The following is a 62,649-nucleotide window of genomic DNA, read 5'->3' as shown; positions in this document are numbered from 1 at the left end:
AATTAAAAAACATTTTTAACACTGGGTAGGCCAAATGAGACATATCTGAAAAGCTCATTTCTATTGACCCTGCTAGTGGCTATCCCTCTCATCCATGTGAATTTTTGGGAGTCCAGAGGAAATTGCTGCTAGCACATAATAGCTTCAATCACAACTTTAAATTGGTTACAGCTTTACACAGAAACTGATGTGTCTCTAAGGCCACAATAATTTATACTTATTCTTGGTAGCATGATTAGAGGTAAAAGGGCATGCTTGAGAATTCCTTACCTTACATGGACACTTGTTTAGGTTCAGTCAACTAAGGATTTCTGTGTGTGTGTGTGTGTGTGTGTGTGTGTGTGTGCATGCATGTTTTATTTTCTACAGCTGCACAGCTGTCTCCACAAAGAAGATATTTACATCAATGGCAATGTTGTTTAAGGATTTGAAATCTTATTTCTTTTTAAAAAAAAGTTTGTAATGAATTTTAAATGACAAATGTTTTCCTTTTCTTCTTAGTGATAGTTCACAAGTGTTACGATCTGATTCAATAACAACTCGAAGAAACAGTGCAACATGTATGACACAACACAGTCTGGTAAGAAAATGCTTGTGCTGCTGCTGCTAAGTCGCTTCAGTCATGTCTGACTCTGTGCGACCCCATAGACGGCAGCCCACCAGGCTCCCCCGTCCCTGGGAGTCTCTAGGCAAGAACACTGGAGGGGGTTGCCATTTCCTTCTCCAGTGCATGAAAGTGAAAAGTGAAAGTGAAGTCACACAGTCATGTCTGACTCTTCACGACCCCATGGACTATAGCCTACCAGGCTCCTCCATCCATGGGATTTTCCAGGCAAGAGTTCTGGAGTGGGTTGCCATTATCTATTGTTGTTGACCAGTGGTTCTCAAACTTGAGTGTGAATCTGGAAGGCTTGTTAGAACAGATGACTGGCCCTCAACCCCAGAGTTTTTGATTCAGGAGTTTTAGGGTGGGGCCTGAGAACTTGCATTTCTAAACAAGTTTCCACTTTGAGAAACATTGTTCTAAACATTAGTGAAGGAAAAATAATCACACTGACTGCAGTTATGATTGGTGCAGCTGCTGCAGCTGCAGGAGAATGAACTTTTAAATCCCACGTGGGTTTAACATTGAGGTTTGTTTTTACATATAAAACCATCTGGCTTCCAGTTTTTAAAAGAACAATCTGATTTTGAGGGGGAAATTTGCAAGTTCTCCTAAGGGTAATTTTCAGGCTTATAGCTTGACTTTATCTCATATTTATCTTGAATTGAAAATATAGTTTGTTTTTCATGGTGTTATAATGCCGTCTCTAAATGATAACTCATCTACTAATTATCCTGTAAACATAGGAAATATGCTTGTACGTCAGTAAGCCAAAGTGAATAAATGTTTCACTCTAGGAATCATTTTGTTGAGGTGAAATTCATATAGCACATAGTTATTTTAAAGTTACAATTCAGGGGCATTTGGTGAATTCACAATGTTACTCAACCACCACCTCTCTCTTGTCTCAAAAAACACACATCCTTGCCTTATTCCTGATCATAAATGGAAAGCTTTCAGTCTTTCATCACTGAGTATGATATTAGCTAAAGGTTTGGGTAAATGCCCTTTTCCATGTTAGGGAAATCCCTTTCTACTCCTGCTTGCTGAGTCTTTTTTTTTTAATCATCAAAGGATGTTGAATTGTTTCAGAGGCTTTTTCTGCATCTATTCAGATGATTATGTTGTTTTTTCCTCTCCATTCTGTTAATATGATTTACTACTTTGGTTTTCTTTTATTGAACACCTTTGAATTCCTAGGATAGATTCCACTTAGTCTTGGTGTATAATCCTTTTAATGTACTATGGGATTTGTTTTGCTATTATTTTGTTGAGAATTTTTCCACTTACAGTCATAAGGGATATTGGTCCATAGTTTTCTAATAGTATCTTTGCTGACTTTGGTGTTGGGGTAATGCTGATATTATAGAATGTGTTAGGGAATGCTCCTTCTCTTATATTTTTGGCAGAGTTTTATTAAGCTTGGTGTTGATTCTTTAAATGTTTGATAGAAATCACCAGTGAAGCCATCTGGCTATAGACTTTTTTGTTGGGAGGTTTTGGAAACAGAGTCTCTCTCTTTACTTGTTAACAGGTCTGTTGAAATTTTATATTTCCTCTTGAGTTAGTTTGGTAATTTGTGTGTTTTTAGAAATTTGTCCATTTCATTTAGATTATCTGCTTTGTTGATATACAATTATTCATGTATTTCTCTTACAGGATTTAATATGATGAAAGCTATAGAACATTTTAATGAAATGCTATAGCTTGGATTCTATTTTAAAATATTGCTTTCTAATCTTAAAACTAAGCACTTTCCTCTTTATAAAATGATATTCAACATTATTACCACAAATGCAATAATAGTATATTGGGGAAAAATTAGAACTGTTCATTAAACAAATCTTTCTTCCTCAATCCATTCTAGCTAGAGTGAAAGTAAAGATGAAATGGAGAGAAATGACGTTGGAGATGTAAACTTGTGAAAAATCTTGTAGGGCCTTAAAAGTCATTTTAAAGATTTTGCACTTTGGGAATTGCCTAGCAGTCCAGTGGTTAGGATTTCACTGCCAGGGCCTGAAATCAAACCCTGGTTAGGGAAACTAAGGTCCCATAAGCCATGCAGTACAGCCAAAAAAAGGAAAGACTTTTCACTTTATCCTATTTTCAATGGAAACTCATTGAAGAATTCTAAGTCTGCGATTGACCAAATCACAGACCAGTCTAAGTCTGTGATCAAATTTGCACTTCTAAAAAGATTAGCCTGGCTTCAGAGTAGCAAGTAGATTGGAAGAGGACAAAAGTAGATGTAAGAAGATCAGATGGACAACTGTAATAACTCTGGCAAACAGCTGATAGTAACTTGGACAAATGCAGTGGCAGTGGGAAGATCCATGAGATATTTGAAAAGTAGGATCAGTTGGTGATAGATTCGATGGAGAGTGGGACACAATGGAGGCAAAGATGATTACTAGCTCTCTGACTTGGGCAATTGATGGGATAGTGGAATTGATGGAAGGGAACATTGGCAGAAGAGTAGATTTAGAAGGGAAGATGAGTTTAGTTTTGGACTTGTTAAGTTTGAGGTTCTCTGATATCTTCAAGTGGAGATGTTATATATACAAGTTTGAAGCTTGGGATAGAGATCTGGGCTGGAGATACATTTAGGATCATTAACAGATCATTATTTGAAGCTATGGGAATGAATGAAATGACCTACGGAGAGAGTGTAAGAGAAGAAGAGAAATAGGAAAAAGCTTTAAAAATCAATCTCAGAAAGTTCAGTTCAGTTCAGTTGCTCAGTCTGACTCTTTGCCACCCCATGGACTGCAGCACGCCAGGCTTTCCTGTCCATCACCAACTCCCGGAGTTCTCTCAAACTAATGTTGGTTGAGTCGGTGATACCATCCAACTACTTCATCTTCTGTCGTCCCCTTCTCCTCCCACCTTCAATCTTTCCCAGCATCAGGGTCTTTTCAAATGAGTCAGTTCTTTGCATCAGAGGGCCAAAGTATTGGAGTTTCAGCTTTAGCTTCAGTCCTTCCAATGAATATTCAGGACCGATTTCCTTTAGGATGGACTGGTTAGATCTCTTTGCAGTCCAAGGGACTCTCAAGAGTCTTCTCCACCACCACAGTTCAAAAGCATCAATTCTTCGGCGCTCAGCTTTCTTCACAGTCCAACTCTCACATCCATACATGACTACTGGAAAAACCATAGACTTGACTAGATGGACCTTTGTTGGTAAATGAATGTCTCTACTTTTTAATATGGTCATAATTTTCCTTCCAAGGAGTAACTGTCTTTTAATTTCATGGCTGCAATCACCATCTGCAGTGATTTTGGAACCCCCCAAAATAAAGTCTGTCTCTGTTTCCATTGTTTCCCCATCTATTTGCCATGCAGTGATAGGACCAGATGCCATGATCTTCGTTTTCTGAATGTTGAGCTTTAAGCCAGCTTTTTCACTCTCCTCTTTCACTTTCATCAAGAGGCTCTTTAGTTCTTCTTTGCTTTCTGCCATAAGGGTGGTGTCATCTGCATATCTGAGGTTATTGAGATTTCTCCTGGCAATCTTGATTCCAGCTTGTGTTTCTTCCAGTCCTGCATTTCTCATGATGTACTCTGCATATAAGTTAAATAAGCAGGGTGACAATATACAGCCTTGACGTACTCCTTTTCCTATTTGAAACCAGTCTGTTGTTCCATGTCCAGTTCTAACTGTTGCTTCCTGACCTGCATATAGGTTTCTCAAGAGGCAGGTCAGGTGGTCTGGTATTCCCATCTCTTTCAGAATTTTCCACAGTTTGTTGTCATCCACAGTCAAAGGTTTTGGCATAGTCAATAAAGCAGAAATAAATGTTTCTTTTTTCTGGAACTCTTTTGCTTTTTTGACAATCTCAGAAAAGGCTCCACCAAGTAAGACTATGATGGAATGGTCAGAGAGATGGGAGGAGACTCCGAGGAGAGTAGTACCATGAAAAACCACAGAAAACAAAGTGGCTAGACATGATAAAGACTGAAATGTGTCCTTTGAGTTACCAAAATGGAGCTTATTATGAACTTTAATTTGAAAGAAAGTTCAGTGGAGAAAAGGGTAGAAGAAGCCAGAATGGATTGGGTTAAAATACGACTGAGAGGCAAGGACCCATAAATGGCACTATACATATGAACTTGATTATCTGGGGACAGATTATCCTTTCTGCACCTTAATTTCCTCATCTGTAAAATGGGAATGTAATAGCTTCTGCCTCATAAGTTTGTTGTGATTATATCAATCAGTGTAAAACACTTGGCACAGCAATGATACCTACTAAAAGTGAAAGTTGGCCAACTCTTTGCCACCCCATGGACTGTAGCCCACCAGGCTCCTCTATCCATGGAATTCTAAAGGCAAGAATACTGCTAAATGCTCATTAAATATGTAAATTTTACTAGTAATAGAATCTATGTAGAGAAACTAGGTACCTGGCATTTTTTAAATGCATAATTTTCCTTAGGATTTCTAGGCTTTTAGTTCCCATAAGGTTCAGCTTAATATCATGTATATTTAAAATAAACCATCTTGTACAATGGATTGGGTGTGGCAGAACTGAAGTCATTTTACCTTATTTGATGATGAGAATTTCAAGACTTATTGGTTTAGCTTGCTGTAACAGCATTATGCATATGCTTTATTTTGTTCCAAGTATTACCTCATTATAAAGTTTATGGAGATACATATGTGCCTTGTGCCTTCATTATAGATAGGCTGAATTATCTAGGAGAATGAAATGATAATTAGAATGTTCTGGGCAAAAGCAACAAAATTCAACTAGAAGTGACTTAAACAATAAGGGACCTTTATTATACCAAATAACAAGAAGTTTGTGAAAGGAGGTTCTGGGGTTGGTTACTTCAGTGGCTCAGTGATGTCATCAGAGGCCCAGGTTTCTTCCATCTATCCACTCTACCATCCTGAGCAGCCTCACTCACCTTTGTATCTAGTAATTAAACCCAGGGTTCAGAATCACATGTATCAGTTCAGTTCAGTTTAGTTGCTCAGTCGTGTCCGACTCTTTGCGACCCCATGAATCGCAGCACGCCAGGCCTCCCTGTCCATCACCAACTCCCAGAGTTCACTCAGACTCACGTCCATCGAGTCGGTGATGCCATCCAGCCATCTCATCCTCTGTCGTCCCCTTCTCCTCCTGCCCCCAATCCCTCCCAGCATCAGAGTCTTTTCCAATGACTCAACTCTTCGCATGAGGTAGCCAAAGTATTGGAGTTTCAGCTTCAGCATCAGTCCTTCCAATGAACACCCAGGACTGATCTCCTTTAAAATGGACTGGCTGGATCTCCTTGCAGTCCAAGGGACTCTCAAGAGTCTCCTCCAACACCACAGTTCAAAAGCATCAATTCTTCGGTGCTCAGCCTTCTTCACAGTCCAACTCTCACATCCATACATGACCACAGGTAAAACCATAGCCGTGACTAGACGGATTTTAGTCGGCAAAGTAATATCTCTGCTTTTGAATATGCTATCTAGGTTGGTCATAACTTTTCTTCCAAGGAGTAAGTGTCTTTTAATTTCATGGCTGCAGTCACCATCTGCAGCGATTTTGGAGCCCCCAAAATAGTCTGACACTGTTTCCACTGTTTCCCCATCTATTTCCCATGAAGTGATGGGACCAGATCTTAGTTTTCTGAATGTTGAGTTTTAAGCCAACTTTTTCACTCTCCACTTTCACTTTCATCAAGAGGCTTTTTAGTTCCTCTTCACTTTCTGCCATAAGGGTGGTGTCATCTGCATATCTGAGGTTATTGAGATTTCTCCTGGCAATCTTGATTCCAGCTTGTGTTTCTTCCAGTCCAGCGTTTCTCATGAGGTACTCTGCATGTAAGTTAAATAAGCAGGGTGTATAACATAATCTATATATTTACAGAAGTCAAGAAGGATATATATCAATCTATTATTAGTAGTTATCTCTGGAGCATGGAATTACAGGAAAATTTTTACTTCTGCCTTATGTGTTTCTATACTATTTGAATCTTTTCACAGAGCATCAACAATAGAGATGTTTTCATTTCTAGCTAATATATCACATTGCAAAATAGAAAAATCATTCTTGATACAAATATTGCTTTGAAAATATAATTGTCCCTTGGTACCTTGGTATATCCATGGGGGATTGATTCTATGATGCAGATGATACCAAAATCTGAGTATGTTCCAGTCCCATAGCCTGCCCTCCATATCCAAGGGTTTGAATCCTCAGATTCAACCAGCCACAGGTTGTGTATTGTTTGAAATCTGTGGTTGTTTGGACCCATGAGTGGGAACCCTCAGGGCCAGCTGTATATTTATTGAAAAAAAAATACATGTATAAATCGATGCGTGCAGTTCAAACCCATGTTGTTCAAGGGTCAAATGAACTTAAAAAGTGTTACTGAATGCATGAATCTTAAGTTTAAGGATCATGTCTCATAGTAGACTGTCCCTAAATTTGATGCTGCAGGAATCTAGAGTATTCAAATTCCCAGAGAAGAGATTGGAATAGTGTTTGCCAGGGGCTTGAGGGCGGTGTTCTTTCATGAGTCTATAGAGTTTCATGTTTGCAAGATGAAAAGGATTCTAGAGATTTGTTACATAACAACACAAATGTACTTATTTAACAGTATTAATTGTACTAAGCTGTAAAATTAAAAAATGGTAAATGTAAGATGGTAAATTTTATGTATCAGTTCAGTTCAGTTCAGTCACTCAGTCATGTCTGACTCTTTGCGACACCATGAATCACAGCACGCCAGGCCTCCCTGTCCATCACCAACTCCTGGAGTTCACTCAAACTCATGTCCATCAAGTCGGTGATGTCATCCAGCCATCTCATCCTCTGTCGTCCCCTTCTCCTCCTGCCCCCAATCCCTCCCAGCATCAGGGTCTTTTCCAATGAGTCAACTCTTTGCATGAGGTGGCCAAAGTATTGGGGTTTCAGCTTCAGCATCAGTCCTTCCAATGAACACCCAGGACTGATCTCCTTTAGGATAGACTGGTTGGATCTCCTTGCAGTCCAAGGGACTCTCAAGGGTCTTCTCCAATACCACAGTTCAAAAGCATCAGTTCTTTGGCACTCAGCTTTCTTCACAGTCCAGCTCTCACATCCATACATGACCACAGGAAAAACCGTTGCCTTGACTAGATGGACCTTTGTTGGCAAATGAATATACTATCTGCTTTTGAATATGCTATCTAGGTTGGTCATAACTTTCCTTCCAAGGAGTAAGTGTCTTTTAACTTCATGGCTGCAGTCACCATCTGCAGTGATTTGGAGCCCCCCAAAATAAAGTCTGACACTGTTTCCCCATCTATCTGTCATGAAGTGATGGGACCATATCCCATGATCTTAGTTTTCTAAATGTTGAGCTTTAAGCCAACTTTTTCACTCTCCTCTTTCACTTTTATCAAGAGGCTTTTTAGTTCCTCTTCACTTTCTGCCATAAGGGTGGTGTCATCTGCATATCTGAGGTTATTGAGATTTCTCCTGGCAATCTTGATTCCAGTTTGTGCTTCTTCCAGTCCAGTATTTCTCACGATGTACTCTGCATAGAAGTTAAGTAAGCAGGGTGACAATACAGCCTTGACGTACTCCTTTTCCTATTTGGAACCAGTCTGTTGTTCCATGTCCAGTTCTAACTATTGCTTCCTGACCTGCATATAGGTTTCTCAGGAGGCAGGTCAGGTGGTCTGGTATTCCCATCTCTTTCAGAATTTTCCACAGTTTATTGTGGTCCACCCAGTCAAAGGCTTTGGCATAGTCAACAAAGCAGAAATAGATGTTTTTCTGGAAACTCTCTTGCTTTTTTGATGATCCAGTGGATGTTGGCAATTAGATCTCTGGTTCCTCTGCCTTTTCTAAAACCAGCTTGAACATCTGGAAGTTCATGGTTCATGCACTGTTGAAGCCTGGCTTGGAGAATTTTGAGCATTACTTTACTAGCATGTGAGATGAGTGCAATTGTGCAGTAGTTTGAGCATTCTTTGGCATTGCCATTCTTTGGGATTGGAATGAAAACTGACCTTTTCCAGTCCTGTGGCCACTGCTGAGTTTTCCAAATTTGCTGGCTTATTGAGTACAGCACTTTCACAGAATCATCTTTCAGGATTTGAAATAGCTCAACTGGAATTCCATCAACTCCACTAGCTTTATTCATAGTGATGCTTTCTAAGGCCCACTTGACTTTGCATTCCAGGATGTCTGGCTCTAGGTGAGTGATCACACCATTGTGATTATCTTGGTCGTGAAGATCTTTTTTGTACAGTTCTGTGTATTCTTGCCACCTCTTCTTAATATCTTCTGCCTCTGTTAGGTCCATACCATTTCTGTCCTTTATTGACCACATCTTTGCATGAAATGTTCCCTTGGTATCTCTAATTTTCTGGAGGTGATCTCTAGTCTTTCCCATTCTGTTGTTTTCCTCTATTTCTTTGCGTTGATCACTGAGGAAGGCTTTCTTATCTCTCCTTGCTATTCTTTGGAACTCTGCATTCAGATGCTTATATCTTTCCTTTACTCCTTTGCTTTTTGCTCCTCTTCTTTTCACAGCTATTTGTAAGGCCTCCTCAGACAGCCATTTTGCTTTTTTTTGCATTTCTTTTCCATGGGGATGGTCTTGATCCCTGTCTCCTGTACAATGTCATGAACCTCCATCCATAGTTCATCAGGCACTCTGTCTATCAGATCTAGTCCCTTAAATCTATACACTTCCACTGTATAATCATAAGGGATTTGATTTAGGTCATACCTGAATAATCTAGTGGTTTTCCTCACTTTCTTCAATTTAAGTCTGAATTTGGCAATAAGGAGTTCATGATCTGAGCCACAGTCAGCTCCCAGTCTTGTTTTTGCTGACTGTATAGAGCTTCTCCATCTTTGACTGCAAAGAATATAATCAATCTGATTTCGGTGTTGACCATCTGGTGATGTCCATGTGTAGAGTCTTCTCTTGTGTTGTTGGAAGAGGGTGTTTGCTATGACCAGTGTGTTCTCTTGGCAAAACTCTATTAGCCTTTGCCCTGTTTCATTCCATATACCAAGGCCAAATTTTCCTGTTACTCCAGGCGTTTCTTGACTTCCTATTTTTGCATTCCAGTCCCCTATAATGAAAAGGACTGGATGTGACTGGTGATAGAAGCAAGGTCCAATGCTGTAAAGAGCACTATTGCATAGGAACCTGGAATGTCAGGTCCATGAATCAAAGCAAATTGGAAGTGGTCAAACAGGAGATGGCAAGAGTGAATGTCGGCATTCTAGGAATCAGTGAAGTAAAATGGACTGGAATGGGTGAATTTAACTCAGATGACCATTATATCTACTACTGTGGGCAGGAATCACTTAGAAGAAATGGAGTAGCCATCATGGTCAACAAAAGAGTCCGAAATGCAGTATTTGGATGCAATTTCAAAAATGACAGAATGATCTCTGTTGGTTTCCAAGGCAAACCATTCAATATCATGGTAATCCAAGCCTATGCCCCAACCAGTAATGCTGAAGAGGCTGAAGTTGAATGGTTCTATGAAGACCTACAAGACCTTTTAGAACTAACACCCAATTTTATGTATATTTTACCACAATTAAAAATTTAACTGGCACTGATTTTAATGTATTAAAATGTAGGCAGAACAGTGTTTTAGAAAAAAATGTGGTGATTGAGGGCATTTATAATCATCTCTCTCTCTCTCTAGTCGTTAAGTCGTGTCCAACTCTTGTGACCCCATGTACTGTAGCCTGCCAGGCTCCTCTGTCCATGGGATTCTCCAGGCAAGAATATTGGACTGAGTTGCCATTTCCTTCTCCAGGGGATCTTCCCAACCCAGGAATCAAACCCAGGTCTCCTGCATTGCAGGCAGATTCTTTTCTGACTGAGCTATAAGGGAAGCCCTGAGCTATAAAGAATTATGGGTGCCATTTAACACACAAATAGAGATGTGTATGTACAAAGCTTGTAAAAATCTGCTATCTCACAATTATTTTCTTAATTAAGCTCAAATTTTTCTTCACCACTGTCAGGAAATCACTCCACCCCACCCCACTTTTTCTTTTCTTGGCCACACTACACAGCATGCAGGATCCTAGTTCCCTGATCAGGGATCAGACCTGTGCCCCCTGCGTTGGGAGCATGGAGTCTTAATCACTGGACCACAGGGAAGCCCCACTCCACCCCACTTCTGATGAGCAGTAATGGAGGTCCTCTTCTGCTTATGGAGACTATGTCTTACCCCAAATTACCCCTTTGCTGTATCCCGTGAAACCTCTGAGGTTGGCATGCCTGTTTCCAACTCTTCCACTAGGAATTCTCTTCCTGGAAACTCTGTTAAACTTGATGCAGCTCTGTCTTCTCCATCTCCACCTCCCCCTACTCCAGCAGAAGCAGGAAAAGTTTTTCATCTTCCTATCGGGAACAGTTGGACTTTACTTGAGCAATTTGTCTGTTTTAATTTTATGGCTACCAATGCTTATTTACCTGATTTGGTTTTGCTTTACACATTGGCAACTATGAACTCTAAATCTAATTTATGGCCCATGTGATAGTGAGTGTGTAATACATTCCTTATCATGCTTTATGCTCTGTCCTTCTAGCCTACATTCAGTTCATGTTCAATATCTTCATAACCCATTTTAAATTGTTTGGAGAACCAGGCAGAGGCATTCATAAACATAGCATATAACCCTTGTTCAGAATTTTCTAAGTGCTTTATCTCTAGTAACTACAGTAAGAAATAGGTTAAAATTAGCAAACCTAGGAATGTTAAGCATTTTTAAAATTTAGTCTCTTTACAATATTAGTTTTCTGTGGTTTCTCTTAAATGGAACTAAGCATGATATTTCCTCCTATCTTAATTCCTTCACTAGAGATAACACTTGGGAATCAGCTTCACCCTGCACCCTCCCAGGCCCCTGCTCCCACTCCTACCCTCCCTGCCCTGGGACACCATTCCTGGTGCTGGTACTCTTGCTTCCTCCCAAGGACTTTTTCCCCCTAAAGTGTGAGAGAATGACACAATGGGAAATGTATTAGTACACGAAAGATATCAGTGACATTTATTGACATCTCAGGAAACTATTTTAAAACTTAGTTTCATATAGAAAAATTACCTGAAGCAACTCCCTTGCATATACCACCTATAGTACTTAACCTTTGGGAGAACTCTCTTGTAAATGCCTTTTCTACAATTAATTTTCCAAGTTATTACTAAAAGACCAGCCGAGTCCAATATTTGATCCATATTTTGTTCAATTTAAAAGTTTTATTGTGGCTTATAATTATCTAGCTCAGCTCAGTTTCAAACGCTACCTTCCACAGACATTTCACACTGTATCCTTATCGATGGCATCAATTTCAGTCAGGCAGTCTCAGGATTTCCTGGATAAAGTTTTTCCCATTAGGAAATTCTGAGCCTTTGTCTGAAGCTAAACCAATTCCTTCCTGTCTTTTCTGTTCAGTTCAGTCACTCAGTCATGTCCATCTCTTTGCAACCCCATGGACTGCAGCATGCCAGGCTTCCTTGTCCATCACCAACCCCCAGAGCTTGCTCAAACTTATGTCCATCGAGTCGGTGATGCCATCCAGCCATCTCATCCTCTGTCGTCCCCTTCTCCTCCTGCCTTCAATCTTTCCCAGCATCAGGGTCTTTTCCAACGAGTCAGTTCTTCACACCAGGGGGCCAAAGTGTTGGAGCTTCAGCTTCAGCATCAGTCCTTCCAATGCATATTCAGGACTGATTTCCTTTAGGACTGACTGGTTTGATCTCCTTGCAGTCCAAGGAACTCTCAAGAATCTTCTCCAACACCACAGTTCAAAAGCATCAATTCTTCAGCACTCAGCTTTCTTTATGGTCCAACTCTCACATCCATACATGACTACTGGAAAAACCATAGCTTTAACTAGATGGACCTTTGTTAGCAAAGTAATGTCTCTGCTTTTTAATATTCTGTCTAGGTTTGTCATGGGCTTCTCTGATAGCTCAGTTGGTAAAGAATTCACCTGCAATGTGGGAAACCTGGGTTCAGTCCCTGGGTTGGGAAGATCCCCTGGAGAAGGGAAAGGCTACCCACTTCAGTATTTTGCCTAGAGAATTCCATGGACTGTATAGCTCATGGGGTCGCAAAGAGTTGGACACAACTGACCGACTTTCACTTCACAGGTTTGTCATAACTTTTCTTCCAAGGAGCAAGCATCTTTTAATTTTATGGCTGCAGTCACCATCTGCAGTGATTTTGGAGCCCAAGAAAGTAGTCTGTTACAGTTTCCTTTGCTTCCTCATCTATTTGTCATGAAGTGATGGGACCAGATGCCATGATCTTAGTTTTCTGAATGTTGAGTTTTAAGCCAGCTTTTTTACTCTCCTCTTTCACTTTTATCAGGAGGCTCTTTAGTTCCTCTTTGCTTTTTGCCATAAGGATGGTGTCATCTGCATATCTGAGGTTATTGATATTTCTCCCGGCAATCTTGATTCTAGCTTGTGTTTCATCCAGCCTGTCATTTCACACGATGTACCCTGCATGTAAGTTAAATAAGCAGGGTGACAATATATAGCTTTGATGTGTATTCCTTTAGATATCAGTTAAATATAATCACTTCCAGGAAGTCTTTCATAGTTAGAAGAGTTTGCCACACCATGCAATTCTCTTCTTTTGTTTTGTTTTCAATAGCAATCATTTATCATTTAGATAAAGCCCCCTCTTGTACATAGAATGTGTTATATATTTAAGTTCAAGTAATCATGTCTTTTCAATTAGATAGTAAATCTTATAAACCTAGTGTTGCACCTTCTATATTGTGAACTTTCTGGGCATTTGAATGATGATGATATGAGCATCAGTAGCATGAATTAAACTTGTTAAAATTCTGCTTGTTTAAAGATATGTATGTGTGTGGAAATAAATATGAGAACTTTTTAAAGGTAAAACTAATTTTTTTAAGATTTGGTGCATGTTACTGCACAACTTCTCAATGATTAATGCAATATTGGGGCACATTGGGAGAGAATATCCAAAACTCTTTATTGGATAAATCACAGTGTTTTCTACTTGCTTTGGAAAATAGATTACTTTTATAATATCCCTTAAGAGTTGGCATACAGTAAAAAAAAAAACATTTATTTGGTTGCATCAGGTTGTGACACATGATCTCTCATCACGGTCCATGGAAATATGCACAGACTCTCTAATTGTGGCATGCAGGCTCCAAAGTGACATGTGGGATCTTAGTTCTCCAACCAGGGAATGAACCCATGTCCCCCTGCATTGCAAGGAAGATTCTCAACCACTGGACCACCAAGGAAATCCCAGGCATACAATTTTTAAAAAACTATCAGTAACATCTAATGTTGGAGAAGTACAAAGAAATCAAGATTTTCATAACACTGCTGGAAAATGAATTTGTATGAGCTTTCTGGAGGGTAGTTCAGCAATGGGTATCAACAGCCTTGTGATCTAGAAATTCCAACTCTATGAATTTATCCTAAAGAATTCATTAAGGATACATGTAAAGATTGTTATCATAGCATTATTTATATGTGGCAACAGTATGAATGTCCTGCAACAGGGAACAGATTAAATAAATGACCTTCCTTATCTGTGTTTGAGTCCCAGTTCGAGCAATTATTAGCTGTATTACTAGGCAAGTTGCTTAATTTCTCTGGCCTTCAGTTTTCTAAATTTAAAATGGTGACAATAGGGAATTTCCTGACAGTCCAATGGATAGAACTCTGTACTTCCTCTGCAGGGGGCATAGGTTTAATCCCTGGTCAGGGAACTAAGATCCCATAAGCCACAGAGTATGGCCAATAAAAAAAATGGGGACAGTGGAACAATAATAATATCTATATCATGGAGTTGTGAGAATTGAGTGGTCTACAATATGTCTGGCACATAAATAGGTGCTTCTTATTATGGTACTTCTGTAATAATGGTGTTGCAGGTGAATTTTAACATGGAAAGGTACTTGGAATATATTTGGGTTTTGTTTTGCTTCTGTTTACCATGCAGTACAAAAGAGGCAAACAAAGTGTTTTATATCATAGATTTTACTTCTGACTCCTTTGAATGTTCATTTCTTTGACTAAAAGGAGAGACTTGCTTGGAAAACCAGGAGTGCTTCGGCAGGGTGGGGGAAAAGGCAGTGCTAACGTCATCCTCACAGGGGGATTGTTAATAGCGAACTGATTTTGTAGAACTGTCAGCTGGAAGCACAGACAGCCCACTTCTGGACACTTGTTCCATGTCAGGCGTCACCCCTACAACTCAGGCAAAGCAACACTTCCTGGTAGTTACTCTTGCTATCCTCCTGAATGTTGTAGTACAGGGCCCCACCGCACTTTCCCTTAAATTCAGACCCAATTTTTATTGTGTCCCCTTCCTTCACTGCAGGATACCATGATTCTAATTAGGACCTTATCGTGAGTTCCCTTGCCCTTCATGGAGTTGTACAGTCAGTCAGCAAAACACAAAGGCTTCTTGTTTAAATATACTGGACCAGAATCAGGAAAGCGTTTTCCTTTGACCTCCTTCTTGATCATAAGGGCTATAGCTCTTGTACCTTTCAAATACTTTCTGGAGGTGACACTTGATGCTGATCTACTTGGGGACATCAGTTCCTTTCCTGCTCATTCCTGCATTATAGAGATCTCAGTTATCTTGAGCCAGTCAGTTCATAGTCAATGACAGAGCCATCCTCTGCTCTTCTACCCTTTTCAAGGGCAACAGTCAGCTTGCAGAAGTTGCCAGATATATCAGAAATAATGTCATTCTCCAGAGCAGTCTTATACATTTCCTTGTAGACTGTTTATTTGCTGCAGCTCTTGTACATTTCCTTGTAGACTTTTTTTTTTTGCTCCAGCTCCTGTTTGGTCCTTGAGGAGGAGATTTCAATGAGAGTTTTCATCAGTCACCAGCCCCTTCACAGAGGAGCCATTGAGCTTGGAATCCTTGTACTGAGCAGGTGTTTTCAGAAGGCCCCAAATCACCTTCTCCAGGTGGCTGGACAAGTCTGACTTCACTGCTGATGCAAGTCCCTTTTCAGTCCTTCTCTGACAGGCAAAAGTAATATGCCTCTGTTCCTTGCTGTAGATGGTCAAATTGTTGATGATGTTGACTTCAACCACATCTTTAGTCCTAATGGCCATTTCAGTGTTCAGAACATCCCACTCAGCATCAAAGTTGGTATATGCTTTGACTAACATGTATGCATTTGAGGGTGTATAGTGGTCACCTTCTAAACTGCACTTGCACAGAATTTAATGAACAGTAGACATTTTGATAGAACCCGGACCAGGAGCTAAGAGCTCAGGTGCTCCAGAAGCAGAGCTGGCATGTGTTATTAGAAAAAATAAAAAACTCAAACTGGAAAATAGTATCTGGAAAAAATAATCACTGAAATATTTACTATGGCCATTTCTGGATAGTGGGTGATGCTTTTTTCCCTCATTAATTATGTTTTATACTGAGCATGTATTGATTGTTTCATAATGAGAAAAAAGTGAGTTAATTTCTATTGAAAAAAATTAAAGATCAGGATTAATAGGTTGCGAATCTGCTTAGTATGATGTTGTAATTATGGATTTGTGTCACTATACACTTACCTGAACTCACGATGTATAACACCAAGAGTGAACTCTAATATAAGTTATGACTTTCGGTTGATGATGTATCAATGTCATTGAACCTTGGCTGTTTCCTCCACCTTCTAGAAAATTAAAAAAAAACTGATTTCAGAACTATCTTAAGCAAAATATAATTGGTGGGGTAGGGCAGGAGGAGAAGGGGGTGACAGAAGATGACATGGGTGGATGGCATCCTTGAGTCAATGGATATGAGTTTTAGCAAGCTCTGGAAGTTGGCGATGGACAGGGAAGCCTGTCATGCTGTCCCATGAGGTCCCAAAGAGTCAGACACAACTGAGCGACTGAACAATATCTCCTTTAAAGTCATAAGATAAATTTTAAAACCTGATAAAAATTCAGACTATCTGCTTCATAAGAACACTTGTTTATCGAACACACATTTTCTGAGTATTCATTCTTTTCCCCCATCCCACCAGCAACCTGCTCCTCTTATTGCCTTTCTTGGCCACTATCTATCTATAGTTTCAGCTGGAACTCTCAGGCCAGTCTTTAGTTCCTTTTGCTTTCTTATCATTTCTCCAATCTGCCTCCTTATCTTTATCCCTCTGTTTCGGTCAAACCCTTGTTATCTTTTGCCTGGTCCATGACCCTGCTTCTAGTCCCTTTTCCCTCCACCGTCAATTTGTTCTGCATTCACTGCTAGGGTTGACTTTCTAAAACAGATATGATCTCCTTGTCTAAAATACCCTTGAGGTTTAAGAACTCAGAGAGACCTATTCTTTAGATTTCCTATCGGGCTCAAAGGCTAAAGTCCAAAAACAACAACCTGGATTCAACCAAATTTCTCCCTCAAGTTTACCTCCTGTCATGCTCTACCATATGCCAAGTTTCAGCCACCCTGAGCCTCTCTGTTTCCCAAACATGCCTCTCTGCCTGAGCATCTCTTTCCACTCCCAGAAATAGCCTCCTTTCTCTTCTCTATCTAATGAATTCCTGTGCTCTTCTGTGAAGCCAGCCCCAACACCCTAGGCAGAATTATTTTCTTTGTCCTTTGAACTCCTACGAATCCTAACTTGTCCTGGAACTTACCTGTCACCTAGTTCTCCCAACCTAGACTTTGAATTTTTCAAAGACAGGAAAATGTCTTATTAATCTTTGGATCCTCAGGGCCTAGTACAGGGCTTTCGCATATGGTAGATGCTCATTAAACATGTTTAAATGCACAATTCAATGTGATCTTAAGATATAATGTGAGTGAATGATATGTTATATTCATTATCTAGCATCATCTAGCATTTCAAGAGCCAATCAGGCTACAGATAGAATGGATAAATGAATTCTAAACATAATTCTCAAGCCTTATTTTCACACAGTTTACATCTCTCTATTCTTTCATCTCCCTCTTGTATGGTTCTTCATAAGCTTTGAGAAAAGACCAAAAAGGAGAAAATAGTCCTGCAAAAGACAAAGGGCCAAGACCAGCAGTCTCCAAACTTTTTGGCACCAAGGACAGATTTCGTGGAAGACAATTTTTCCATAGACATGGGTGGAGGTGATGGAGTGGGGTGTGAATGGTTCAGGCTGTAATGCAAGAGATGGGGAGTAGAAGATGAAGCTTCACTCACACACCTCCTGCTGTGCAGCCCACTTCCTAAAAGGCTACGGATCGCTATAGGTTGGGGACCCCTGGCCCAGACAAGTATCCGAACAAGCAAGAGTAAAATGTGCTGAATTCCTTGAACGTGATTACCCTTCAGTTCAGTTCAGTTCAGTTGCTCAGTCATGTCCGACTCTTTGCGACCCCATGAATTACAGCACTCCAGGCCTCCCTGTCCATCACCAACTCCCGGAGTTCACTCAGACTCACATCCATCGAGTCGGTGATGCCATCCAGCCATCTCATCCTCTGTCGTCCCCTTCTCCTCCCGCCCTCAATCCCTCCCAGCATCAGGGTCTTTTCCAATGAGTCAACTCTTCCCATGAGGTGGCCAAAGTATTGGAGTTTCAGCTTCAGCATCAGTCCTTCCAATGAACACCCAGGACTGATCTCCTTTAGGATGGACTGGTTGGATTTCCTTGCAGTCCAAGGGACTCTCAAGAGTCTTCTCCAACACCACAGTTCAAAAGCATCGATTCTTTGGTGCTCAGCTTTCTTCACAGTCCAACTCTCACATCCATACATGACCACAGGAAAAACCGTTGCCTTGACTAGATAGACCTTTGTTGGCAAAGTAATATCTCTGCTTTTGAATATGCTATCTAGGTTGGTTATAACTTTCCTTCCAAGGAGTAAGCGTCTTTTAATTTCATGGCTGCAACCACCATCTGCAGTGATTTTGGAGCCCCAAAAAATAAAGTCTGGCACTGTTTCCACTGTTTCCCCATCTATTTCCCATGAAGTGATGGGACCAGATGCCATGATCTTCGTTTTCTGAATGTTGAGCTTTAAGCCAACTTTTTCACTCTCCTCTTTCACTTTCATCAAGAGGCTTTTTAGTTCCTCTTCACTTTCTGCCATAAGGGTGGTGTCATCTGCATATCTGAGGTTATTGAGATTTCTCCTGGCAATCTTGATTCCAGCTTGTGCTTCTTCCAGTCCAGCGTTTCTCATGATGTACTCTGCATAGAAGTTAAATAAGCAGGGTGACAATATACAGCCTTGACGTACTCCTTTTCCTATTTGGAACCAGTCTGTTGTTCCATGTCCAGTTCTAACTGTTGCTTCCTGACCTGCATACAGATTTCTCAAGAGGCAGGTCAGGTGGTCTGGTATTCCCATCTTTTCAGAATTTTCCACAGTTTATTGTGGTCCACACAGTCAAAGGCTTTGGCATAGTCAACAAAGCAGAAATAGATGTTTTTCTGGAACTCTCTTGCTTTTGCGATGATCCAGCAGATGTTGGCAATTTGATCTCTGGTTCCTCTGCCTTTTCTAAAACCAGCTTGAACATCTGGAAGTTCACGGTTCACATATTGCTGAGGCCTGGCTTGGAGAATTTTGAGCATTACTTTACTAGCATGTGAGATGAGTGCAATTGTGTGGTAGTTTGAGCATTCTTTGGCATTGCCTTTCTTTGGGATTGGAATGAAAACTGACCTTTTCCAGTCCTGTGCCAGTGCTGAGTTTTCCAAATTTGCTGGCATATTGAGTACAGCACTGTCACAGAATCATCTTTTAGGATTTGAAATAGCTCAACTGGAATTCCATCAGCTCTACTAGCTTTGTTCATAGTGATGCTTTCTAAGGCCCCCTTGACTTCACATTCCAGCATGTCTGGCTCTAGGTGAGTGATTGCCCTTAATCATTCTTTATTATGAAAGTTCAGTTTCCCCAGCTAGATTCCAAGATGTTTGGAGTTATTTTGTTTCTTTCTTTATTGTGCTTATTAAGTCATTGTTGTTGTTGTTTAGTTGCTAAGTCATGTCTGACTCTTGGGCTTCCCTGGTGGCTCAGCAGGTAAAGAATGGCCTGCAAAGCAGGAGACACAGCAGATGTGGGTTCAATCCCTGGGTTGGGAAGATCCCCTGGAGGAGGGCATGGAAACTCATTCCAGTATTCTTGCCTGGAAAATCCCATGGACAGAGGAGCCTGGCAGGCTTTAAGAATACTGGAGTGGGTTGCCATTTCCTTCTCCAGGGGATCTTCCTGACTCAGGGATCAAACCTGTGTCTCCTGCATTGCAGGCGGATTCTTCACCACTGAGCCACCAGGGAAGCTCATGCTTATTAAATTAGCTACTGATTTAATGACCATTTCAATTTTTTCTGGGTAATACCTATCACTAAGTTTTGATAATGAGCTAAAACTGGCAAGGAAAAATGAAGTGATTTTAAGATCTTCGAGCCTTGAGAAGGGAAAGCTAGAGATAAATGTTCTATCGATGTTCTCCTGCCCTGTATTTATGTTAATTGTTATTTTGTTCTGTTATGATATATAGAGATTTTCAATTAGTATAATTTCAGATGATTCAATTGGACTTTTTATTTTTTAAATCTTTAAATCTAATTAGTGCTATTGATAGCATGCATCAGGCACTCAAGAAATACTTTAGGCCATTCAACATTGACTTAATGTTTAGAAATAATCAGAAACATTAAAGAAAACTTGACTTTTATCTTTAAAATTTCAGTTTGTGCCATCTTCTCTCGGTCATGCTTCCATCAGTCACCTCCATTAAATTAAACAGGTAGGAAGTTTTGAAAAGCTGACAGCTGTTCATTAAAAAAAGTAAATTTTGTTTTTCTTTTAAAAATACCTATGGTCAAATAATTCTAAGTGAGGTCACAAGTGATTAAATTTTTAATTCCACGAATGGTTTTTTTTAAAAAAGCAAAAACATCAGAATCCAAAACAACTAAGGAGACCTCTATTTGTTTGGGTTATTAACTATTTTAACAAATTGATAGTTTCCTGAAATACTGCATGCTCTTTTACCTTGAATCTAGCTTCTTCAAGGGATCTCAAAGATGGTGAATGCTATATATGGAAATTAATTTTCAAGTTCATAATAGTCATAGTTTATCATAGTTTTCTTAATCCCAGATGCGGAAATTTTTTGACACATTTAATGATCTTTATGCTATCATTTTGTGTTCACTTCTCAGTGATCTGAGTTCAGGGACACATTCTATCTGTCTTATGTTGTATGTGTGTGTGTCTAATAGTAAAAGCATAATACAGAATTAAATCTTTGATTTTTCCAAGGCTTAGCCACAGAATTAAAAAGATTAAATCACCATTCCTCCAGGAGTGGTGGGATTTTTTTTTTCACCCAACTACAAGCAAACTTTTGTTCAAGTAGGGGAGCTTAACTGTTATTAAGCACTTATTATTCACTTAGCACTATAATAGGTCCCATCTGTGGGCTCATTTCATCCTACAAGAAACTTACAAGGTCAGAAACCAAAGATGTTCAGCATTAACAAATATCAAGCCAAGACTTAGCCCCAAATTACTGAATTCTTTTACAGCTACTCTCACCAAGTTCCAGTGGCACAAAACCCAGACTGTCCTGTAACCCTAGGTTTTATTTCTCCAGCTCCTGCTTCCTCTCCCTCTCTCTCCCGCACCATGGCTTCCCTAGGCCCCACTTATCATCCACTAGCAAGAAAGTATGGTTTAAAGGTTTCTTTTACCTTTTAATGAGTAAGATATTCGTTTGCTATTTGTCTTTATGAGTATGTAGCCATTTAAGACATTCTTAATGAAAGAACCTAAAGCTAGTAGCTAAAGTGACCTCTGGTTTATTTGTGCAGTTTTCTTTTCTTCCCCTAAATTAGACCAGATATTTTAAAATTGATTATATATTTCTATCTGATTATGAAGTTTGAAAATCAGGACTAATTTAACTGGTTATTAATATAAACTGTAAAGCAACTTACTTCTATAGTGGCAGAATATATATGATAAACATTTAAAATGAAACACCAGTGGTGATCATTTTTGTAATATACAGAAATATTGAATTGCTGTGTTGTACACCTGGAACTAACATAGCATTGTAGGTCAATTATACTTCAGTAAAAAATAAATTAAAATTTCTAAAATTTAAATCAAATTATAAAACTAAAACTAAAATAAAATGGAGCACAAGTAGAAAATGAATGAAATGGGAAAATAGAAACAACATTAACTTTCAATCTGGGTGCTGACTGAGTGGAAAATTAAGGCTTATTTTCAGCAGTTTAATGGTCTGATAAATATCTTAAGCTGCATATTTCTTTACATGTATTCTTTAACCATGACTTCTTTTTAGCTATTAAACTTAACCTTTTAGGTACAAAACAGAAATGTGTGTTTCTTGCCTCATTACATTTTGAACTTTCACTCTGACATTAACAAAGGCAATTATTTAATTTAATTTCACTTTTTAGTAAAATGGGGGAACTAATAGTAGCTACGTTATAGGATTATTGTGAGGATGAAAAGATTTAATATATGTGTGGTGCTTGGCACACTACATTAAAAGTTGTTTAATGGAAATTTAAAAACACACAAAAAAGAACCTCCATGTATTCAGTATCCAGCTTTAACTATTGATTATATTTTGTACATCATTTTTCAACTATCCCCTTTTATTTTGGGGGTAGGAGGGTGCTTTATATTGTAAAGTAATTAACCTCCAATTAAAATAAATAAATTTATATTTTAAAAAATAAATAAAAAATAAAGTATATCTCTGATATCTTTTTAACCCTACTCTCTATGAATCTGAGGATGTTTTATTTCACATAAACACAATGCCATCATCACATCTAACAGAGTTATTCTTTAATTTTATCGAATAACAAGTCCATGTTAAATTTTCCTGATTCTCAAAAAAATGCCGTTTTCAGTGATTCAAACATGTTCCAGCATGATCTTTTAGGTCACTTTTATTTCACAGCCTTCCTCTCCTGATTTTGTTCCATGCCACTTACTTACTGAAGAAACAGGCCATTTGTCTTGTGAAAAGCCCCACATTTTGATTCTGTTTCCAGGTGACAGTGTTTCATATACTCTTTTATTCCTTGTATTTCCTACAAACTGATTTGATTATACTTGCATTTATTTTAAAATAAGCACACAGCCCCAAGTTAATATTAGGTTCTGGGTCAACATTTAAGTAAGGGTATGGTTTAAGTTACCATTTTCCTACTGGGCAGTTAATGGACAATTTCTCCTTGACTCTAGTTGTTAGTTGTTTTCTATGCATTAGAGAGCTTGAGAACATCAAGTGAGAAATTAATTTTCTTTTTTTTTCAGCTCTGAGATATAATTGACATATAACATTGTATAAGCATAAGGTCTATAATAATTTGATATATATTATATATATATTGCAAGCCTGTCAGTCCTAAAGGAAATCAACCCTGAATATTCATTGGAAGGATAATGCTGAAGATGAAGCTCTGGTACTTTGGCCACCTGATGTGAAGAGCTGACTCATTGGAAAGACCCTGCTGCTGGGAAAGATGGAAGGCAAAAGGAGAAGGGGGTGGCAGAGGGATGAGATGGTTAGATAGCATCACTGACTCAATGGACATGACTTTAAGCAAATTCCAGGAGATAGCAGAGGACAGACAAGCCTGGTATGCTGTAGCCCATGGTGTCACAAAGAGTTGGACGTGACTTAGAGACTGAGTAACAACAAAGCAATGGCATTAGATTTCTGTGATTTGGTTTTGAGTTTTCCTTGGAACCTGCAAAGTACCTACTGTCTCTTACTTCTCTAAAGGAATAGCTTAACTTGTTTTAAAGAAACTTAATTTGATCTTAGTTTGCAAATTGTTTTATTCTTTCAACAAGAATTCATTGAGGAATGTGCCACTGGGCAACTAAAATCTCTCAGGCATACTCTCCTTCAGAGAGCAAAAATGGGTGACTATTTTCTTTTTAGATACTAAGGGACTGAAAACCAACTGCAGTGCTCAAGTGCAGCAAATCTCCTTAACCTAGGTTTCTACCATACAGTACTCTTTGCCCTTGACATTTACATAGCTTTTGACCTTTTATCCTTATTTTAACACTCTTATTTTATTATAAACTATCTCATATCCATTTTAGAAATTGGCAAGATATAAATATTAGAAGTGTCAACCCACTTTTACTAACGATCCTAAAATAGTTGATGTTGGGGAATGCTCCAACTTTCAATAGGAAAAACAATAAGCAAAATTCTGTCCTACTTCTGGGAAAACTTGCTCTTTACTTGTGAATTGAGTGAATTACAAAATACTTCGAGCTTCTCACTATACAAAAACATCTAAATAAATGTTAAATGGAAGAACTATACTAACAATTACATTTTGTTGAAAATGTGATTCCATTGTTTAAAAGACTGATTAACTTCTTAAACTTCCTTTCCCAGTTTCCCTCATTTTCCATAATGGCATCAAAATAGTCTCCCAGTTTTAAGACTCAGAGCTATAGGTTCATCTTCAGTTCTTCCTTATTTTTCTACTATATCCTATTAAGCATCTAATCCTATTAATTCTTCCTTGACAATACCGTCTCTGTTCCCATTACTACTTTCTTCTGTCCCTTGGGTCTAGATTACAGTAATAATATTCTAATTATATTCTAATAGATTTCCTACCTCTGCTAGTTTAATCTGACTTCCACAATCAACACAAAGGAGCTTTTTAAAAAATCAACATTATTTCACCTTTTTCTCTCCTCTGTAAAAAGTTAGAATGGCTTCCCATTACCTTTTGAGTGCTAATAAGAAGAGATAGGCTGTATTGAGCACTTACTATGTGCCAGACCTTTTAACAGGAACTGTACAACCACCTCATTATCCTTATTATTATTATTATCATCTTCATAGGATCAGGAAACTGGGGCTCAGGTTAAGCGTTTGCCTAAGGTCACACAGGTAGTAAGTTATAGAGCTGGGATTTGACTCAGTTCTGTTTGTCTCCAGAATCTGTGGTCCTAACAACTATGCTATTCTGCCCAAACTCATTAAATTCAAAATCTTTGATTATTTAAGATTCTATAAATCTGATGCTCTCTTATCACTCCAGGTTTCTTTCTTGTTTATAGTGCAAATTCTTTTCCAGCCAAGCTAGTCTCACTATTCTCCAACCTGCATATTCTTTCTTTCCTCTAAACTTTTGTTCATATAATTCCTTCTGCTTTTTGGTATCACATCCAAAAAATCATTGCCAAATGGCACAAAGATTTTGCCCTATTTTTTCTCATTTGTTACTTATGCCTTTGGTGTCATATCCAAAAAATCATTGCCAAGTCCAACGACACGAAGCTTCTGCCCTGTTTTCTTCAAAGAGTTTTATAGTTTTACGTTTAGGTCTTTGGTCCATTTTGAGTTAATTTTTGTATATAGTGTAAGAAAGAGTTCAACTTCATTCTTTTGTATGTGGATGTTCAGTTTTCCAAGCATTATTTACTGAAAAGATCATTCTTTCCCTTTTTGAATGGTGTTGGCATCCTTCTTGAAAATCAATTGACCATATATACAAGGGATTATTTTCAGGCTCTTTCTCTTCTATTCCATTGGTCTGTATGCCTCTCCTTAGGCCAGAACCACACTGTTTTAATTACTGTAGCTTTGTGTAGTGAGTTTTGAAATCAGGTAATGTGAGTCCTCCAAAGTTTAGTCTTTTTTCTCAAGATCATTTTTATATTTCTGCAGAAAATGCCATTGAGGTTTTGATAGGCATTACCTTGCATCTGTAGATCACTTTGGGTAGTATTGTCTTTTTAACAGTATTATCTTTTAATCCACAAACACAGGATGTCTTTCCATATGTGGGTTATTTTTAAAGTAAATATTTATGTGAAAAACACACACTATAAAAAGGTCAAACAATATGGTAAAGTACAGAGAAAGACATTAAAAGACTCTTGCTCCTTGGAAGAAAAGCTATGACCAGCCTAGACAGCGTATTAAAAAGTAGAGACATTACTTTACCAACAAAGGTCCATTTAGTCAAAGCTGTGGTTCTTCTGGTAGTCATGTATGGATGTGAGAGTTGAACCATAAAAAAGACTGAATGCCAAAGAATTGATGCTTTTGAGCTGTGGTGTTGGAGAAGACTCTTCAAAGTCCCTTGGACTGCAAGGAGATCAAACCAGTCAATCCTAAAGGAAATCAGTCCTGAATATTCATTAGAAGGACTGATGCTGAAGCTGAAGCTCCAATACTTTGGCCACCTGATGCAAAGAGCTGACTCACTAGAAAAGACCCTGATGCTGGGGAAGATTGAAGGCAGGAGGAGAAGGGGACGACAGAGGATGAGATGGTTGGATGGCATCACTGATTCAATGGATATGGGTTTGAGCAAGCTCTGGGATATGGTGAAGGACAGGGAAGCCTGGCGTGCTGCAGGCCATGGGGTTGCAAAGAGTCAGACGTGACTTAGTGACTGAACAACAACAACAGAGAAAGAAAGAACAAATTGCTATGAACGTCACTACACATTGATAAGGACTGCTAACTTTTGGGAGAAGGCAATGGCACCCCACTCCAGTACTCTTGCCTGGAGAATCCCAGGGACGGGGGAGCCTGGTGGGCTGCCGTCTATGGGGTCGCACAGAGTCGGACACGACTGAAGCGACTTAGCAGCAGCAGTAGCAGCAGCTAACTTTTGAGGGAACATCCTTCTGAACACCTCTCATTTAAAATTTTACATAAAAATAATTTGTGGCTTTTTCCTACTTAATATGTAATACATATTTTTCAATGTCAATGACTAGATTTAAATCATGCTTGTACCATCATTTGCTTAAGCAAACCCATGCTGAAAGACATTTAGTTTGTTGGGCTCTGAGTAATATTTATTAATATCATAGTATTAATGGTTGGAAAAATTGTTTGATGTTTGATGTTTTCTCTTTTGAATGAAGAGAGATTAGAAGAGAGAGAGATTAGAAGAGAGATTAGAATTAGAATCAATTCTAATGAATTGATTAGATGAAAAGATGAATTCCAGTGATGGGGGAGCCTGGTGGGCTGCCGTCTCTGGGGTCACACAGAGTCAGACACAACTGAAGTGACTTAGCAGCAGCAGCATAAAGTAACTAATTGAGAGTGGGGTTCAAAATCAGTGGTTGTCTTATACAAAACCATTGTTTCTGTGGACCAATTTCCTCTCTGTCCAAGTGAGTCTAAAAAAAGTTCAGTTGTGCTGATTGAATGCTTAGATGAAAAAGTTATAAATGATTTTGCCCTTCTATGTAATTTATTAACAATATGTTTGTGTTTTAAACCACAGTCAATGGATTTACTGGGAAAATACTGCATTTTTATGCCTGTAACACATATACTCCTACTAACATTTTAATGTACAGCCTTTCATTTAAACATGTTGCATGTTTTAAATGTAGTTACAATCCTTGCTAACATTTTTAAATGTCCCTGTACATATTATAATTACTCAGTTGTGGTAGTTGAGTGAGTTCTTTTCCATGAACATCTTTAGTGTTCTTTTTCATGGGTATCTCAGATAATGACAGAGTAAGAATTTAGCTGAAATTTGAGTAGAAGAGATTCTGCTTAGATGTCAGTTTCTAGATTTGGAGATTATTAGGTAGGGAAATGAATTATCAGCAGAAGCAGTGACATCTTATTTTGAGCCCAGACTGCCTTAGATGGGCATCTGTCTCTGATTTAGGAATAAGTCCTGAAGAAAGAGGGCTTCCCAGGTGGCGCTAGTGGTAAAGAACCCACCTGCCAATGCAGGAGATGTAAGAGACGCGGGGTTGATCCCTGGGTCAGGAATATCCCCTGCAGGAGGCCATGGCAACCCACTCCAGTATTCTTGCCTGGAGAATCCTATGGACAAAAGAGCCTGGTGGGCTCCATAGGGTCACAGAGACACGACTGAAGCAACTTATCACAGCATAGCACCTGAAGAATGAATAGATAACCTCTGGAGGCTGTCATTTTTCATGTTTTGGTACTAAGACAATTTTTAGAGGCTGTTAGAGTCCTTTAACTAACTCAATTCTAATTACTTTAGGTGTTGGTATGAGTGAGTGTAAATCTCCAAGTGTGTTAGAAGGAAGAAAGAAACATGTAATATAACTTTACTTGTGTCTTGGAGAAGAAAAGGGCATATTTTAAAGTCCTGAATTGTGTAGTCCTGATTTTGTCCATGTAAAAAAAAATCTATAAACATTTTTATAGCTGTTTATTTTTGCTGTCCCATTTGTATCTTAGTTTTAACCAAATCTTCTTTGATCCTTTCCTGGACAAGTACTATAGTTTTTGATAATAAAGCACAGGTCAAATCCAAAGAGAAAGATTGAAATTTAGGATTTGTGTATATATTAAGTATTGCTCAATGATGAGTACCCACATTCTAGGTCTTTTTGGAGGTGTGAGGGAAACCCCTCATCAGGTATGTAGCTCTCTTTCCCAAAAGGCAAAAGTTTCCTTTGCTTATTGACGTGAATCTTGGGTTCCCCGCTTGCTTTAAGATGATGAGAGCTCCATGGTACAACCACTAATGCAGTAAAGATTCCCTTCCCCATGCCATATCTGTCACCTCAGTATTTGATAAGTAAGCAATAGGTGCTACAGTTGTTCACTGCTTTCTGCTTATACAGAAGAACAACGAGGTACAGAAACCATCTTCTGCAAACTGCACTGATTTAATTCCAGCATCTGCAGCAGCTTCTCTCACCGAGGTGACTGGCAAGGTAAGAAAGGAGTGTCTAAAAGTCTGTGTCCCTTGAAATATTTGTAAGACTTAAATGTTTCACTTTTGAGGGATATATTTTGCTATAGTATGTCTGATTCTAAATGACAGATTTCCCTTCCTTTTCATTTCTTAAACTATTATCTATGTATTACCAAAGTCACCAACTTTTAGGTACATGATTTGATTAATTTTGGGAATTGTGTACAATCCTGTAACTGTAACCATAATCAAGATATAGAACAATTTTCACACTCTAAACAGTTTCCTCATGATCTTTTGCACTTGATCTCCTTCCCCACCACCTCCACCTCTGGGAAACCACTGATGTGCTTTCTGAGAAAAGTGGTGGTTTTAAAACCTCTGCTCCAATTTGGTGTTAGCAATGTTTTTCTCCATCACTACAAACTTGTGTGAGATGCACCGGCTTGCCTCCAAGTCCTATTCCTAGTCCTATGCAATGATTTACAATGTAAGTTTCTATTGCATGAAAATACCAAATTGCTTATAAAACAAGAATCTGAGAAAACTTAAAAGATATTACACTGAGTTCAATCCCTGGCTGGGAAAGTAAGATCCTGCAAGCCACAAGGTACAGACAAAAAAAAATATATATATAGAGAGAGAGAGATCCAGGTTCCATGGCAACCGAAAAAGTAATGTCTTCTTAGCTAAATTAAAATGCCATTGTTTCGGTTTATAATTTTGTGTTATTGAAAAGAATCAAGTGACTAAGAACATGTGAGAGCATATGAACATCTGAAGAATCAGTAATTCATTAACACTGTCTGACATAGTTTTCCTCTGACTCAGCTTGTTCATAAGGATCAGAGTTAACTCTTAAATGAACTTTTAGCAACCATACCCTCTCATTCATCCATGATTTTCACCTGGACTCAAGGCAGGTCAGAGCCAGGACTATGGGTCCTTCTAGCTTTTCCCCCCACAACTCGGGAAAATCCTGAATCCTTATAAATTACAAGTCAGTTTGCTTTCCCTGAGGCTTTCCTATTATTACCTACATTTACAGACAAACAATGAAATCATGTATTGTGGGATACTACATAGAGTTCTCTTTTAATGTATATCTTTAGATGTTATAATGAAATAGTCACAGCTGATCTTATTCAAATGTTTTCTTATAATGATTATGATCATTTTATTTTAGAAGAAGTCAAAGTGCCGCCAGTACTATTAGATCAAGTGTCCTTGGCCCATTAAAAGGAAAAGGTACTTTTATCTACCAACAGAAATAAGTATAACTTATTATTTTTGTAAGATATCATATAAAATCAAGTATTATACATAAATTCATTTAAAAGGATTTATTTATTTAAAATATATTTGATAAATTACTAGAGGCCATTTGTCTTACTTAAATGAAACTATATATAAAGACATTTTGAGAGCTATCAAGTGCCATATAAATGTGAATTGAAAAATTCAATTCCAGTTTAGTCAACTAGTTGCCTTAAATACCTTCTGAAACAAGATGGGGAATGAATAAACAGAGTGAGTCAGTCATCAAGTATTCTGCTGAATCTCAACCCCTGCTCTGCCTTGCCACCACATGTACACATTAATATCATATGAATAAGTTGACACAAACTAGATCCACTTACAACACTAAAAAATATATACTAATGTGTATGTCCTTTGATGGTTAACTTGTTTATGTGGGCTATTTTTGGTTAAATATATGGAAAATTACACACCTACTCAGTAATGAAAGGATAGGGAAAGAACAGCAGTTTTGTGTTTTTTTTAAACTCCTACAGTCCTGGATCCCATTTCTCATCCCTGCCTCACTAAGCTATTTATTTCCTTTTTTTTTCTTGATATAACTACTGAATTATAGGCTTAGTACAAAGTTTAACTATAATAGGGAGGTGGAAATGGATAAATGGGAAAGGACAGTAAACTTAAAAATGTATATTTGTGAAAAATCCATTAAGATGGGAAAGAAGGAGAAAGAAGAAGAAATGGAAGGAGAAAGGTAAAGGAAGGAGAAGGAGGAACGTAAAACTAGAGAGAAGAAAACTGAAATAGACTTCAGTGTTCCATGCATTTGGCATAAATTAGTGGCAGTCTTCCTAACAACATAACAAACTCAGCATGTTCTCATTATGTTCTAAGACTTAGAAGAGAACGGCTTCCCTGGTGGCTCAGCGGTAAAGAATCCACTGGCCAATACAAGAGACATGTGTTCAATCTCTGGGTCAGGAATTTCCCCTGGAGAAGGACGTGGCGACCCACTCCAATATTCTTGCCTGGGAAATCCCATGGACAGAGGAGCCTGGCGGCCTACAGTCCATGGGGTCACGAAAAGGTCAAATACAACTTAGTGACTAAACACACACAATAAGTTATAAACTTGATCATCAGTTTTACTCACATTCAGACCTGGTTATCATGTTAATGTGTAACATTTCCTTCAAAGTCAAGGTTTTAACAATGCAGTTTTCTGTGATTAAATGTTTTCCATAGTATTGAAAAAATATATTTGTTCATTGTATTCTATAAAAAAAAATCCATCTACTTAGTTCATTGTGTATGTTTAGCAAAATAAGGATAGCAATAACTTGAAGTTTTAAAATAAGGAATGAGGTTAAATTATGGTATATCCTTAATACATAGCTTTATAAACACATGTAGAATTTAGTTAATAATATGAGAAAAATTATAATCATAAGTAGATTACATATCACATTATTTACAGTGCAAATCCAATTTTGTTTAAAAAAACAATCACATATACACACATACTCAGGAACTACTGAAAAGAGTGATCTCTGGATAATTGCAATGTAAACATTTTTCCTTTTGTTTTTCTTTTATAAATTAATTGCAATGAACAAGTTTTACTTTTGCAGTTGAAAGCATAATAAACACATTAGATAAAATATATCTACCTTGATATTCATTCTTTGTCATAGGTGAAATGACATCTGAACACCATCCAAAGAGAATTTTCCAAGACACAACCACCATGCTTTCTTCTGATACTAATCCTAGTGTTTGATAGGAATATGTGGTAAGTATTAACATGAGACTTTGAGCATTCATTGGCTACTTTGGGTTTTTCAGTCTACTTTGGCTATTGTACATATTCAAAAGTGTGATATATTATGAAATATTTTTAGTAAGGTTTATAAAATGACTATCCCAAATGGATATCATTAACTAGTTCTTCTACCCAACACTTAGTATATGGTAGACACATTTTTAGAAGTGGGCTTTTGGTATTAGATTAAGAGGTATTAGAGAAATATTAATACATAAAAATGCAAGCTTAGGAAAGAGTCATCTGCCCATCTTTTCCACCTTGGATTTTTGGACTTTTTTAGGCTGAGCATATGATTTAAAAGTGTGCCAAGAAAGCAAATAATCAAAATGGGAAACACAGTGAATGGATTTTTATTATCATTACTGTTGGTTTTTTTTACTCCTCTTATGAAACTGCTCCTGTAACCAGTGCCAATTCCTTGTTCATTTTGCATTCATTTGTACACAAAGCGCAGAGATCTCTTGAATTCTGTTATCAATGAGTGGCATTTTCTTTTCCTAATCTATACTCAGATGTTCTTGATAGAAACAACAGTAGTGCAGGATCATCTCACAATTCACCAGCGAAAATCAGCACTGTCACAAACTCCCTTGTGTTGCCTTCTGATTCTAGTTCTCCATTTATTGTAATTGATGAACTTTCAACTAAATGATTCACTCATCCTAAGACTTTCTCCCCAATGGAGAAACACACATGCACTCACTTGCTTGATCTCTCTCTCTCACACACACACACATATGTTGGATCAGTAACAGAATTGTCTGTGATATAATTGACTATTTCTTATTTATCTTTTTTTCTCAATTTCCTAAAATTCTGTTTATCTACAGAACTTGCATGTCTAATTTCTGTGTATGCTCTTAAAAGCAACGTAGTAATACTTTCAAAGATATTTTCCAAACAAGATGTATCTTGAAGATACAATCATACATCTTCAGGTTGCTAATATATAGAAACATGCTGCGCCTTGACTTTAAAAAAAAAAAAATTGAGAGCTCTATTTAGGTGAATAAAAAATAAATAAAATTTACATTCTAATGAAATATAATCATTCCATTAATCAACAGGTAAAATGATTTTGAAGATTATGTGCTGAATATTTACGCTAGTTTTTTTAATATTTTCAGTAATTGCTAGTTTCCATTCTGTAAAGAAAAATCATCTATCAAAAGCAGTTTTAAAAACTAAGCTAGTTATACCGTACTGATCCAAGAATTGCCAATTTTTCACATGAATCCTTGGATGTTTAATTTGTTGGGAAGAAATATGTAGGGGAGGCAAGATGAATGGAAGCTAATTGAATAGCAAGAAAATAGTATGTAATTGGGGCTTCACTCAATTTGTACTTAACCTGATTATCCCTGATCAATTTTGTATTCTAATTAAGTGTGAAAAAAGACAATGTGGATAAATTGTGGTCTTTTACATTCTATGAATTACCTTGTATTCATCATCATGACTACTGATTTGATTAAATACAGGCTTAATATGTTAGGGCTTTTCTGCAAGAATCATGTGCTTCCAGTTGTTTCCAAAGGGTTATAATGATTTGTTTAAAACCCAATTTTCTCTTCAAAAGTCTTAAGGATCTTTTAAATAAGAAAAATCATCTGTTAAAAAATTTTTAATCTAAAGTAAGTGCTCTAAGTAATTGGGGCTAGTATTAGCATTTTGAAAAATAGAAATGTGTTATATCTTCATGAAATGAAGTTTAGAATTGGTTTAAATTTCCTCAGCTAATGAAGGTAGAAATGGCTATCTAAAATATTTATTAAATGTTTTTCTTTGTCATTAGAAATAATCAGAATGATTGAAATCTGATGTATGTGTATCCCACGTGGGAAAAAGATAGGCATCAAGAATCTTTTGTCAATGGTCGTGATGGAATTGATTAGAATGGATATATATTGTGTGTGGGGGTGGGGGAGGGCAGATTCTATTCACCTATGGATAAGTGAAACTGAATATTTCTGAGATGACTGGGATCATCCTGAAACTGGGATAGAATTCTACAAATCAACTTAGGACACGTGAACTATGAATATTGCCTTTGTTATTTAGCTTCTTGCCAGACATTAGTTGATGAGTTGTGAACATATAAGGGGGCTCTCACAGAATGAGGTATGATTGCAATGATGTTACTTGCTGAAATTATATATTATTGACAAAAAAAAGGTCCCCATGCATTATTTGACACTTCAGCAAAAAAAAAAAAAAAGTTTTTCAGAATGATCAAAGACTAAGGATGGAGAAAGTAAGCAATGAGGGTGAGACTGTAACTCAGCGTGTGAGGAACTTTCATCCAGAAATCTTGGTAATCTTGACTATCTCATCCTAATACACTTTTTTTCAACTCAGACAATTTCTTTCACTCTATTTTCTTAGTTTTTATTGTTTTAGTTGAATCCTAGGGTGCCATAACTGACTATAATATGCTCAGAATTGAGGACCTTGTGGTTGGTTTTCTATCCTATTACGTTTTGAACTTGTATATCGGGAGGCTTTATTTCTTAAATGATTTTCCATTTATTAATATTCAGATCAAAGCAATTCTAAGTTTTACAGGAGATATTTTGTAGTTAAGTTTTAAAAATTATAATAAGACCATGTTTTGTAATTCTAAACATGCTGAGGAACTGCCATACCAATTTTTCACAGTGAGGGACATGTACGAGTTCCTTAGGGCTACAATAACACAGTACCACAAACTGGGTAGCCCAAAACAATAGAAATGGATTATATCTGTAGAGACCCTCTTTTCAAATAAGGTCACATTAAGAGGTGCAGGGAGTTAGAATTTCACCATTATCTTTCTGTGGACATAATTCAACCCACAACAGGATGGTTAGGGAATTTTTGATTGTTCCAATTTTTTAAATTAGTTTTTTAAATCACCTATCTTATAACTCATCTTTAAAAGTGTGAGAACAAGAGGTGATCATATTTACATGTGTTTGTATGTCTTCTTATACATTTATATATATTTATATTTATATTTAGAAATATATTTATAAAATTTAATATAAATTATAAATATATTTATTTTAATATTTAAATAATTTATTATTTATAAATATATAATATAAATATTATATGTATAAATATATTATATATGATTGTAAATATGCTAGTTTTCACATTTTCAGTAAGAGGATAAATGAAAGTGGAAATATGTTTTTCAAATATTTTAAAAGCATCCTTAAATATGTATTCATGTTCAATCACGTATTCCTATTTTACTTATAATCTTCTAAAAGAGCAACATTCAAATTTATCCTAACATGAAAACTCACTGCAGTAATAAGTTAGATTCTCAGATCAGGAAAAAGATATGGTTCTTCAAATTTATAATGACTAAATCAATTAATCGAGTTTGCAATATCAAGTATATTCAATAAGTACTGAATATTTTCTGTGTACACAAACTATAATTAAAACTATATATGAAAATGAGTGAGATACCTTTCCTATTGTCAAGCAGGATAAGTGTGAAAATAATGATACAAGATAGTCTAAGATAGTATGACCATAAATACACATACGAAAAGATCTCTGTACTATAAAAGTAGGAGAGAAAGACAATAGTGAAATCACAGAATCTTAGAACTTAAAGCAGTTTCCGTTTAGCCACTCAGTCATGTCCAACTCTTTGTGACCCCATGAACTGTAGCACGCAAGGCTTTCCTGTCCATCACCAACTCCCAGAGCTCACTCAAATTCATGTCCATAGAGTCAGTAATGCCATTCAACCATCTCATCCTCTGTCATCCCCTTCTCCTCCTGCCTTCTATCCTTCCCAGCATCAGGGTCTTTTCCAGTGAGTCAGCACTTTGCATCAGGTGGCCAAAGTATTGGAGTCACAGCTTCAGCATCTGCTGCTGCTGCTAAATCGCCTCAGTCATGTCCAACTCTGTGCGACCCCATAGCAGTCCTTCCAATGAACATTCAGGACTGATTTCCCTTCAGGATGGACTGGTTGGATCTCCTTGCAGTCCAAGGGACTCTCAAGAATCTTCTCCAACACCACAGTTTAAAAGCATCAGTTCTTTGACACTCAGCTTTCTTTATTGTCCAAATCTCACATCCATGCATGTCTACAGGAAAAATCATAGCTTTGACTAGATGGACCTTTGTCGGCAAAGTAATATCTCTGCTTTTTAATATGCTACCTAGGTTGGTCATAGCTTTTCTTCCAAGGAGCAAGCATCTTTTAATTTCATGGTTGCAGTCACCATCTGCAGTGATTTTGGAGCCTAAGAAAATAACATCTGTCACTGTTTCCATTGTTTCCCCATCTATTTGCCATGAAATGATGGGACCAGATGCCAGGATCTTCATTTTTTGAATGTTGAGTTTTAAGCCAACTTTTTCACTCTCCTCTTTCACCTTCATCAAGAGGCTCTTTCTTTAGTTCATCTTTGATTTCTACCATAAGGGTGGTGTCATCTGCATATCTGAGATTATTGATATTTCTCCCGGCAATCTTGATTCCAGCTTGTGCTTCATCCAGCCCAGCATTTCTCATGATGTACTCTGCATATAAGTTAAATAAGCAGGGTGACAATATACATCCTTGCTGTACTCCTTTCCCAATTTGGAACCAGTCTGTTGTTCCATGTCTGGTTCTAACTATTGCTTCTTGACCTGCATACAGGTTTCTCAGGAGGCAGGTAAGGTAGTCTGGTATTCCTATCTCTTGAAGTATTTTCCATAGTTTGTTGTGATCCACATAGTCAAAAGCTTTAGCATAGTCAATAAAGCAGAAGTAGATGTTTTTCTGGAATTCTTTTGTTTTTCTCTATTATCCAACAGATGTTAGCAATTCGATCTCTGGTTCCTCTGCGTTTTCTAAATCCAGCTTGAACATCTGGAATTTCTTGGTTCACATACTGTTGAAGCTTAGCTTGGAGAATTTTGAGCATTACTTTGCTAGCGTGTTAGATGAGTGCAACTGTGTGGTAGTTTGAATATTCTTTGAGAATTGGAATGAAAACTGACCTTTTCCAGTCCTGTGGCCACTGCTGAGTTCCAGTTTTCCAAATTTGCTGGCATATTGAGTGCAGCACTTTCACAAAATCATCTTTTACGATTTGAAATAGCTCAACTGGAATTACATCACCTCCACTAACTTTGTCCATAGTGACGCTTCCTAAGGCCCACTTGACCTTGCACTACAGGATGTCTGGCTCTAGGTGAGTGATCACACCCTCGTGGTTGTCTGGGTCACTAAGATCTTTTTTGTATAGTTCTTCTGTGTATTCTTGCCACCTCTTCTTAACATCTGCTTCTGTTAGGTCCATATTGTTTCTGTCCTTTATTGAGCCCATCTTTGCATGAAATGTTCCCTTGGTATCTCTAATTTTCTTGAAGAGATCTCTAGTCTTTCCCATGCTGTTCTTTTCCTCTATTTCTTTGCATTGATCACTGAGGAAGGCTTTCTTTTCTCTCCTTGCTATTCTTTGGAAATCTGCATTCAAATGGGTATATCTTTCCTTTTCTCCTCTGCCGTTTGCTTCTCTTCTTTTCACAGCTATTTGTAAGGCCTCCTCAAACAACCATTTTGCCTTTTTGCATTTCTTTTTCTTGGGGATGGTTTTGATCACAGCCTCCTGTACAATGTTATGAACCTCCGTCCATAGTTCTTCAGGCACTCTGCCTATCAGAACTAATCCCTTGAATCTATTTGTCACTTCCACTGTATAATCGTAAGGGATTTGATTTAGGGTCATACCTGAATGGTCTAGTGGTTTAAAGGAGTTTAGAAGTCTTTTAATCTCCCTCTCAATGCAGGAATCCTTTTAAGAATTCCAGACAGGTTGTCTTTTAGATTTGGTTTAAAATCTTGTGATTTCAAAGTGACTGACTGAATCCCTCACAGGCCAGCCAGTTCATTCTATTGATGGACAGTTCTCAGTATTAGAAAGTTCTTACATTAAAAAGGTGTATGGGGTTAGAATTTGTATCTCGGTGGCCTGTTTCACTGGCTCTTTAGAATTGAGGCAAATCAAATGAGCTATTAAAAGCACATGAGTTAAGATTCTAATTCTGCATTAATCTTTGTCCCTGCTCCCTGAATTATTAGTACTCCCACTACAGCATATTTAATCTCATCTTCTAAATGAATTTTTAAAATTCACCTGGAAGCAACTATATATAAATATCCATAATGAAAATGCATGTATGGTACTTTGGATATCTATGGAGAAAACTAATTACAGTTTGCCTGAAGTGTTTTTAAATATTTTAAATCTTAGAAAGTTGAGCTTGAAAAATCTATCATATACATAGACTTCACTCTCAGATAGTTGAAATTCTACATTTAAAAAAGGCAAGAGAATAATAAGTTATTCTGGTGAAAAGGTAGCTTTCTTTCCCTTAAGTTCCATGATATCTCACAGATTTCTTAAAATGTGCTTCTTAACCTGAGAGTAAATAAGATTAATTTTTACAAATGTCCATAAGGTATAGGTGAAAAGAGTCACACATCATATAGAATGTTGGAAATTTGCTCAACTTTCTTAATAGTGGGAGACATAGTCTCTCAGAAGAAATGTGTTAAATTGGTACAGTTATTAACTGAATCCTATAAATTGACCAATAAGCTATCGTATGAAATTGGAGATCTCTGTGGCATTACTGACAAAACAGTAAATTGCTAACACTGGTTCACATCAACCTTTCAGTTGACTGGCCAGTCTACATTATTAGTGAGCACAGGAGTTGGAAAGCCTGACTTGTAGCTCCGGCTCTATCACTGGCACTGTGTGACTTTGGGCAGGTCACGTCACCTGTCTGCGTTTCATATTTCCAATCTGTAAAACAGAGTTGGATTAGATATTTCTAAGATACCTTCTGCCTCTTAAAATTTTGCTGATTCTGTAAAAACATCTACCTTCATCTTTGCTAGCATGACAGCAAAAGTCATGATGACATTAAACTTCAAAAGGCTTTAAGAAAATATTTAGGAAATTAGACAGCTTTCTACCTAATATTTTGATTCTTTCTGGCAATAAGAAATTCATTCTGTTTAGCCTCATCAATAGTTTCTTCTCTTCTATGAATTATGCATGCTTTATGATGAAATGTAGAAAGCTAATTCCCCCCTGATTTCTTGTTTTGTGTGGAAAAATGATCCTCTCAGGAGTTCCATATTAATAACAAGTTCCACTTACCGTTATTAATTACGGTGAGTGAAAAACACTCACCGTAAAGTTTTCTTCCTGCCATAACTACAGCTTGAGACAAAAAAAGAGATATAGTTTGTAGATTTGTTTCAGAGTAGCAAAGGAGACAGGGACAAAAACAATATCAACTATAAAAATTCTATCCCAATACACATTTGGAAGTGCTCAACAAGTACTAAAAAGCAGATAAACAGCAAAATAGCCTTTTCTTTTTCCTTGATAATTATTGTATGGCTATAAGAAAAATTTCTTCCTTTATTGCAGTTTAGTTGATTTCTTAGCATGGTTCGTGTTTGGTAACTCTCCACTGAACACAAATGAAAAAGGACATATTTGAATGTCACAAAAACCTGGTCTGTGACTTTGTGCTGAGGAAAGAAATAGTTTGAAATCACATTATCCAGCAGAGGAACCTCACTGTACTTTTCGTTTCTAGTCCCACTTTTCTGAGAGGAAAGGTTTAGTTTGCTTTCTTTATTTTTTTAAATTTAGTGGAGGAAAATTGATTTACCCTAGGTGTCCATCAATAGTTTGCTTTCTTAACTAGACATATTAAACTCTGCAGTGGTTTACATTGTCATATTCTTCTATAGTATTTTTATAAGTGTGAGGTCTTTGGAGAGAAAACTGCTAAGGCTAGCATGTTAGGGTTGTCAAGGGACATTCAGCTAAAATTCTCTTAAACTTGATTTAGAGTACATCCTCATGCCACATTGATTATCCAAGGTTTTAAAAACTTGTGTAATAAAGCTGTTGAGAGCATGGGGAAAGTGGTATATGAATTCACTGTGGTAGATTCCTAATGTCCTTTCTAGAGGAAGTTTAGTATGTATCAAAAACCTTCAAAATGTGTACATCTTTGAATTTTTTTTTAATTTATTTGGCTGTGCTGGGTCTTTGTTGCTGCACAGGCTTTTCTCTAGTTGTGGCGAGTGGTGGCTGTTCTCTAGTTGGAGTGCACAGGCTTCTCATTGTGGTGACTTCTCTTGTTGCGGAGCACAGGCTCTAGGGCATTCAGGTTTCAGTAGCTGCAGCTCCTGGGCTCTATAGTACAGGCTCAGTAGTTGTGGTGCACAGACTCAGTTGTCCTGCGGCATGTGGGATATTCCCGGACCAGGGATCAAACCTGTATTTCTTGCATTGGCAAGCAGATTCTTTACCACTGAGCCACCAGGGAAGCCCCCAAATGTGCACATCTTTTGATATAGCAACTCTTCTAGGAATTTTTCTTAGGAGAATATATAGGACAAGTTGAAATAGATGTTGACTGTAACATTATTTGTCACTTTGGAAAACCTAACATTTTGAACAAATTGGGCTGGGACAACTGAATATCCATGTGCAAAACAATGAAATTCAACTCCTACCTTATACCATATACAAAAATTAACTCAAAATGGATCAATGACCTAAATATTAAGACCTAAAGATCTTTTCAAGAAAATTGGAGATACCAAGGGAACGTTTCATGCAAAGATGGGCACAATAAAGGACAGAAATGGTATGGACCTAACAGAAGCAGAAGATATTAAGAAGAGGTGGCAAGAATACACAGAAGAACTATACAAAAAAGATCTTCATGATCCGGATAACCACGATGATGTGGTCACTAACCTAGAGCCAGACATCCTGGAGTGTGAAATCAGGTGGTCCTTAGGAAGCAATACTATGAACAAAGCTAGTAGAGGTGATGTAATTCCAGTTGAGAAATTTCAAATCCTAAAAGATGATACTGTTAAAGTGTTGCACTCAATATGCCAGCAAATTTGGAAAACTCACCAGCAGCCACAGGACTGGAAAATGTCAGTTTTCATTCCAATTCCAAATAAGGGCAATGTCAAAGAATGTTTAAACTACTGTTCAATTTCACATGCTAGCAAGGTAATGTTCAGAATCCTTCAAGTTAGGCTTCAACAGTACATAAACTGAGAACTTCCAAATGTAGAAGCTGGATTTACAAAAAGCAGAGGAACCAGAGATCAAATTGCCAACATCTGTTGTATCATGGAGAAATCAAGGAAATTCCAGAAAAACATCTGTTTCTGCTTTATTGACTATGCTAAAGCCTTTGACTGTGGATGACAACAAACTGCAAAAGTATTAAAGAGATGGGAATACCAGACCACCTTACCTGCCTCCTGAGAAACCTGTATGCAGATCTAGAAGCAACAGTGAGAAATGGACACAGAACAATAAACTGGTTCCAAAATTGGGAAGGGCGTACAGCAAGGCTGTATATTGTCACCCTGCTTATTTAACTTACATGCAGAGTACACCATTTGAAATGCCAGGCTGGATGAAACATAAGCTGGAATCAAGATTGCTGGGAGAAATATCAACAACTTCAGATACGTAGATGATACCACTCTAATGGCAGAAAGTGAAGAGAAACTTAGAGCCTCTTAATGAGGGTGAAAGAGGAGAGTGAAAAAGCTGGCTTAAAACTCAACATTCAAAAAATGAAGACCATAGCATCCAGTCTCATCACTCACTTCATGGCAAATAGAAGGGAAAAAAATTGTAACAGTGGCAAATTTTATTTTCTTGGGCTCCAAAGTCACTGTGGATGGCAACTGCAAGCCATGAGATTAAAAGATGCTTGTTCCTTGGAAGAAAAGCTATGACAAACCTAGACAACATATTAGAAAGCAGAGACATCACTTTAGTGACAAAGGTCCATATAGTCAAAGCTATGGTTTTTCTAGTAGTCAGGTACATATATGAGAGTTGGACCATAAAGAAGGCTGAGCACTGAAGAATTGCTGCTTTTGAATTGTGGTGTTGGAGAAGACTCTTGAAAGTCCCTTGGACAGCAAGGAGATCAAACCAGTCAATCCTAAATGAAATCAGCCCTGAGTATTCATTGGAAGGACTGATGCTGAAGCTGAAGCTCCAACACTTTGGCCACCTGATGCGAAGAGCTAACTCATTGGAAAAGACCCTGGTGCTAGGAAGGATTGAGGGCAGGAGGAGAAGAGGGCAACAGAGAATGAAATGGTTGGATGGCATCACTGACTCAATGGACACGAGTTAGAGCTAACTCCTGGAGATGATGAAGGACAGGGAAGCCTGGCGTGCTGCAGTCCATGGGGTCATAAAGAGTCAAACACAACCTAGTGACTGAACAACAACAAAACCATTTAATACTTAGAAAAAGAAGAGGGTAAATATTTATGACCCTGGATTTAGCAATGGATTCTTAGATATAGCACCAAAAGGAAAAATAAATTGAACTTTATAAAAATTAAGAACTTTTGTGAATCAAAGAACATTATCAAGGCAGTGAAAAGGCAACCTGTAGTGTAACAAAATTTTGTATATCATATCTGATATGGGTTTAATCCTGAATATGTAAGCAATTCTGATAGCTCAACAACAAAAAGCCCAATTAAAATATGGGCAAAGGACTTTATGAATACACATTTCTCCAAAGAAGATATACAGATGGTCAATAAGCACATGAACAGATGTTCAACATTATTAGTTATTAGGGAAGTGCAAATCAAAAGCACAAAGAGATGCCATTTCATACATGCTATTGCTACTGCTGCTAAGTCACGTCAGTCGTGTCTGACTCTGTGCGACCCCATAGACGGCAGCTCACCAGGCTCCCCTGTCCCTGGGATTCTCCAAGAACACTGGAGTGGGTTGCCATTTCCTTCTCCAATGCATGAAAGTGAAGTCGCTCAGTCATGTCCGACTCTTAGCGACCCCATGGACTGCAGCCCACCAGGCTCCTCTGTCCATGGGAGTTTCCAGGCAAGAGTACTGGAGTGGGTCACCAGTGCCTTCTCCATTTCATACATGAGGATGGCTCTAATAAAAAGACAGGAAGTAGCAAGTATTGGTGGAGATGCGGAGAAATGGGACCCTTGCACATTTCTCACTGGAATGTAAAATGACACAGCAACTGTGGAAAAGTTTATCAGTTCCTCAAAATATTAAACACATAGTTATCATATGATCCAATAATTCCACTCCTTGAAAACAAAGCCTTGAACAGGTACTTGTATGCCAGTGTTCCTTGCAGGATGATTCATTCATAATAGCCAAAAGGTTGAAACAACGTGCGTCCATCACCAGATGAACGGATAAAATGTGGTATATCCATACCATGAACTATTATTCAGCCACAAAAAAAGAATGAAGTTCTGACACATGCTACAACGTGGGTGAACCTTGGAAACATTATAAGTGAAATAAGCCAGACACAAAAGGATAAATATTGCATGTCACCACTTACTGAGATGATGAAAAACCTTTGGAAATATAGAGTGGGAATGTAATTATGAATATAAGCTTCCCAGGTAGCACTGTTGGTAAAGAATCTGCCTGCTAGTGCAGGAAACACAAGAGATGTAGGTTCGATCCCTGGGCGGGGAACATCCCCTGGAGTAGGAAATGGTCACCCACTTCAGTATTCTTGCTGAAAAATTCCATGGACAGAGGAGCCTGGTAGGCTACAGTCCATGGGGTCACAAAGAGCTGGACATGACTGAGCACACATGCACGCATGTGCTGAATTGTATACTTCAATATGGTTAAAATGGCAAGTTTTATGTACAAACTAGAAACCTAATGTCTAACACTAAAGTATCAGTTAAGCCAGCACTTATCAGAGTGTTTTATAAAATATAAGTAAGTGTCCTGAAGAATTAAAGAAGGGGGAGGCCATGGACAATCTCTGGTCAAGTAAGTTTGGGGAACTCAGTTAATTCATTTCTTTAACATGTGAAAGCCCAAGAAAGGCAATATGGTATGGGGCATTTTAAACTATTTAACCTAAGTCCTATTTTTTTGAGGGTCATCTTGTAGAGCTAATGTTATATAGAATGTCCTCTGGGAAACTTTGGGTAAACAAATTACAGTATAGTCATTCCATGGAAATCTCTGTATCTGTTAAGAATGATGTACCTGTTAAGAATGTTTATACTGTATTGTAAAGTAAAAATGTAGTGTTATTAATGGTATGTTGATGTATGGCAAAACCAATACAATATTGTAAAGTAATTAGCCTCCAATTAAAATAAATAAATTTAAATTTTTTTAAAAAGTATATGTGTATATTTTATAGGGATCTATAACAGAAAAAAGTCTGTAAGGCTATATGCCAAAATGTTTACATTTCTAGGAGGTGGAAGATACATGATTTTGTTTTCATTTGTGTTTCTCTTTGCTTGTCTGTATTTTCATTTTTTTCACATAGCAAATCTGTTACTTGTGTAATCAAAAAATAATAGAAGATAAATATGTTTTAGAAATTCATATGCAGTTCTGACTAATGTGAGGGAAAAGATAAGAGCATCAGTGCTCCCTTATCACTATTGGATTCTTCACTTGCATGTGTGCATGTTAAGTCACTTCAGTCATGTCCAGTCAACTCTTTGCGACCCTATGGACTGTAACCTGCCAGGCTCCTCTGTCCATGGGATTCTCCAGGTAAGAATACTGGAGTGGGTTGCTGTGCCCTCCTCCAGGGGATCCTCCAGGGGATCTTCCCAACCCTGGGATCGAACACACATCTCTTACACCTCCTGCATTGGCAGGTGTAAGAGATGTAAGGTACTACCACCTGGGAAGCCCCCATGCATTGGCAGGAGGGTTCTTTACCACTAGCACTACCTGGGACTCTTCACTTACTTCTATTTTAATTTTTAATGAAGGAGAGTCAAAGAGCCTTTCAACTGTTTGAATGTTCTGCTCATTAAAAAAATTCCCCCAGATATTGAACTGAAATCTATCTTCCATTAGTCTTTAGTCTTCCATCTATCTTTAGTCTTAATTTGTCATAGGGAATGCAAAGAATGCAAAAATAGGCAAAGTCTATCTATCACCTCTACCCTAGTGGCTCAGATGGTAAAGAATCAGGCTGCAATGCAGGAGACTCAGGTTCAATCCCTGAATCGGGAAGCTCCCTGGAGAAGGGCATGGCAACCCACTCCCGTATTCTTACCTGGAGAATCCCATGGACAGAAGAGCCTGGTGGGCTACAGTTCCATAGGCTCTCACAGAGTCGGACATGACTGAGCAACTTAGCAGCAGCATCACCTCTCCCGTAGGTGTAGACTTTCAGATATTTGGCAACAGCTACCATGTCCAGACAGATCTTTTCTACTCTAGGTTTCCATTCTAGTCTTTTTTCTCTGAGATGGTTTCCAGGCCGTATCACCATCCTGGCCATTAACCTCCAATTTGTCAATATCCTTTAAGTGTGGCACCCAGAAATGACTACAACAGTCCACTCTTGTTTTTCACATTTCATTATCAGTTCCTAAAAACTTGTGATATTATTAGATCCCTGATTAAAAAAATAATTTCAGATTATTTCCCAGTGCGATAGGACTGTACTCTGAATCCTATCCTAAGACTGTATATGAGAGATACTCAATTATCTATTTTTCCCATCTTTTAATTTCTAAAGCTATATAGATGAATAAAATATTCTAGGTCAATTCCTCATCAGATCTTTTGCATTTATTGTAGCCTTAATAGAATGTTTGCCAAACAGCAAAAGGATAATGAGCTTCCACACTGATGGTGAGGGCAAGAGGTGCCCTGTAGTCTGGCCAAGGAATCTGAAGACCCTCTTGTCCTATACCATTTTCTACTCTTTGTCTCAGTCATTTGATATCAGTTTTTAGATTAGTCAAGCTTCATCCAGATTAATTGGCCTCTCTATTGAGATGCATTTCATAAGATGACAGTGACAAGCCAGGCTTCACAGTGATGTAGAACATCATATCTTGTCCTTAATCTGATCCCAGATCTCCCAACCACGGCAACCCACTCCAGTATTCTTGCCTGGAGAATCCAATGGACAGAGTAGCCTAGTGGCTACAGTCTATAGGGTCACAGAGTCCGACATGACTGAGGGACTGAGCACTGAGCGCATGAGCACTCCCAACCAACCTAGTGTATATTGGTCTCCTTTCCAGCCTAGTGAATCCTTTGCCTTTTATTCCTTTTGCCATTCCCCCATATGGTAGGCACTATTTAGAAGAGCCTGTTAAACTGTATATTCCAGCTCTAAGTAGCATTGGCTCAATGCCTTCTACCATGCATATGTTCCTGTGTGCTTAGTTTTTTCAAGAGAGTGGTCTCCTAATTGTAGAGACTGCATCTTGGTCCACAGTTTACACAGGATACTTATTACTTATACTTGCTAAGCAGATATATCTTTAAATTTTCAACTTTTGAAGAGTTTTTATTTAAACTAGTGTATGGTACAGTGAACTCTAGTCAATATTCTGTAATAACCTAAATGGGAAAAGAATTTGAAAAAGAAAAAAAATCAACTCAGTTGAGATATAATTTACATACTTACTATAAATTTTACCTATTTTAAGCTTTCAGTCAAGATATAGACCACTTCCACGGAAATGTCCACTGACTTTTCATCATTAATCTTCCTCTGCTGCTACCACTGGCTCCAGGTTACCACTGATCTCCTTTTTTCCATCACTACAGGTTAGAGTTCTCTTTTATAGAATTTCATATATATGGATAAAATCATACAGTATATATTCTTTTGTGTCTAGCTGTTTTTGTTTAGAATGTCCTTGAAATCCATTCATGTTGTTTCCTGGATCAGTACTTCATCTCTTTTATTGCTGAGTTGTGTTTCGTTGTGTGTATATGGCACAATTTGCTTATCCATTCACATTTTGATGGATATCTGGGTTGTTTCCAGTTATGGGTTATTACAAATAAAGCTGCTATGAATATTTGTGTTTAAGCTTTTGTGTAGATGTGTATTTTAATTTCTCTTGAGTAAATACCTAGTAGGATTGCTATGTTATGTGAGTGCATGTTTAACTTTGTAAGAAATTGCTGATCTGTTTTCCAAAGTAATTTTACCATTTTATATTCCCACCAGCAATGCATGTTCATTTATGTGGCCCATGTATGTAGTTTGTTTAAATGATAGTTGGATTTTGAAATCCTAATTTTCAAAAGGATTTGTTCTGTTAAATGTTGCTTGAGATAGGAAAGCCATCAATGAGAGTGAGGAAATATGTTTAACTATGTTTATTTGATCAAAAATGCTCATCAGATTATATTTACTTTCAAAGAATTTACCTTGTTTATCTTGGGTTTGGGTATTTAGCCAAATACAATTATTCATTACTGTTTAAGATGATCAGCTGAAGGGAATACTTCCTTCAAAAGATAATCCTATTTGACTTAGAAAATAAACTGACTTAACTTTCTCCAGAGGCTTCTAAGTTTCTTTAGGAATAGCTTCATGTGACTTCTTGCTTTTAGTTAACTTCAAGATAAATTCATAGATAATCATAGTCAGTTAAAGAGAAGCTATGGCTTGCTAAAGTCCCAGTGACACACTAATGTGTATGTAGCCTCCCAAACTCACTCACTCACTGACAGGAGAAGAGTCTGACTTTCATAGGTATTTGCCAGTGTCCTGTTGTTCAGGGGGCTGTGGATACCGGGAAAGCTATGAAGCATGGTATCAGCCTTTGGATCTTGGTGAAAGAAAGAAAGAAAGAAAAAAGCAAACCAAATAGATGTACTTGGTCTATTTCATCATACCTAAGATCCAAGGGTTTAATAGAGCCCATGTTACCAAGCAACACACTTTGCTAATTTCGCTTTACCAAATAGGAACTCCAGCAGAAGTGCCAGGATTGTCTGAGTCTTGTCTGGGACTCCTCAAATGTTGAGCCGGAGAAGGAAACTATTTGTGTACTAGAAATGTAGTACCACATTTGGCCATCAGCTCAAGGGTTTTGCTCTCTCTTTTACGACATGGTGAAAGCAGAGGTAGTGTACTTACTTACCTTTAGGGATATCTATCCGTTTGTAGATGTAGTGTTTGGCAGTAAGCAGATCCAACATTGTTTTCCTCTGTGACTCAGGACTCAGTACCACATTTGAGGGCTAATATCACATCTGGGGGTCATTAGGCAATGCTTGCTCAATGTCAGAGATAAAACCATTCTGCTCCTAGGTTTTTTTTTTTTGTTTGTTTCCATGATAAGCTTTTCTTCAGTCTCTAATTTTCTCTAAACTATTTAAAAATACTGTTCACTCCATTCAAAGGCTTACTTTCCCTTTGTAAATCAATACTGAAAGATGACGTTACTGCATTATCTTGAACTTCTCTTGCTTGTAAGCCTTTCAGAGAACCTGGGTTCATCTGTGTGATTTTATGGGAATCTCACTGTTAAAAGATAACTGAAACTAGGGAAAGAGCTCTCGGGTTCAGATGCTTAGGCTGAGTGGTTCAAAGTCCCATATTATTTTTCATGAATGAAAATAGCCTCTTTTTTTTTTTTTTTTCGGTTGTACTGGGTCTTAGTTGTAGTATATGGGATCTATTTCCCTGATCAGGGATCAAACCCCAGGCCCCCTGCACTGGGAGTGTGGAGCCTTAGCCACTGGACTACCAGAGAAGTCCCGAAAATGGCCTTTTTTAAGAAACAAAGCTCTTTTCTCAGGAAGTTGGATGGCACTACTATGCTTTCAGAGACTAATCATGTTAACAGAAACTAGGCACCATCTCTCTGCTGATGTATTATTTATCATATTTATATTCTGTTTCTTCCCCCAAAGGACTTGAATTAGAGACGACTGAAGTTGAGAGTTTGTCTTTAGTTTTCTCCTGTTTTGCTTTCTGTTGCCTCTTTCCCTCCAGCGGCCCAAGTGCCAGCCTTCCCTCCCGGTGCTCCCAGAGGTTCCTTTGTTTACCATCTTCTAATCAAAACTCCCATTCTAGCAAGTCTATAATCAATTTGGATATTCTGATTACAGTTCTTCACAGGAAAATTAAAGTGACCAATAAATTTAACTCTGAGGGAAGGTGTTTGTATTTTATTTTATTTTTTGGATTTTTTTATTTTTAGTATTTTAAAGCAGTAATTTAGCTCTAACCTCAGTCATTGGATTTTGGGGGTTAGTGGTCAGGGGATGATGTAGCTGGGAGCTTCTATTCCCTTCTATTCCTGTCCCCTCTCCCCATCTCTCCCAAGCATGACATGGAGTAAGCAGAAGCCATGGGCCCTTCTGTCCTATATTGCCTTTTTTATTTAAAAAAATTTCCTTTTAATGGTAAATACTCATAGAAAACTTGGGAAATCCAAAGAACTACAAGATTAAAAATTTACTAATAGTCTTAACTCTCAAAGGTGATCAATAATATTTTGATGTACTTCCAGCCTTTTCTCCTATTTATCTTTTTGAAATATTTTTTGTGATCATGCAGTGTATAAAATTTCATATTTTTTGTTTTACTTATTTAAAAATTTAAGTTTTTTATATCAATATAAATTCTGACCAGAGGCTATAAGTACCTAGTACATGTGTATGTTTGCTTACTATCTTACCCTGACTATGATTTCTTCAATTAGATCCTTATTTGGGGCCATTTAAGTTATTTTCCCTTTAAAAAAAATGAAGTATTGTTGACCCTGAACACTAAGTTAGTTCCCTGTGACTCATTTATTTGTAACTGGAAGTCTGTACCTCTTAGTCTCCTGTACCTATTTTACTCATCCTCCCAACCCACCTTCCCCTCTGGCAACCACATGTCTGTGCTCCTGATCTAGGACTCTTTCCTGCTTTATTATGACTGTTCATTTATTTTTGAGATTCCACATCTAAGTGAAATCATACAGTAGTCCTTATCTGACTTATTTCACTTAGTACAATACCCTCTAGGTCCATCCATGTTTTCCTAAATGGCAAGATTTCATTCTTTTTTTATATAGCTGAGTAATATTCCATTGTGTATATATATCACATCTTCTTTATCCACTCATCTACCGACGAACACTTAGGTTGCCTCCATGTCTTGACTGTGTGAATAACGTTGCATTGAACATGGAGATGCACAGATTTTTGAATTAGTGTTTTTGTTTTCTTTGGGGAAAATACCCAGAAGTGGAATTGCTGAATTGTAGGGTAGTTCTACTTTTAATTTTTTGAGGAAACTCCATACTGTTTCCCACAGTGGCTGCACCAATTTAGATTCCCACAACAGTGCGTGAGGGTTCCATTTTATCCACATCCTCACCAATGCTTATTATGTGTTGTCTCTTTTGATAATAGCCATTCTGACAGGTGTGAGGTGATATCCCATTGTGGTTTTGATTTGCATTTCCCTGGTAATTAGTGCTGCTGAGAAAATTTTCATGTACTTGTTGGCCTTCTGTATGTCTTCTTTGGAAAAATGTCTATTCAGATCCTCTGCTCATTTTAAAATTAGGTTGTTTGTTTTTTTGATGTTGAATTGTATGAGTTCTGTGTATATATCCTCATTATTGTCTCCATTTATTTAGGAGGAAGCTGAGGCTTGGAAGAGTTAATCACTTGCCCAAATTTCCTCCTAAAGAAACAGGTACCATAATGGTACCTGTGGCATAGAGTTATTGTGAAGATAAAATTAATTACCTGCAGCATGTAAAAATACCAAGTTACCTGTCAAATAATAAGCATGCAGTTTTAAGAGTGCTGGTTGTTATTGTTCTTATATACTAACTAGTCTCTGTAATGAAGGGAAGAGGCCAGCTGGAGATATCATCCAGTATCCCCTTCTAGACTTTTGTGGCATGTAATACTGAGTTTCTGTTTATGTTGGTGTTATAGAGCTTCATTTAAAATAAGTTTAGGTAGGGAAAGGTAAGTCAATTTAAAGAAACCATTAAGTATCACGTAGTTTGTGGATATGGCACAGATGATGATAAATATATATGAATGCCTACCTCAGTGATTCCTCATTCCTAGAATAAATTTAAACTCTGTAGTGCAGCAGTCACTCTATTTAATATTGCATTGTGCAATATTAATATTAATTATTGATATTTAGAACAACATATTATTATATTACTATAATATCATAATTTTACTCCCAGCACTCCTCATCCCCTTTAGCCTACTCTATCTTTCCTTTTTTCTTATTACCTTCTAACAGTCTCTGTAGTTTGTTTATTACTTTTATTGTTTGTTTACATTCTTCACTAGAATGTAAACTCCCCCAGGGCAGGAATCTTTTTCTGTTTTTGTTCACTAAGTGAATAAACTGCCTAAAACAGTGCGTGGCCTGTAACAGATAGTAACTAAATATTTAGTGACTGATTAGATGAATAAATGTGAAATTCACAGTCTTTTACAATCTGGTCCCAATCTATTTACAGGCTCACCTCTTATCCTTCTACCCTCTGAGTATCCCTGATACTAGCAGTTTTCAGAGCACACCATTTGCTCCCACATCTCTATGCATTTACTTATGCTCCTTCCTTTGGCCTGAATAAATAATCATGAATTCAAGCAGATATTTAGTTATAAGAATGTTCTTCACCATCCATCAATGAAAAATTTGAAAATACCCTCAATATTCATCCATAAGGGATAACTTAGAGAAATCACGGTAACTCCCACTTGAGGAAGGGCAATTTGGCAATATCTATCAAAATTACAAATGTGCAGAGCCTCTGAACCAGCAGTTGTGCTTTAGGCAGTTTATCCCACAGATATACTTGCTTGTGTGTCAAGTGAATATGTGTTGGTGAGTCACTGCAGGGCTTCAGTCACTCCTGTTAGACCAAGCACTGACAGAACTCATTACATTATTATGTAGAGCTATATTTATTGATGTGGGAAGATTATAATAGCTAACATTAATTCAACTTGCTATGTGTCAGGCACTGTGATAAGTGTTTTTATATATTTTTGTCTCACTGAATCCTCACAACAGCCCTGTGAGGTAGTTACTATAATAGTCCTCATTTTACACAGGAGGAAATGGACTCAGAGACGTGAATTTACTTAACCAGGATCAGACGACTAAGAAATAGCAAACTGAAGACGTCTGTGCATGTGTTCTCAGTCATGTGCGACTCTGAGACCCCGTGGACTGTATCTAGCCAGGCTCCTCTGTCCATGGGGTTTCTCAGGCAAGAATACTGGAGTGGGTTGCCATGCCCTTCTCTAGGGGATCTTCCCAACCCAGGGACTGAACCTGTGTCTCTTGTGTCTCCTGCATTGGCAGGCAGATTCTTTACCACTAGCACCATCTGGGAAGCCCGTGATGTCTGAAATACAGTATGACAGCACTTTGTATACGATGATCCACTTTTGTAAGAAGAAATACATATAGATATCTAAACTTACATATGTGCATATAAAATGATTGGAAAGAAACACACCAAAATATTAACAGTTATATGGTGAATTACAGGTGGTTTTAATTTTCTTCTTTTTGCTTATCATTCTTTTCTGAGTTTTCTGTTCAATTTTGGGGCTGACTTGGAAGAAGTGAAGCCAGGAGGCATGAATTACTTGTGTAATTTTAAAGATGGCTAAAGTTTGTTGGTAGTGTGGAATAGTGACACTGATATGAGGGAAGTGTTTTTAAGCTGAGAGAGAAAAACTAGCCAGAAGGGAAAGCTTGCCCAAAGGGAAAGAGGATGGCCAAGTGTAGGAGAAGGCAAGAGAACCTAGTGTCAAGGACACAGGTGGAAGAGGAAACTTTGAGGAGGGAGTCCCTTGTTCTCTGGAGGCTGAGGAGTGGGGGATGAGCAGGCAGATGTGAAAATGCAGTGACTCAAGGACACACAAGGTCAAGTACCAAGAGAATCGAAAGAATCAAGGGAGTTCCTGCTTGATGACCTATGTCCTGTCATTGAAACTCAAAGCTTGGCCCTCAACTGAGGGGTTGGGGTCGGGCTGAGGGTGGGGTAAGGAAACTGAGGAGAGGGAGAGGATTTGAAACAATCGCTAAGAGAAATTTGATACAGATATTTAAAAGGATTACCTTGTAGCCCTTGGGGCCCTGCTGAGGCTGGCTGGCTTGGCTTTGTAACAGAGCCAGTCTCATGACCTTCTCCAGCAATAGTTAGCAGGCTGGGAGTAGGAGGTGGAGAGAATGGACCGCGGGGTTTTCACAGGGCTGAGGACTGGCAGAGCAGGTGCTACAAAAGGTCACGGGGAGAGTGAGTCCAGAGATCAACGCTAGCATGGCTAAGATGGCTGATCACAGCACCAGCTTGGAAGGAGGAAAGGAAACCAGCAAGCTTGCCTCTGGGCAAGGAGTGGGAAGGAAGGACAGGCTGGTGGTCCTGGCAGCAGATGGTAGAAGGAGACCCATATGAGGCTGAGGTCTTCACCAACAGCATTAAAATAACTACAACCTGATGAAGGGCAATTTGGCAATATCTATCAAAATTATGTGTGCCTTCCTTTTTATCCAGCAATTCAGCTTTGAGGCATTTATCTTACAGATAGATACACTTACTTACGTTGGCGCAAGATGAATGCATAAGGTTGAGTCATTCCAACACTGTTTGTAATCTCAACGGATTGGAAACAGCCTAAAAGTCCACCAAGAATGATTTGATTCCTTAAACTGTAGTTCTTCAGTGGAATGCTAGGTAGCTGGGAAAGGGAGGAAGCTCTTTGTGTGCTGATATAGAATGATCTCAAATATTTTGTTAGCTGAAAGAAGCAAGGTACAAATCAGTGGGAATAGTTCTCAATCTCTTTACTGCTGCTAAGTCGCTTCAGTCGTGTCCGACTCTGTGCGACCCCACAGACGGCAGCCCACCAGGCTCTGCAGTCCCTGGGACTCTCTAGGCAAGAACACTGGAGTGGGTTGCCATTTCCTTCTCCAATGTGTGAAAGTGAAGTCGCTCAGTCGTATCCAACTCTTCGCAACCCCATGGACTGCAGCCTACCAGGCTCCTCTGTCTGTGGGATTTTCCAGGCAAAAGTACTGGAGTGGGGTGCTATTGCCTTCTCCACAATCTCTTTGCTAACATGAGAAAAACATCCCAGGAAGGACACATAAAAAACTGTTAATGTTGGTTGCCTCTGAGGAGGGGGAACTGTTGGCTAGGTGACAAGGTTTGGAAAGCAACTTTTCACTTGTCCTTTTGTACTCTTTGTTTTTGTTTGTTTGTTTGTTTGTTTTTTGCTTTTATGGAAGTATAATTACAAAAGAAAAATTGTGTATATTAAAATTATACAACAGTATGTACCTTTTGAATTTTGAACCACAAGGATACATTACTGAGAAAATTAAAAACATTATATATATATATATAATTTGAATCTCTTTTATAGATACTAAATCATTTTTTTTTAAGCACAAAAAAATCCCACTAGAGATTTGCTTCAAATTAGTCACTTTGCCAGGGTCATGGGTGGGAATTTGAATGAACTTAAATTATGTGTTGATAGTCGCTAAAGCTGGGTGTGGGATATATGGGGGTTCATTTTCTTTTGAAACATGAACTTGTCATTTTTGTAGGTCAAAAATTGTCACATTTTGACAGTTTTATGTGCTGTTAAAGCCATAAAATGTCCTCATTATTAAGCTAATGCTGTTCTCATTATTTTTATAAATTTTCCATAATATAAAAGTTTTCAGCGAAAGGAAAAATAAAAGAGCTCCCACCAGGCCGTTGGTAGGAACATTCAGGTACTTTCTCATCCTGGCTCCTATATCTAATAATTGAGTGGAAATTCCCATTCCCCCATTGACATCTGAGACAGCAGTACTGCCTTGTTGATTTCCCTTAATTATGGAACCTGGTACTGTTCTCGGGATTTTTCCTATTAACAACAATCTCTCCCCATCCTGTTGTGTGTTAATTGGGTACTACCTTATCCTTGTTGCTGGTAAAGTTCATCCTGTTCTTCAAAAATCACTTCTTTAGTTTCTTATGATCACCTAACATCCTCTTCCTGCCTCACAGTCTATTATTAGCAATCCTAACTAATTTGGGGCCATGCCTGTATGTATCCAGGCTACTTATATTAATCAGTCTAGGGGCTGATGTCTCTAGGACATTCAGTATACCGCACCATAAAGTTCATCCTAAGCTATCAGTAAGCCCACTTGTGTTCAACCTTTCAGCTTCTAGTGTTTTTGCTTATGCCTGCACTTCTTATGTTACCTCAGAGGCTATGGTGATTTGGGCCTGGCTCCTGACACCTGCTAATCCAGGCCTTTTTGTCTGTCCTTAGAAGGCAGGTGGCTTTCTCTTGCTGTCTACAGGCACCTCTACTCTATAACTCACAGTCTGTTGGTCAACTCTGCTTACATGCCCCATTGCCATCCCCAAACCTAATTAGTTCCCCCAACATTAAGCTTCTCCTTTACCTTCTCTGTAAAGAGCCTCCTCTGACCACCTCATCCTAGGAAGTCTGGTTTTAGCATACCTCTTCTGTGCCACCCTTTACCACACTGAATTGTCCTGGCCTTTTTTTGGTCCTGCCAGCCCCAGACTGTGAATTTCTGGGCTAAAGATGGAGACCATGTCTTGTTCTCCCTTGAATATCATACCTATCACAGCATCAGACACAATGGTTAAATGCTCGAAATAACATTTGCTTAATTTTAATGTGAAATATTTTCAACTTAAGGAAAATTGTCTGCAAAGAGAGTAAAAAGAAATTTCACATACTCTTGATGAAGATTTATCTATTGTTAGCATCTTGTTACATTTATCATTCTCTCTCTTTCTACACACACATACTTTTTCTCTGAAACACTTCAAAGTTGCAGACAACATGTCCCATCACCCCCTAATATTTCAATGTCTTTCCTAAGAACATTCTCTTATATATAAACACAGTTAAGTTAGCAAATTCAAGAAATATAACATTGATACAGTATACTATTACAGATAATTGTCCCAAGAATGCTCTTTTTGCTATATTTGATAACCTTTTGAATTCTGTGGTAATAAGCCTGTAAGTCTGCAATTGATATTTTTCATGCTTCACACCTGATAAACTGATCAAAAAGCCACTTTGTCAAGATACGTAGTCACTGACTTTAATTTTACTTGAGCTACATAATATTTGTCTAAAATTGTATTTGCACTAAATGTGGGCCTGTTTTACTAGAACGATGTATCAGGGAAGTAAAGAATCCAGCATGTTACTTTCATATTGAAATGGAATGTTGATACACCTGGAAGCTATAAAAATGTCAATCAACTACACCTCAATTAAAAATATTTTTAAGTGAAAAACAACAACAACAACAAAGCAGCAGCGGGATGTTGATGTGCCCTTGTGCCCAGTTCTGGGTCTCCATCAGTGGTATCACTGAGGCAGCCAGGAAGGCACCATTTTACTCATTAACAGTGTGCTCAACCCTATGCTAGATACAGGGGAGAGAGAACGTGAAGAAGCTCTCCCAAGGACCTTCCAGTCTAGGAAGTAATGTGGCAGCCATACAGGGAACAATGAACAGAGCAAAGAGAAGGCTAGCATTTGCTAGGCACTATTAGGTGCCAGACACTTCAGAAACCCTGTAATGCAGGTATTATGCCCATTTGCCCAAGATCACAAAACTAGTAAACAGTAGAATTAGGATATGAATCCAGGCCCCTCTGACTCAAAATAAGAGAATATGAGGCAGCTTATAGTCATGTGCTCTGGGCCAGATGAGATGAATTAAATAAGTCTCAGTGAGATGCATGGAACCTACAAAGGCCACTCTGGGGACTCTCTGGGAGATAGAGTGTGTTGGGATGCTGACAACCAGCAGCAGGTACTCCCATCCCAAACCCCTTTAAAACCTGCCTGTTACGACTACCTGTTCTCACTGAAGGGCTCAGGCTCTGTCCACCTCCGCTTCTGGTGGACCTGGGGAGATGGGGAGGGGAAGCCGGTTCATGTTTCTACATTCAACTCCAATGGCCCCCTCTCCAAGGCTAGTTGAACTGTTTATCTTCCAAGTGCCTTGACCTCCTGGGGGCAATTTCTCTAACTTCTCAACATCAGAAGCACAGCTCCCTCTGAGCTGAGAGGAGCCTCTTGCTTTACCACAGGACCCCACACCCTCCTGACCTGTCCTCTCCCACCCACCTACCTTTATACTTCTTTCTGCATGGAAGGCATGACAGGAATTTAACATGTTTGTTCTTTTTCTTCCATGACAGGGAGAAGAGCTGGCTTAGACAGATGTAGAACCGCCCAGTCTGCTCAAGGCATTACCAAGTGAATAGCTTAGTCCTAAACATCAGTTCCATAGATTAAAAACTTGAAAAAGGCCACATGCATTCTGACATTTTTTTCCCCAATGAAGAAACTAAGATGGAAAACGAAAAGTTTGTTCCTAAGTCTGTAGTTCTAATCCTCGACAACCAAGGAATTATGGTGTGTGGGTGTGGGATCCTCTTAAAAGAAAAATTGGATAAACGAAGGGTTTTGTAGGGTACTTAAAAGAAATGCAGGATTGTGCTTGATATTTGTTAACTTTTTTATTTTGAAATAATTATACTCATAGGAAGTTGCCCTTCACCCAGTCTCCCCCAATGATTACATTGCACATAATTATAGTTTCATATAAAAGCCAGAAAATTGACATAGGTACAATGTCTGTGTATAATTCTATGCTCTTTTATTACATGTATAGATTCATGGAGCCACCACCACAATCAAGACACAGAACTATTCTGTCACGACAAAGATCTCCCTGGTGTACCCCTTTATAGTCACACCAACCCTGTCACCCTCCACCATCCCTAATTGCTGCTGCTGCTGCTGCTAAGTTGCTTCAGTCGTGTCCGACTCTGTGCGACCCCAAAGATGGCAGCCCACCAGGCTCCCCAGTCCCTGGGATTCTCCAGGCAAGAGCACTGGAGTGGGTTCCCTAATGTCTGGTAACCATTAATTTGTTCTCCATCTCTATAATCGTGTACTTCTAAAAGTACAGTTTCCTTTAGGAAATGGATTTGCACTCTAGTTTTCACAGAATCTCAGGTTTGAAGGAATAACTTCTCCAGGCCAGCCTCCTTCCCATGCCCAAATTGTGTTTACTACCTCTCTTCTAAGTGTCCAGCCAGCCCCTATGACATGCAAACCAGAACCTTCTCCAGGATTTTAGAATGTTGAGGTATTTCATATAAATAGTTAGAGCAAAGATATTGTTTCTTTCCATAAATTTATTCAGTAGTTAGCAAAACTCTTACCTTTAGGTTAAATATTACAAAATGCCCTCTCACCTGCCGATTTTCCCATCACACACTGAGAGGAATGAACCACTGGAAGCCTGAAAGGCTCACAGAAAATTCCACAAATCCTTTAACTACAGGTTAGCCTGGCTCCCAGCAATTGGGGCCTTTCAAATGTATGTGGTTCATGTGTGGAATTTATTTCTTGGGCTGATTGTATGTTATCTACATGGTATCTACAAGTGTCATTCTGTGAGATAATCTTACTGTAGCCCAACTCCCCAGGACTCCCTTGTGGGGAACAGAGTTTTACAGGGCACCATATAGCCTGTTTTAAGAACATTAGAAAATTATGACTCAAAGTAATGGTAAACCCAGAAGGGGCTGGCAGAAGTGGAGCCACGGGGGTTCCACATTTAGGATTAATTTGGATCCCCCACCTCCTCTCCCCTGGACAGTTTTGAAATCTTTTCATAAGTTTAACTTATTTCTTATAAAGAGCACTGTGCTTTCCTTAACTGGACAGTAGCATGTGTATAGATCTAGACTCAGCCCCATTAGGATGTGCCCCTTGGAATAAATGACTTCAAACTAATGGTTCCCTCCATAGCAGCCCCAGAGGCAGGGGTGGGAGGGCATCTGACTTTGGCCCAGAAGACACCACATTCTAGTGAATGCCCTCTTCTTGAAGTTGGAACAACAGTGGCCCAGTTCCCTACTTTCTTAATAAGGGCCCCTGCCTCCCACAACATTCCTGACTTCCTCTTGGGTGGGGAGAGTACAAACAGTGAGAAAAGAAAGGAGAGAATGCAGCTAGCTATGTGCTCTACCTCAAGTGCCATTCCTCTGGGTCCACATCATAACTTACAACCCAAAGACCGTCAATACTCATGTCTTGGTGTTTTCCCCTCATCAAATAACCCATGGGGGTAACTTGTATTTTCCAAAGTGAAAAGATATTTCCAACTAACTTAATAATCCTGGAATGTTCTCTGCTGCCTTAGTTTCTTTGGGGGGTAATTTTGTGGCTACTCTTCTGCTATCTTTTTCTTCAACCTGTGTTAAGAGAAGACAAGGCTAGGTCATGGTCAGGATGCTGACTTTGGCAGTGCCCTTTCCTCCCTGGTGGCTCAGACGGTAAAGTGTCTGCCTACAATGCGGGAGACCTGGGTTCAATCCCTGGGTCAGGAAGATCCCCTGGAGAAGGAAATGGCAACCCACTCCATTATTCTTGCGTGGAGAATCCCATGGACAGAGGAACCTGGTAGGCTACAGTCCATGGGGTCACAAAGAGTCAGACACGACAGAGGGACTTCACTTCCTCCCTGGGAGGCCTTCTTGTGGAAGGCAATTATCTTCAACTGCCAGAGCCTCAGTTTCCTCATCCACAAAGTGGGATAAATAACTGCCCCCCTATCCTTACAAAGGTGGTCATTTAGATAAACAGATCTTAGAGACATCTTTGTAAAATTTTCAGAGGGGAAAATATAGTGATCAAAATCTTCAAATACAGGGCTTCTCTGGTGGTCCAGTAGGTTAAGAATCTGCCTTGCAATGCAAGGGACACCAGTTCAACCCCTGATCTGGGAAGATCCCACATGCGCAGGGCAATTAATCCCATGAGTCATAACTACTAAGCCCACTGTAACTATTGAAGCCCAGGCACCCTAGAGCCCATGCTCCACAACAAGAGAAGCCACCACAATGAGAAGCCCACACACTGCAATGAAGAGTAGCCCCCGCTTGCCACAAGTAGAGAGAGCCCATGTGCAGCAACAACAACCCACCAGAGCCAAAAAAGAAAAGAAATAAATAGATCTCTTAGAAACTCTTCAAATGCAGTATAAAAAAATACGATTTACAATCTTCTTCAATGTTTAGAAAAACATTCTTAAAATATCTTTTATAAGTCATCTATTTTACCTTACATGGCATTGGGGAGCCTATTTTGACTCAATTCTTAGTATTGTTGAATATATTTTTTAGCATGAGGGCAAGGTTGGTCATAAAATGTGATGAAATCTATTGGAATGTGGGATTTTTTTAAAAAAAGAATGTGGGATAAAGTGATTCAAATAGGTGTTTATAAGACAGAGAAGACACATTAGGAATTTGCTTTCATGCACGTAGACAATGAGCTTTGTTGAGCCAGTAGATTTGCTGTTTTTCAGTTGGAACACTGTTTCACAACAGCAGGATGCATCCTGGTCAGTTGGGTGTAAAGCAGAATGTCAATCAAAACCCCTGCGGCCCCCCTCTCACCAGGCCAGTTTGCATGCCTCTTCACCTAGTCTTACTTTGTGAGGACAGATTGCCCTGAACTAGATCCCTGGGGCTTTGAACTGAGAACTTCATCAGGTTTCTGCTGCTGTTGCTGCTGCTAAGTCACTTCAGTCGTGTCCAACTCTGTGCGACCCCATAGACGGCAGCCCACCAGGCTCCCCCGTCCCTGGGATTCTCCAGGCAAGAACACTGGAGTGGGTTGCTATTTCCTCCTCCACAGGTTTCTGCTAGAGGCTAATTAATCATCAGATCAACTCACTGCGAAAGCAAGTGGTCATGCTGATCCCTTGAGTCATTAGGGCAACAGAAAGAGAAGGAAATGGCCTTAACCTCCTTCCAGGATTAGAGGAGAGAAGTTCCTGAGATCTAATGAATTTCTGCTAAATTTGGGGTGTGCTCCCCAATTGTGCTTTTTCTCTACTTTTTCCTTTAATATTCCTTTCAAAAAGCTACCCAGAAAACAAAGAGGCCTATTGCATTGCCCAGCGATTCTCAGCCATTTAAGGCTCCCTCCTCAGTGTAAGCAGAGCTATAGGCTAAAACTGCTCATCTGGTTGGAAAGTGAAACCTGCGTTTCCTGCCTATGTGATGTCAAACTGGCCTGATGGATTTTTAAAATGCATGTACCAGTTATATGAGTCTATAGCACATCTTCTATCTGTTCTGGGAGAGTTTGTGGTTTGCGGTTTGGTTCATATTTCAGCCAACAGGTACTGTCAAGGGGAACTAACTTTGAAAAATGGTCCAAATTTTTTTTCTGACCTCTGACCACTTGGAAATATTTACCTGTCTATACGATACCGTAATAAATGGTCTAAAAGTGAAAAAGGCTTTCAGGGGAGCAAGTGATTGTTTGTATGATAGCAAACAGTTTGGTTTTCTGTTGTTGTTGTCACTGTCATCTGCCAAGATGAATGGTTGTTCCTGTTGTGTAAACACATACTATCACCTCCCTTTCCTTTTTCACTGAGTTGACCCCAAAGTGAGCCCCCTAGCTGGGAGACAGCATGCTTTGAGCGGTAAAATTATAAACTCTGAAGCCAAGCAGATCTAAGTTTAGCTGTGGAGGCCTTTAGAAGTCCAAATAATATCTCTGAGCTTTAGTTATCTCGTCTGTAAACTGGGCATGATAGCATTTGCCTTGAGGAGTTGTTGCAGGATTCTTAGGATACTATTGTAAATGTCTACCCTGGACCAAGGAGTCAGTGTTTCTTAACTTTTTGGTTACCTACAGAACACCTGGGGCATCTTACTAAACTGCTGACCCTGATTCAGAAGGTCTGAGGTGGGGCCAGAGAATCTTCATTGCCAATAAGCCTCAGGAGATGCCCATGAGGCTGGTTCATGGACCACACTTGGAGTAGCAAGGGTCTAGATATCTAGATACCATTTGCAAAGTACCTAGCACAGTTAATGCTTAATACATGGTCACTCCAAAATAATTCAATCACTTGCTTAAAAATCACTGAGAAGAAACTATTTTCCCACAAAGATAATACCAGTCTGCCTATAACTCCATTCTCATAGCCTTTGCAAAAGTGCCTCATTGGGATTGCCCATGGTTGGTAATTTCTGAAAGCAGATAATGGGTAAATGGGAGAGGTTCATTATACTATTATCTCTGCTTCTGAGCATGTTTAACATTTTCAATAATAAGACTTTTTAAATTAAAAGAGATTTTTAGGGTAGTGTTATCACTCTATATGATACTAAATATATATGATATTATAATGGTGGGTACCTGGCATGAGTTTGTCCAAGCCCATAGAATGGACAACAAGAGTGAATCCTATTGTAAACTATGGACTTTGTTTGATAATGATTTATCAGTGTAGATTGACCCATTATAACAAATGCACCTCTGTGGGATGTGGATGGTGGGGGAGGCTATGCATGTGTTGGGGGTTAGGACAGGGATATACGAGAAGTCTGTACTTTTTGTTCCATTTTGCTGTGAACCCCAAATTGCTCTAAATAGTAAAGTCTATTAAGAAAACCCCACAAACAAGAACACCTGTTTTCTAACAGCCTGTGAACAGTAGAAGATACAGGTGTAGAAGTACAGTCATTAGTTAAAAAATCACGTTCACTAGGGGAGAGAGGGAGCTTTTGTTTCAATTCCCCCAAATAAACCCATTCCTAACCTGGCCTGCTATGACTTAGGATTTTGCAAAAGTAATTTACCCATCCATCTCAGGGTTTAACACGTTTTTTCCCCTTCATATTATCACAGTTTACACTTTATTTTGTCAAGATGGGTTTTGAATTGCTTTTCTCTGCTTCGGACTAAAATCTGTCTATGCATGCATGGCATCACTGACTCAATGAACATGAGTTTGAGTAAACTCTGGTAGTTGGTGATGGACAGGGAGGCCTGGCATGCTGCAGTCCATGGGGTTGCAAAAAGTCGGACACGACTGAGAGACTGAACTAAACTGAACTGACTGATGCATGCATGGTCAGTCACTAAGTTGTGTCCTACTCTTTGCAACCCTATGGACTGTAGCCCACCAGGCTCTCCGTCCATGGGATTTTCCAGGCAAGAGTACTGGAGTGGGTTGCCATTTCCTCCTCCAGGGGATCTTCCCAACCCAGGGATCAAACCCGTGTCTCCTGAGCCTCCTGTGTTTCCTGCATTGACAGGCAGGTTCTTCACCACTAAGCCACCTAGGAAGCCCCCAAATCTGACTATATCCTCAGGAAATAATTTTATTTATTCCTTTCACTTTATTGAATCAGGGCTTTTCCCCACCTGCCCAGCTTGTGTGTTCATTAAGTCGGTGATTCACAAAGCAACCTCCCAGCTAATTATAAGATGCATTTAGTGAGCTGGACATTCCCCATCATCATCTTCCTTGACCTGGGCCCAATTTTTCTTAGGTACTGAGCTGACTTAG

At 38.6% G+C, this 62,649-nt stretch overlaps 1 long non-coding RNA gene and 1 pseudogene across 1 annotated transcript; one reads left to right on the top strand and one right to left on the bottom strand.

Annotated features, from left to right (window-relative positions):
• Positions 1-14,806: 14,806 nt before the first annotated feature.
• Positions 14,807-15,863, bottom strand: LOC102178152 (annotated as a pseudogene).
• Positions 15,864-28,212: 12,349 nt separating this feature from the next.
• Positions 28,213-56,559, top strand: LOC108634476. The gene is made up of 4 exons (XR_001917636.1): positions 28,213-28,293; positions 29,461-29,522; positions 31,229-31,326; positions 56,456-56,559. It is a non-coding gene; the product is annotated as an uncharacterized LOC108634476 (long non-coding RNA).
• The last annotated feature ends 6,090 nt before the right edge of the window (positions 56,560-62,649 follow it).

Source organism: Capra hircus, assembly GCF_001704415.2.
Source record: "Capra hircus breed San Clemente chromosome X unlocalized genomic scaffold, ASM170441v1, whole genome shotgun sequence".
NCBI classification, from domain to species: Eukaryota; Metazoa; Chordata; class Mammalia; order Artiodactyla; family Bovidae; genus Capra; species Capra hircus.
This window is presented reverse-complemented; position numbering and strand designations above follow the sequence as displayed.